Source organism: Triplophysa rosa, linkage group LG8, assembly GCF_024868665.1.
Source record: "Triplophysa rosa linkage group LG8, Trosa_1v2, whole genome shotgun sequence".
NCBI classification, from domain to species: Eukaryota; Metazoa; Chordata; class Actinopteri; order Cypriniformes; family Nemacheilidae; genus Triplophysa; species Triplophysa rosa.
Window position 1 is genome coordinate 11,135 of NC_079897.1, and position 71,189 is coordinate 82,323.

General features: G+C 42.3%; 4 protein-coding genes and 1 pseudogene across 7 annotated transcripts; 3 read left to right on the forward strand and 2 right to left on the reverse strand.

Moving 5' to 3' along the window:
* Window positions 1–1,716: 1,716 nt before the first annotated feature.
* fzd6 (frizzled class receptor 6) lies at window positions 1,717–8,439 on the reverse strand. 2 transcript variants are annotated; one of them, XM_057340971.1, is made up of 8 exons: window positions 8,242–8,439; window positions 7,969–7,990; window positions 6,254–6,499; window positions 5,250–5,446; window positions 3,873–4,887; window positions 3,643–3,791; window positions 3,114–3,425; window positions 1,717–2,781 (listed from the first exon to the last, which is right to left on the reverse strand). In XM_057340971.1, exons 3-8 carry the CDS (start codon window positions 6,431–6,433, stop codon window positions 2,727–2,729), a joined length of 1,908 nt encoding a protein of 635 aa, XP_057196954.1. In that variant the 5' UTR covers window positions 6,434–6,499; window positions 7,969–7,990; window positions 8,242–8,439; the 3' UTR covers window positions 1,717–2,726. The 2 variants fall into 2 exon arrangements, with proteins under 2 accessions (XP_057196954.1, XP_057196953.1); XM_057340970.1 differs by lacking the exons at window positions 7,969–7,990; window positions 8,242–8,439 and adding an exon at window positions 6,835–7,269.
* A 9,007-nt stretch (window positions 8,440–17,446) lies between these two features.
* pop1 (POP1 homolog, ribonuclease P/MRP subunit) lies at window positions 17,447–35,753 on the forward strand. Of its 2 annotated transcripts, none has more exons than XM_057339888.1 (16): window positions 17,447–17,537; window positions 17,799–17,874; window positions 17,949–18,056; window positions 22,043–22,218; window positions 22,388–22,645; window positions 24,531–24,618; window positions 24,780–24,958; window positions 30,997–31,214; window positions 31,560–31,647; window positions 31,735–31,843; window positions 32,020–32,139; window positions 32,415–32,530; window positions 32,654–32,842; window positions 33,102–33,256; window positions 33,379–33,540; window positions 34,465–35,753. In XM_057339888.1, the coding sequence occupies exons 2-16, from the start codon at window positions 17,799–17,801 to the stop codon at window positions 35,075–35,077; spliced, it is 2,655 nt and encodes an 884-aa protein (XP_057195871.1). In that variant the 5' UTR covers window positions 17,447–17,537; the 3' UTR covers window positions 35,078–35,753. The 2 variants fall into 2 exon arrangements, with proteins under 2 accessions (XP_057195871.1, XP_057195872.1); XM_057339889.1 differs by having other exon boundaries at window positions 17,952–18,056.
* A 60-nt stretch (window positions 35,754–35,813) lies between these two features.
* Window positions 35,814–39,681, reverse strand: LOC130557821 (NIPA-like protein 2). Of its 2 annotated transcripts, XM_057339891.1 has the most exons (12): window positions 39,573–39,681; window positions 38,909–38,967; window positions 38,536–38,604; window positions 38,194–38,362; window positions 38,050–38,109; window positions 37,341–37,462; window positions 37,158–37,254; window positions 36,661–36,799; window positions 36,496–36,584; window positions 36,359–36,422; window positions 36,177–36,271; window positions 35,814–36,105 (listed from the first exon to the last, which is right to left on the reverse strand). In XM_057339891.1, exons 2-12 carry the CDS (start codon window positions 38,912–38,914, stop codon window positions 35,999–36,001), a joined length of 1,017 nt encoding a protein of 338 aa, XP_057195874.1. In that variant the 5' UTR covers window positions 38,915–38,967; window positions 39,573–39,681; the 3' UTR covers window positions 35,814–35,998. The 2 variants fall into 2 exon arrangements, with proteins under 2 accessions (XP_057195874.1, XP_057195873.1); XM_057339890.1 differs by having other exon boundaries at window positions 38,909–39,681.
* A 733-nt stretch (window positions 39,682–40,414) lies between these two features.
* LOC130558342 (potassium voltage-gated channel subfamily S member 2-like) lies at window positions 40,415–44,188 on the forward strand (annotated as a pseudogene).
* A 2,086-nt stretch (window positions 44,189–46,274) lies between these two features.
* LOC130557687 (uncharacterized) lies at window positions 46,275–49,405 on the forward strand. Its single transcript, XM_057339676.1, has 3 exons — window positions 46,275–46,806; window positions 48,474–48,807; window positions 48,875–49,405. The coding sequence occupies exons 1-3, from the start codon at window positions 46,796–46,798 to the stop codon at window positions 49,403–49,405; spliced, it is 876 nt and encodes a 291-aa protein (XP_057195659.1). The 5' UTR covers window positions 46,275–46,795.
* Window positions 49,406–71,189: the final 21,784 nt, after the last annotated feature.

Sequence of the window (71,189 nt, forward strand, 5' to 3'; positions counted from 1 at the left end):
GAGTGCATGTGTTTCAACTTTGATGAGGTGATGTCTTGTTTCTGTTTATAGTACAATTTGTCTAGTTTTAATGGTTGGTTATCTTAGAATGTGTGTAGCTGAATTCTCATTACCAGCTGTAGGACTGTGATGAAAGTGAAAGTAGTTTAGAGTGGAGCTCAGTCATATGTTTACAATCTCTGATAACCAAACACTACTCCAGCGGCTCTTCCTCTTCTCTAAGGAAGGCCTCGCCCCTTTTGTGGCGTATTCCTTTGGGCGGAGGAATAGTGACATCGGAATAGTGACATCATGTACCTGGGAAGTAGAGGGCTGTAGTCCGATTCCAGCCGTTCTCTGTAGTCCTTGAAAAGTGAATTCTGTTAAAGACAATATCTCGCATGGCATTGAACTTTGAGCTTTATCATTTTGCAGATATTGTTTATGCTCTAACAGTAACATTACACACTAACTAAAGGTTGAAAAATGGGATCGCGGGGAATGGGACCTTTAAATATACTTTGACATTCTAATAATTTCACATTTATCTCTAATAATTTCACATTTATCTCCAAATTAATGTAGAAACAACACATTTCTTTAACATCATCATTTTATGAATGAAAGCAAACATTCTAATATTATTAGCTTCGCAACTGATGTCTTTATTAAATATTATGTTCTTTTCCACCAATCAAACCCTTTATAGGGCACACTTATAATAAGTGTGTCCTTCCTCCTGTCTAACAGATAGGAAATACACAGAAAATAAATTAATAAAGTTCTCAAACACTTTACAGTCTTTACTGCTAAATACATGAAATACAGAAGAATCCTCATTAAAGTTACAAAATCACATAGATTTCTTCTTTTCTTTTGTTCTTTGATTAACATTAGTGACAGGAGTCATAGCAGCAGGTTTAAGAACGCGGCCCCTTTAAGAGCTGCCTCTCTACGTAGGTCTAATGCGCTTCCTATTTTCACTACTCTTTGCATTCATGTAAGACTGTTTTAACTCGTTGAATACTGTGCTTGCTAAAATACTGGACAAAATGTGCTTTCTGGCATAATCTTGTGTGTTTTTGTTCATTCAAGCATGAAAGGAGTTAATACTGGTGCGCTGTCTGACAGATTCTGACGCAGCCTTTAGCCCATGTGTACGTTATATACAAGACGGGACCGCTGTCGTGTGGCGTTGAGCCATGTTCCACAGCCAGAAGCTGTCAATCTAAACTGGACGTGTCAATACAACCATTTCAAATCGTGTCCAGATAGTTTAAAGGCTTTTATGTGAATAAAAGCTTGATTATGTAATGTAGCGCTAGACAATGATTACAGAAAAAACGGATGTTGCGTTAATGGCGTTAAATATTTTTAACGCGTGTATCTGAAAAAATATATTGCATCCGTTAAAGCGTTAACGTTGACAGCCCTAATATACTGTATATATATATAATACTAGGGATGCACCGATATGTAAATTTTGGCCGATAACCGATAATTCTTTAACATTGGAAGCTGATAACCGATATATTGGCCAATACACCGTATCTAAACAAGGTAACCATTAGTTCTCCTTTTCCCCTGAAAATCATGTACCAAGCCTACTTTACAATAATTAACGATTCTTTAACCTTCAAACTTTTCTGGTATATTTAATAAACATATTATAGATATGCACATAAAATAAGGAAAACTGAACGCATGTTCGCCCAAACACCCCTTTCCCCCCAAAAAAGTCTGTTAAGTTACATCATAAAAAGGCAACTATTTGCCAAAATTACGTATTTTTCACTTCGCAACTTAGTTCTGTGTTTTTTAGCTTGTTTGCTGTACACCCTGTCACACAGCAGCTTTTAGGAATTGTTCTGCTTTTTGTTAGAAGTCAGAAATTACAAGGAGGCAGCTTCCCGCTATAGCAAGTCAATGGAGAGGGTTGGATCGTTCCCCGGTGTGGGCGTGGCCTAAATGCGCTCCGTCTCTATGCCGTGGAGAGCAGAGAAAGGATCCAGTTGGTCAGCTGGATGATGACGACGCGCACATCCCCAATTCGTCACAAAAATCGAATTATTGCAATTTACGCGGGTGATCCCAGCGAGAACATAAAAAAACACTGAAATCTGTATTTAGATAGAACGTTTAATCAGGGATGTGATTTTTCCAATTAAACTAAGTCTAGTCCTGGCTTAAGCTATACCTGTCCTGGAAATCGCTCCATAATCTTTTACATTCACTTCTATTCAAAAGTCCTTTTTTTCATAACTCATTTAAACCAGCAGTATTAAAATACAATCTACGGTGTAAACGCAGTGACATTCTGAGTAACAGTTTGAAACAGAACATTCTTTGTCAATCATTTGCAAAATGATATTCATCACATACTGTAACATCATTCATAGCGGAGCACTGTGAAAGTGCCTTTGTACAACTTTTTCCACTTGTTTATGCAAGTTTAAGAATTATATACAAATAAAAAAAGCATAAATCTTAACCAGTTGCTATTTTCTTTGATTAAGGTGAGAAGCCAGTGTTAGGATTAATCCGCTAATGTGCAATTCTTTACCTGCTACTCCAGAAATGCAGATAAATTGATGTCCTCGTGAAACTGAAAGTCTACAGGCACTTTATCATCATATGAACACACAAACAACAACTTCAATGAATCTTCCAGTGCTGAATACACAGATGCTGAATGAGAGGAAGGCAGCAGGAGCTCTTCATTCCGACGTCACGGCCACTCGGAGATTTCATTGGGAGTTTGTCCCACTGCGGCCAGTTTCCAAAGTGTCTTTTACTGGCATCCTTCAAACAGCAATAAAATAAGAGCAGATGCGTTAAAAACACAGTAGGAAAACTGTTGAGATCACACAGAAATCCCTTAAACACAGTTGATCAAATACAATCAGATAGGTGGATTCAAGGAATGTTCTTGGTTCAGTACAGTTTTATGGACCACACGCTATTGTTTACCATAAACAAGACCAGTGTCACTTTTGCTTTGAATAAAACTGCCAAATGCATACCGGATCAATTTGATCAACTATAACTATAATTAAAGTAAAACCTTTCATTTCAATGAACCAGTTTCTCCAATACTTAAACATGTATAACATAATTGAGCTTCATATGTGAACCTGCGGAGACTCTCAGTGCGGCTGCTGATGCGACTGGAACTGCATCTCTCGGCCGGCGTCGACTCGGCCCGATCTCGTGTGGAAGTCTCGGAGGATCGATGCTGATCTGAGAGGTTCTGGCTCAAAGATGTGTTCTCATGGTTGCTGACCACAGGAGTTTGAACACCTGTGCTAGTGCCCATAGATTTGGAGATGACCTTAAGTTTATGCGAAGTCGACTTGTAGTGCTTCGATTTGTGCTGCACGCGGCTGTTGTGTTTGAGAAAAAACTCGCAGGACTCCTGCAGAACACGGCGACTCTCGCTGATGGGGCTGAAACACAGAATTCGAAACCATCACACATTTCCTTCATTTTTTACATGCTTAAGAAACATGTCCCTGTATAGTTTGTAATAAGGCCACACAGTAAGACTTGAACAATGTCCTGACATTTATTTTCGTTGACACAGCACACTCTCTTTCTACAACAAACAAACTCTTACAGCGAAACATTTGAATGAATGTCAAGTACAGGAGAAGGTGGTCTTACTCTTTTTTGCGAGTTCTACTGAAGAATGATGCCCACTCTGTGCAGGTTTTCTTACTGCTCACCCAAAACACTGTCGATATTCCCACTACCAGCGTCATGAGATACTTCATGAGAAACAGCGAGAGCTCGGGGCGGTCTGCATCAGTCCTCTAGAAACAAAACATAAGGAATGTAAAAAAAAAAAAAAAAAGAATCGGACGCCTCCAGCACTTGTGAGTTTAAAATCTTACGCTGTAGGAGCAGGGAATGCCATATTCCTGACAGCGCTCGTTGATCCAGGTGTTCTCCCAGGAGCCACGGCGGGCCTGTTCGTACAGGTAACACCCCAGCAGCGTCAGCAGAGGGAGAAGATAGAGACCGCTGAAAACTCCGATGCGGATCATGAACTTCTTCAGCTTCTCCTGGTTCCGTTCGTCGTGTTGGATCACCTGACGCACGTGGTTCAGAGACACTATCCCGGCCAGCAGCAGCGAGAGGCCGGCCAGCACAGCCACGGCCAGAGGAGCCACGACGAACCAGCGCAACGCCGGCAGGTCGTAGAGACCCACGAAACACACGCCGCTGATGCCGTCTCCCTCCACTTTGTTCAGCGCCAGCAGCGTGACTGTGAGTGCTCCGGGAAGACCCCAGGCCACCGTGTGGAACCACACAGCCTTTTTCTCGATGGCTTCACAGCTCCACTTGGGCCCAGCAGCCAGAAACCAGGTGATGGTCAGAATGACCCACCACACCATCCCGGCAGTGGAGAAGAAATACAGCAGCATGAAGAGCAGCGAGCAGGCACGGTTCTGAGCGCCCAGCACCACTGTGGACGAGCGGCCCGGCACACTGCTTTTGATGCAGGCGGCCTCGTTACCCAGCAGAAAACCCACGAAATAAATGAAAGAGACGAAACTGTAGCACACAGCGTAAAAGATGATGGGCCGCTCTGGGTAGCGGAACCTCTTCACATCAATGAGGAAAGTTAAAAAGGTGAAGAGAGTGGCGCACAAGCACACAACAGAACAAATGCCAATGAAGGTCTTGGCAAAGCGAACTTCATGTGCTTTCAGGTACATGTTGTCACACGGAGGCGCGCAGTCCTGTGCCCCGAGAAATGAGCCGCCCTGACCGGGGCGAGTCTTCAGCTGAAGAGGACACCAGAATCCCAGATCCCGGTTGGCTGACAGAGAACTTCTGGGTGTGGTCACATCTTCAACTGGCGAAACAGCAGAACCAGCAGGAGAAACATGGCATGATTCCAAACTATTCAACCAAAGACAGATAAACACAAAAGGTCAGTGATGTACAGCTCTAACAAACAATAAAAAGCTTTGGGTGGCTAAAAGGGTTTCTTCAAAGCGATACTTCACCCAAAAATAAGTCAGTAAATGATGACAGAATTTTCATTTTGGGTTAGGGTTATTCCACATATCAGACTGGCTTATGCTCATGACAAAAGTTTTTAAATAGTTGTGTGCGTGTAACAACAGCTGCTTTCATCTTGTGAGCATTAAATAACACAAGTGCTTTCTACACGGATTAAAAATCCCACTGTGTTCATGTGCAATGATGAAAATCCCATGAATCTAAGGTGGTTACAATATTTGATATGTTCTCACGCTCACCCGTCACACTGCAGTTCTGAAGGCCAGCTGATGCCAAACGTGCGCATATCTCTACTGCAGTCAGACATGACACGCCCACACAGCTCTCTGCACGGACGCAGCACACGCGTGTCCTCTGTGCACTCCGGAACAAAGGCTTGACACAGGAACAGATGAACGTCAGGAGAACAGCGCAGGTTAACCAATGGCATGAAGTGCTACACAAAGAGAAAGAAACATATCATATCATACAATGACACTTTGAAAAGAAATTAGGACAAAAACAAGATGAACAGAAACTGATTCAATAACAGAATATTGACACGTGCATGAAAACCTTCAGCTTTAAATAGATCTGACAGAACACACATGCTTAAAAAAGCTAAGCAGAGATCACAAAACATGTCAATAAAGAGCGAAACATTTTTGTAATGCTGGTTGAGTTTCTGACAGCGATCATAAAGTGCTCTAAATACATAAATCAACATCTTCGGTTGAAAACACAAGACTGTTCCAAATGCAATGATATGATGAACTACTTGTCTGTCAAACTCTGTATCTGCATACCATTACGCATAAGCTGTTGTCGTTCTCTTGAAATCAGTCTTGAATATAAATCAAGAGCAGAGCTAACACACCTTCAATAAACATGCGAGTGTTGTGTGTTGGTGTGTGTGTGTGTGAAGTGCAGTGGAGTTTTTTCTCCCAGCAGCAGTTTCCTTCCTGCTCTCATGTTTAAAGGTTTGAACAATAGTGCCGAGGGCTTTTCTCCTGTGTGGAATATTTGATACGTCTACAAAGGCAGCTCAATCTGTCAGTAAAACCTCAACGAGACGAGTGCCGGAATGTGCTCTGTACCTCACAGAAATACTGTGTAAAACCACATGAGTTTATATTACAGACCTGATATCCATTATAACAAATAGGGTCTTGTAATTTGAGCTTTCAAATGTGACTTCTTTTCCCTTTGGCCTCATATGAATGGTAAAGATCAATTCTTTATGCTTTATCTTTTCAAAGCTTACCTTCATGTTGGTGGCTGCAATGTCCTGGTCATAATGATCAAGCATGTTGGGGAAAAATGTCCTGTTGTATGACATGCCATGACACCACTGCACACGCACTGGCTCACATGTGAACAAACTGTGGCTCACACAAGAGTCCAACATGAATGAAACGATGCTTAACCAAAGAACAGTCTGCATGATCCCATACAGAAGCAAAAGATTCAAGATGATCTTCAGTCATCCACACAAACACCACATCCAGATCTGAAACACACAAGACAACACCATTTAATATCTTCACATTCATGCAGAACATCTCACAAACATATCTCAACAGTCATTTCGTATTTCAAATAAAACACCGCTAAACCGCGGTATCTGTGGTAATACAAATGGTGATCAAATAAATAAAGAAATGGGGTTTAACTGTAAGAACTTCAAATCAGATATTTACAAACGAGACGCTTTTAAGTCGACGGAACGTTTCCACAAAGCGATTAAAAGTGAACATCTTAAAACCTGACTGCATGAAGCCAACAACTTTAGTGTTTAATTGTTTGTTGTTTATCTCTAAAAGCGGTCATAATCTAAACGCCCACCACATCAAATATCCCTCAAACTCTGTTCCATCGGTGTTTGTGTGTTGTTGAAGATTCACACGGATGCTCTTCTTGCTCCCCAGAGTGTGAGATGTGTCGAAAAACTTCATCTAATGATCCGTGTATATTCCTGCAGGAAACGGCCGCTTCGTCGGAGTTTCTGACTTCCTAAAAAAGGAATTTGGTGTTTGCGCGTGCGCAGTAAACACCCAGACGGGTTTTACCTTTACAGAGCTGCAGTTTACGCCCCTTCACAAACCTGTAAATATACACGCGCGTGACAGATATAATTTTGACTTATCACTCACAACTACAGTCAACAACTTACAACTGTTAAACACAAAGTCATAACCCTACCATGCAAATAAAATTCTCATATCAGAGCCGTAGCCAAGTTTGCATATTTCAACGCCCATTTTGTGTGTTAGCAACATTTTTACGTCTAGTCCCAGAAGAACTGCAGCTGTAGAGTGAACCTCCTTTCGGTTTTATATACTGCGTTCAAGCCACCTCGGAAATGGGATATTTCCCCACCACAAACGCGAAAGGAACGTCTGGATTTAGTAACAGTAAAAGTATTTAGTAGAATTAAAAGGTCTTCGGGTTTTTGTAAGAAAGAGGGCCTCTCCGTCACGCTCTGACGTCTTCCTGATGATGTCGCCAACTTGAGGGTTAGGGTCATCGATATTTATATGGTTATGGTTCTTAATAATTCAACATATTAAGTCTCTCTCCTTTAGTTCTTTTGAATAGAGAACCAACTTTTATTATCTTATTAATCAGACGATCTGGACGCACGTTTTTAGAGAACTATAGTTTTAAATAAATCGTAGCACGTTTTTACAAGGAGTTCTACTTTATTTCAATACAGTTAGTCATATAGCCCACACAACTGTTTATTCGTTGCAGGTAGCCAGACACACAGAGCAGGCAGACAGCAGGACAAAGAGAGACAGACAAACAGGTGTCACCAGCAGTGCAGGGATGACAGCAGATGCAGCACATCAGGTCTGATCTGCAGTCTAATGCTGGTGGTTTTATCTGGCGAATGTCTAGCCCTGATCAGACCACTGACAGATCCACCAGGCGAGAATCATTCGCTGCTCAGCTGCTGTAAGTTACGGGTGTACTCACCAACATCATTAGATCCAGACCCCTGACAGAACAAAAGACATTCAATAAGGTCATGAGAATGTTTTTATATTTCACTTCATCAACAAAACTACCAGAATCCGCTAGAATGTAAACTATAGGGAAGTCATAAAATACACACAAAACCCGTTTCATTCAGACCAGAGCTCATATTTAAAATGGCTCTTGCAGCCTAAAAAACAGAACGTGTACCTTTAATCGATGAATATTTAAGGTAATAATAACCGGAGTAAATCTGCAAGTATTAATACCGACCTGCTCCACGTACATCACTGAAGCGATTAGACAGCGCCGTGTCTATGGCTGACAGAAACACAATTAAATAAAAGCAACTTTGATGGCTAAAACATTTCATCTTCTACTTGTTGAGTGGCATCTAACGTTAAGGTGGTTTGATTACGGCTCAAGTATTTGTGTTAATATACAAGTACAGCTCCCACGTGCTTCAACAAACACACGCCAACAAATCTCGCGAAATTAGAGACGTGATAAAATCACGTGACGCGTGGCACGCTCACCCTCGGCTGGCGTGTTCAATGCAGATTTTCAAAACAACTTAAAAATCATTTACATTTGAACAATCCCCAGTCATATGTAAAAAGTATAAGAACCCGAAATTTGCCAACATTTTAAATAATTGTAATATGCTGAATACATTTGCGTTAAAAGAACATTAAAATGAACATTAATTAACATTAAAAGAAATGTGAGTGAGTAAACTTTGATCAGCTAATACATTAAAAACAGCTGAGTGTTTGTCTATCAACAGCTTATGAAGAGTTTTGAAGTTAAACGGGTCACCTTTTTCCTAACAGACCTAAAGAGTTGGTAACATTGTTTAATAAGAACGTTATTGTCACTCTGCATGTACAGTACAGTACTTGTGAAATTTGAAACTTTTAATCATGATTTTACTTGTAGACGCGTTGTATTACTTTACTTGAACTTGCATTGCTTTACTAAACCAGAGAGTTGAAACCCGTTCAAAACTTTGGCGCATCATCACTTGTATTATATCTTACAAATGGTGCAAATGATGCAAACTGTTAATGGTTTTATACACACTGTTGCCGGTGTTGGGAACTGGGCAGTTCCAGTCCCAGACAGTTGCTGAGCATCAACAACGCATGCGCATAAACTTGAGTTTGACCAGCAGTGCATCTCTAGCGCATCCCATTCACGCGCATCTGTTTGACGTGACTACGTGTACATATACTGTGCAACTCTTCATAACTAATAAACGCTCATTAAAAGTCTGTAAAAGGTTTCATTCATTTTGTAGAAATGGGGTGTTCGTCATCCAGCAGACAAACAGTCGCGCAGGAGTCGCGGCCGGGATTTAAAGAGATGAGCGGAGAAACTCTGCGTGAGTATAAGTTCTTTACTTAGCCTATACATCACTACACTGCTAAACGCTTTACGACGATATAGATTACATCAAAATTGACTGACTTCAACAATAATGTTTAATGTATAGGTTGTTTGTGGAGCTTGTCTTTTAATGATTGTGTGTGTGTGTGTGTGTGTGTGTGTGTGTGTGTGTGTGTGTGTGTGCGTGCGTGCGTGCGTGTGTGTGTGTTCATGTTTGTATATCCCGGTGGGGACCTAAACCTGAATGCACACCAACACATGGGGACTCGTGTCACCGTGGGGACCAAAATTGAGGACCTCATGGGCAAAAAAGCTAATAAATTGTACAGAACAATATTTTTTACAAATCTAAAAATGCAAAAAGTGTTCTATGATCTTTAGGTTTAGGGATAGGGGATAGAATATACAGTTTGTACAGTATAAAAACATTACGCCTATGGACTGTCCCCAGGGGGATAGTCAACCAAAGCCTGTGTGTGTGTGTGTGTGTGTGCGTGTGTGTGTGTGTGTGTGCGCGCGCGTGTGTGTGTGTTCATGTTTGTATATCCCGGTGGGGACCTAAACCTGAATACACACCAACACATGGGGAATCGTGTCACCGTGGGGACCAAAATTGAGGTCCTCATGGGCAAAAAAGCTTATAAATTGTACAGAACAATATTTTTAAAAAATCTAAAAATGAAAAAGTTTTCTATGATTTTTAGGTTTAGAGGTTGGGTTAGGGGATAAAATATACAGTTTGTACAGTATAAAAAACATTACGCCTATGGACTGTCCCCACGGAGATAATAAACCAGACGTGCATGCGAGAAGTGCGTTAATGTAAAGACAGCGAGCGAGAGAGAGAGGAAAATAAATGTAAAGATGAATGGATAAAATGTATTTTTTAATACAACAGAATGTCCGTTTAAATGACTTTTTACATGTTCAACAGGACTAAAAGAAAACAGTTGTGAGATGTGTTTCGTGTTGTCAGTAAGTTTTGACTATAGGATTTTTCCTCAGATGATGAGGGTTGTGTGTTCAGACAGCTAAAAGGCCGTTTAGGACACCTTCAGCCTCAGGCATGCCTCTGTTTCACTGCATCAACTCATCTGCTGTGTTTTCATATCACATTCACATGGATGAGTCCATTCAGCTGTTCTTCATTCATAACATGAAGTGATGCCTTTGGCTTTTAACAATGTGAACAGGTTCAGTGATAAATATTGCATTGATCTTCATTTTCCTGTTGACTGTTTGCATCTTTCTATGGAGATGAACATTTTCTACACACATCCTGGAACATTTAGCAGTGTGTCGATCTCATGTGTGTACATAACCTTTTCATTGAAATGATCTGCTGACAGGTGGTATTATGACAAGTTTTTGAATTGTGTGTTTGTATGTTTAATTTTGCACGACAATTGAGAAAAACAGATGTAATCTATCTGATTACTACTGTAGAATCAATGTTACTCGTTTTACTAAACTAAATAACGTGTTTCGGGAAAACACTAAATATGCTCTTAAAATGAAAGACTTGCATTGTGTTTCTGTTGCCATGTGTAAAGTTCTGAACGATGCTTTGTTGATGTCTTTAGAAAGACAAATATTAACTATTTTACAGTTTATTCCTCTCTGTGATATTAATTATTTACCTGTGTGCATCTGTCTGAACAAAATGCTTCAGATATGCATTAGACGCTGAAATTGATCATTCGCAATGTGACCAACAGCTGAATTTAATTCAACAATTGCTCTGCATTAATGCGCAATGGATTAAAAACCTCTTTAACAATAAATACAAATAGTTTATTCTGGTGATAATTATTCATGTTAATTCAATTTAATTGAATTTTGATTTGTCCCGTGTTTATGTTTTTGACAGTCAGCCGTGAAGGTATTATAGCAGAGGACAGTGTGACCGTCACAAAGCAGATGCAGTTTGAGAAAGAATCAGGACCAGAGGTGACGGGTGTTCTTGAGAGTACTGAGGTTGAGAAGGTTCAGGCTGAGGCCTTTAAACCAGTCAGTGCACCTGTGGAGGAGATTAATATAGGAGAAGTTCCTTCAGCACCAAGACCTGATTACTCTGCTGAAGAGCCATTGTTTCATGCTGCTTCAACTGAACACGTCAGGTATGCTGATGAACCACCCACCTCAGCTCTGGAGCCCGCATCAGAATCTACACCACTAGATTCTAACCCTGTTTTATCACCAAAACCCAGGCTAACGGAATTAACCTCAGTTCCGGAATACACATCAGAAGTCCAAACCCCAGGCTCAGAGCGAACACTTGAGGAAGTGACCACAGCCCCTGAAGCTACCACAGGTGCAGAGTCTGCTCCAGTGAAACTAACCGAAGTTCCAGAACCCACTCCAATGGAGCCGAGCTCCGCTTCAGAGCCAACATCAGCAGATTCTACTACAGCACTAGAACCCACTCCAATGGAACCGAGGTCACCTCCAGAACCCACCTCAGTGGAACCTAACACAGATCAAGAGCCAACATCAGCAGACACTACTACAAGTCCAGAACCCACTCCAGTGGAACCAAGGTCACCTCCAGAACCCACCTCAGTGGAATCCACAGATCAAGAGCCAACATCAGCAGATACTACTAGAGGTCTAGAACGCACTCCAGTGGAACACAGCCCAGATCTAGAGAAGACATCTGCAGATACTAGTACAGCTCTAGAACCCACTCCAGTGGAACCGAGCTCAGCTCCAGAACCCACCTCAGTGGAACCTAGCACAGATCAAGAGCCAACATCAGCAGACATTACTACAGGTCCAGAACCCACTCCAGTGGAACCAAGGTCACCTCCAGAACCCACCTCAGTGGAACCCACAGATCAAGAGCCAACATCAGCAGATACTAATAGAGGTGTAGAACCCACTCCAGTGGAACACAGCCCAGATCTAGAGAAGACATCTGCAGATACTACTACAGCTCTAGAACCCACTCCAGTGGAACCGAGCTCAGCTCCAGAACCCATCTCAGTGGAACCCAGCGCAGATCTAGAGAAGACATCAGCAGATACTACAGATCTAGAACCCACTCCAGTTGAGCCAAGCTCGGCTCCAGAACCCACTTCATTGGAACCCAGCGTAGATATAGAGCCAACATCAGCAGATTCTACTACAGCTCTAGAGCCCACTCCAGTGGAACCGAGCTCAACACCTACAGCATGTTGCAGACAGGCTGAAGATTCTTCTGCATGCATGGATACAGCAGCTGTTACACAGTCTATGGGGGGGAATGCTCCTGCTCAGCCTGCTGCTCTACAGGGTAAGGATGGGGGATATGAGGAACTGTTCTCACATATTCCAGGTGTCCAGTCTGCAGCAGCCTTTGCAAAACAGATCTGTACTTTTAACTCTTAAACTACTTTTGACAAGTAGAACAAAGTATTGGTCAGAGCAGAGGTTAGACTTTAAATGCTTCTACACATAATAGTTCAATACGCAAGGAATGCTGGGTAATAGAAGAAAGATTGTCGAGAAGGGTTTACTGCATTCTAGACAGAGACGTTTCAGTACAGTAGCAAACCGAATATGTCACACTTCCTACTGCAGACGCTCTCTCATTCTGTGTGCTGTTCCAAAAACCACAATAGTCTGTGATGCTTCACATTATATAAGCTTTTGTGTCCGCTAGGGCTGTGACGCAGTGTGACAAACAATATTAAGAGATTTGATTTGAAACGTGTATGTGAGGATTCAGTATGTAAGACAAGTGCTTAAGGATAGAGTTCTCGCTCTAGCAGTACTGATATGTTCTCTTTGAAAACTTTGAGACAGTTCTTACATTTTTTTACTTTAAAATGTTTATTTTGTGTCCATTTTTTGGCATTGCATCAAAGCAAGTGTACAAGAAAACAAACAAAAGCTAAAAAGAAATATGTTGAACAAAGACAGAATAACCTTAAAAGCAATATGAAATATAGAAGGTGCAGACACATATAGGCACATACACATAAGTATCTATATACATACATGTACAACTCTCATGGTATTATTGCAAGTCTTTCAAAAGATGAGCTAGAGATACTTTATCAACATTATCAACAAATTATAAGAAAATTGGCAATAATATTGAGGGCACAATTACATTCCTGGGGGAAAAAAGTGTCGTTACGATTTCAGTCTGACTAATACGTTAAAGGTCCAGTCAGTGAAATCTAGCGGCAAGGTTGCAAATTGCAACCAACCGCTCACTGGTTTGGTTTCACCGCTTGAGGTTTTACAGCCGGACGATGAGAAGGCCGTCACAGATGCAGCTGGTACGACTTTTCTTCATTGGCTCAAAGATCAAGAAAGTGTAACCATTAGAAAAAAACTAGTGCTTTCTAAAGCTCATGTGCAGTTCATGCTAAAATGTTTTGGAGATTTAGTAGGTAAATTAATTTCTTTCCAAATTACGACCCTATTTCAAATAGTTTTGGTTTATCAACACGGTCGTCATTTTGAATTATAATAAGTTCTAACCTTTACTACAGCTGATCACGTGACATTACTTGCGATGTGTCATATTACTTATAGCATGAATAAATGAGGCTTTTATATAGCATTGCTGTACACCCAAAGCGCTTGACAATCACATCAGGGGGGTCTCTCCTCAACCACCACAAGTGTGCAGCATCCACCTGGATAATGTGACGGCAGCCACAGTGCGCTCACCACACACCAGCTATAGGTGGAGAGGAGAGCGAGAGATAGAGCCAATTCAGAGGGTGGGGATTATTAGGAGACCATGATTGACAAGGGCCAGGACACCGGGTTACACCCCTACCCTTTACAAGAAGTATCATGGGATCTTTATTGACCAAAGGGAGTTAGGACCTCAGTTTTAACATCTCATCCGAAGGACGGTGCTTTTTTATAGTCTAGTGTCAGGGCATTAGGACCCACACAGACCACAGGGTGGGCACCCCCTGCTGGTCTCACTAACACCTCGTCCAGCAGAAACCTAGCTTTCCCAGGAGGTCTCCCATCCATGTACTGACCAGGCTCAGTCCTGCTTAGCTTCAGTGGGAAACCAGTCTTGGGCTACAGGGTGATATGCCTGCTATAATAATATACAAACATTTCTTTCTTGTTTTCTTTCTTTCAGCAGCTGGGGAAAATTGAACTGATCTCCAAAGATTGCTGATGTGTATTTACACCCAAACTCACCACTGGAAGTTAAATGTTGTTATGTTTTATACTGCAGTGTCTAATAATTGATCTTCCCTGCATGAGTTTGTACATTAGTGTTTCCAAATCACATCAGCACTGTTGCCACAGAAGTGCCTTAGAGAACACAGAGGCATCGTGGGTAATGAGCGCAGCGTGGGAGGAACATTTGTGATACTGCAGTGAAAGGGATTGAAATGTCCTTGGTGTGTGTGTGTGTGTGTGTGTGTGTGTGTGTGTGTGTGTGTGTGTGTGTTTGTTTGTTTTATGCGTTGATTGGTGGCTATCTGCCTCGTTTCCTCTGAGTGGTACGGTTCAGTACGGTACGCAATTTTTTCCGTTTCCACTGTAAATGGTACCCAAATAGCGAACCGTAACGTACCACTTTTTTGGGACCCTTTCGTAATGGTACCTAGCACAGTAGTACCAATAGTACAGTGTTGCCAACTTTTGCAAGACAAATAAGCAACTGCAGCTCCAAAAACAAGCCCAAAACAAGCCCAACATTATTCATGATCATCAATGTAATTTATTATCAATTATTTATTATTAATGAACGAGCCTGGGTCATTTTAAACTGACACTACCCTGTTTGAAAAACACAAACATAAATTATTTTACAAAAATTAATTGCAAATCTCTGATGTGAGCAGTATAGGCCTGGAGAGATGGAAAAGGAGAAGATATAATGACCACTTAACGTAGCTGTAACAGCCACACATTTATAATGAAGTAAAACTGAACTATATGCATTTGATGTATACTTTTTTAAATTATATTCTGCAATGATCAATACATTTATTTAATACAATAAAAATGTTTGATGTTTACCTTATAGCCTAATATATAGGGTCATCCCTCCCTACCCCTTTGCTGCACCTTGATCAGATCTGACCGTTTCGTTCATGTTCACATTTCATCCTAATCGTGACAGATGTAATACATTTAGTTTAGTTGGTAGGGGAAAGGAGGCGGTGTGTTTGAGGACAAATTACGCTATTCACACGTGCTTAGGCTTGAATAACGCTGTGTAGCCAAACGCGCAGATCTACACTTTTAACATGTTTAATGATGTAGCCCGGTTATAAAATGCTTTTTATCTTTAAGTGAATATTTCATCTGTTTAGTATATTTACCTCCGATTACACAAAGAGCGCCGATGATTACGTGAAGAGACCACTGTAACATTCTTGGCTTCTCTATGTTGTTTTACGTGCTTAGATATGTTGTGTGACCTCCTGCGGCTCCGCGCAGACCAATCGGCGCGTGACATCATAGTACCGCGAGAGTGATCGACAGTAGACGTCTCTGTATGCTTTCAAATAGCTCTCGCAGTGCTGATGTTATGCTCTGCCGCATGTAGTACAAAAAGCCTACCTTCGAGCAGACAGTGTTAATGGATTGAACAAAACAGCGACCATAGATGTAAAGAAACAAAGTTGCTTGTCAGGTTCAGAACAAGCAACCATATTTTTTAAAATAAGCCCCAAAACCCGCAACAAGTGATTTTTTAACGCGACTTGACAGAAAAAGAAGCCCAAGGTCGCGTATTATAAGCGGACTTGGCAACTATGCAATAGTACCGGAACCTAATGGGTGGAGCTAGTCTCACTGCAGAACGCTGATTGGTTTACAGAGAATCGTAACTTGAGCGTGCTACAAGGGGAACCAAACAGTATAGATACCAAGAGGTGAAACTCAATAGAACGTTCCATTGCGACACCTGCGACCTGCGTTTCCGCCATTTTGGGGTGAAAGCGACTCTGCTTTCTGCTGTGGCGATGGCAATAGCAGCTGCTTTGTTTAAAAAAATAAAACATTAAAGCTGAAATTCAACCTGAATGATGATAATACATGACGATAAAAGCCTTGGCTCGCTAGAAACCTTGCCAGATATCAAGCATTTTCACCCCAAAATGGCAGCCGCGCTGTTTTCTCTCAAAGTTGCGCCTCTTGGTATCTATACTCTTTGGGGGAACGACAACACAGGAAGCGCCATTGTCATTTACAGATTGCTTTGTTGCGTGAGAATGACGTCGATCGCTACTTTCCGGTGTACACCAAGCCTGCGTGTTGTCAGTGGAAACGCAAGCCTAATAATGGTTACCCGTAACGAAGCATACCATACTGTACTGTACCGAACCATACTGCTCAGTGGAAAGGAGGCAAACCAAATGTGTTTTTAGTCTTTCTTCTTAATCGTTAATAACTGTCAACATTGCAACTTCAGAAAATGTGCACATCCCAAAACACTTAGGACAGATCAGCCAAAATAGGCTACTTCATGAAAAAACGAGAATCGGCACACTGTCACGGCTGCTCCCAAAGTTATTTATTAAAATAAACACATTTCGGCCTAAAAGGTCTTCCTCAGGCAAACCACAAACCACATCAACTAATTATCCAATCATCTGACAACAAAAGGAAAAAACAAACAAAGTATCTACAGTACAGCGCAAAGCATGATTCATCAAAATCATCCAGCAAAAAAAGGTTTTAAATCTAACTCAAGATCAAGACCTTTTGGAGAAAGTGTTTATAAAAATGCTTCCCTCTGTAGTCAAGTTTGATCAATGTCACCATCCCTTCTTGGTCTCTCCACTTGTTTTTTCATCAAATAACTGTCAACATCTCATAAATATGTGTGGAAAAAAATAAAATGACTTGCTTTAATCACATAATTTTTTGTATTGATTTGCTCCTCCTTAAAGACTATTGAGATAGAAATGTTGATCTTGTCGTGTGTGTTCATTGGTTGATGACACGTATCCTTACAACAGGTGAAAAATAAAAACTATACAGTATGATTAGAATACGAATGAATTGTTGATTTTGTTTTATAAACTTACAACGAGATGCATCTGAATGAATAAGTTCGGAAAAATTCGAAGGGACTTCATTTCCCATCCGCCACCAGAACCGGAAGTGAGCGCGCACGTGTGTTAAGGCTCGTGCTGCGTTGAACAAACCGATTCAGTGGCTTCGAATATCATAAACAGTTTCGTTTCATCGCGTTCACGGTAAATTCAGTTTGCACTGTTACATACATTTTCTATATTTAACGTTTTCGTCCAAAATTGCAAACGTTTGAACATTCATTCGGTATACTGAATAAACAAAATGTTTTGTTTGTACAATACAAATAGTTGATCGTGTATTACTAAGAGTAGTATATGTACTAACCATTCTATAATGTACCGTATATACTTGTGATGGAGTGAAATGGATGAATCTGATTACGTATTTCGAATATTATATTATTGTTGTTGTTTATGTTTCAGATGACTGGAGCAAAAGACAGAATGAGACAGAAAAAGATGAAAAATCAGCCGAGAAACGTGACATACGGCAGCACAGGTGATGTTCACATTGTCTTTGCTTCTCTTCACTGTTGTTGGATGTTTTCAGATGTTCACAAAGTTTTTTATCAGTAGGTCGCAGTGTTGAAAGAGGTCAGGGGTCACAGGCCAGTGGCTGGGTCAGAGGTCATCAGGCTGGCGGTCAGGGATACAGTCGACATCTGCCCAAATACATCACAGGTGAGTTTGATATCTGACCTCATTCAATCACCTAACCCTAGTGACATTTTTTTGCGAAACACACTTACAAACTTCTCGTTCATATGCGGTCACATGTGTTTGTGTGCATCAGCGTACACAGTACATTCAATCCTGACTCATCAAGAAGTTCTTCTCTGTACACACTTATTACAGTATGAGATCCAGTGAAAGCTTTCAGGGGTTGATGTGCTTCAAATGACTCTACATGTGTTTAAAGGGCTCATATGACAGGGCTAAAACTAATATTATGTTGTTGTTTTTTTAATTGTAATGCAATGTGTATACACGATTTAAGGTTAAAAAACGCTGTATTTTCTACATACCGTGCATGTTTGTATCTCCTCTTTGCCCCGCCTCTCTGAAACGCACGCATTTTTAACAAAGCTCATGGCTCTGAAAAGCGAAGTGTGCTATGATTGGCCAGTTAACCAGTGCGTAGTGATTGGTCGAATACTGCAAGCGTGTGAGGGAAATGTAACGCCTCTTACCATATTTGGAACATCAGGTTTCAAAGCAATCATACTGAAAGGTACACCCACCTTACTTGCGTATACATTTGGATGGTCTTACCACGAACTGACTTAGATTTGTGGGGATGTGGTTACTAGGGTTGGGCCGATAGACGATGACATCGTCCATCGCCGATGGCTGACAGCCATCACGATGTTGGGCCGGCATCGTGATTCCCCTGCATGATGCAATTTTCGTCATCAGGAGGGTCCGCGGCAGTGTTCGAATTGTGTCAAAGCTCTTGGGGGGGTCCCCTAACCAGCCCTTAAAAAAATCGATCTTACTGTTATTTTTCTATTTTGCATTGTAAGTTTTTTATTCATAAAAACAAATTTCTTAAGATTTAGCCTGTTTGATGTCTGTCTTGCTGAGATTTTGCTTTTTGCAAAATCTCTTAAATTTATTGATAACAGTAAGATTAACAATTTTTTCAAAATTTATGATAACATTTTTCTTACCAATTCAGATTTTCCTTTCCTTTATTTATTTATTTATTTATTTATTTTCAAGTCCTTTGATTCTTGTTTATATTACTGTAATAGAGTGCTGTTCCTTTTTTTCAAATATTAATACAACAATTCATTGGAGCGAGCAGAGTCGGCGCTAGAGCAGATCTACTGGAGGGGCATTGGGTCATCGGCGGGGGGGGGCACTGCCGTTTGAGAAATATTTTGATGCAGTGGCGACATCATAGTCAAGTCCAACACAGCAGAAATGCTATAAAAAACGAAACACGTTTTTTTTTTTTATTAATTATTATTTGCTAATTTCGTTTATTCTTGTTGTTGTTAATTTCCATATCATGTCACTTAGTCGAGGCTATGTGGTAGCCCTATGCACACAGTTTACTCGTCATACACACGAAGACGATAATAAAAGGCAGAAAGGGGTGGGGTAAAGTTATGCCCTCTCTCTACTCCAGCACAGTCACACACACCGGAGGGCTGTAGTGGAGGCTAAACGCAAATAAATGCAGTTTACCCATCTCTGACATGTTACCTTTTTGTTAATCGGATAATGTTAGCTGTAACAGTTTGCTCTGGTCCATTTCTCACAATGATGAGCCGACAAAGTTATTACGAAGCATGTTGTTTAATCTCGTCAGCGAAAGCTCCATCCATCATTATACCATTTGACAATCACTTGAACACCCGGGTGGTTTCACAAACTTATAAAGAGAACAACAAAACCTCTAAAGCAGCTTACTCTCCTTTTCTCCTTCTGCTACTTTTCTCTCACATACGTGAATACCCCGCACCCGCACTACTTTTCCCATCATTCAGTACGGCCAGGACTACAAACCCCATGCTTCTTAAAGGGACAATGCCCATATTCCCGCAACACATGTCAAAAATAGTTGATAGATGACCAAACCTAGTAACGTCATGAACAACCAAAATTATGCGTTTTCCCCGTTCATTTCATTTTATTTCATTTAAGTTACAGTTTGCACATTTAATATTAAAAGAATAACTAAAAGGGATATTTTGTGGGCCACTCCATGGCCTGTGGAAGGAGGGGCATCAATGACCGCTAGGGGGGCCACGGCCCTCGAATGCCCCACCATAGCGCTGGCGCTGGGAGCGAGTGAGGAAGAGGGCGCGTCAAAGTCAATAGTGGTTGTCTGTACAGGGCTGCCAAACCAGCCAGTCAGTAGCATATGACCGTTTAAAACATGATTCATCTCTTGATAATGTAGATCAAATATGTATGAACCAATGCAGAATAAGAAAAACAAATGTAATTCCTTTGGGCGAAAGCAATAGCCTTCTCGTCAAAGTCGGACCTTATGTTTGCAGAACGGAGCGCAAAATAATATCTGGGGAATGCGAAAGTTTTCTGAAGGAAGATAAATATTCTTGGGGAAACGGAAAAGTTTTCTAAAGGAACGCAAGGTTCTTGGGGAGAGCAAAAGATTTAAAATATTTTCGCTCCCTTTCCTATTTTTCCACCACCCGTATGTGCCCGTTAGTCTCTTAGTAACGCATCGCATCTGTTTTGACAATGTGAAATAACATCGTACATAAAGAAAGACTTGCATATCAAAATTATAGTAACTGTTCAGTTTTATAAAAACGCTTTCAATATAAGAGGATCCGCACACACCATTGTCTCAGTGCGACATCTCTGTACATGTCTTCATCGAACACTGTGTGGCGTGCTTGAGCATGCATGGATTTTTCAGATAAAAATGTCATTTTAATTTGCATCTTATGAAATTTGGACAAATAACGGACAACAGTGGCTTGTTTTAGCGTGATAATTTGACAAAAATAATTTGGGGTTTTAGAAGTCTAGTTTTAATGGAAAACCAGGGGACCCCCAAATTCATTATTTTAGACCTTATGAGGGGTCCCTTAAGGCTTATGAGGGGTCCGGAACCGCCCCAGCCCCCCCTCAATTGTCCGGACATCCCACAGACAAATTTTGACAGCAGAGTCCACAGTATGACATTCTGCGCATGTGTCGAGCTCGTCCATTCATGCTTATCCGCAGTTGAGTATGATTTGGAAGCTGTGTGACGCGTGTGTGCGCGAGACGGACATAGAAAGTGAACGCAAACAGTGAATCGTAGTAATGCGCTCACACGTTGTGTGTGTGTGTAAACTTGTCAATGACAAACTGAACTGTGTGCGTCTGCAATGGCAGCGTGACACATGAGTGCAGCGTGACCCGCGCAGATGGCTTATTGCACACACAGCCTACACTGGCGGGCTCAAGATCTACTCGTCTTTCCACATTAAATAACAACCGGAATAAATTCCAAATTTGCAGGTCACACATGTGCGAGTGCTTGTGAAAAAAAATCATGCTGTCTTGAAAACTGGTCACAAATGTGTTTTGGTTGCAGTCTGGAGCAGTGATATAATTGTTTTTAATGTTTTGGCAGATGGCCATCTAGCAAACTGATATACCCCAACCCCCGTCTCGCCCCGCCCCCCGATGTCATTGTCCATCGCAATGTTTCACTGTAGGCATCGTCCGATGCTAATTTGGTAGACATCGCCCAACCCTAGTGGTTACACGAGGCGTTTCAGGCAGGTCTGGGTGAGCATTCGCTTTTACATAGAATGCATCTTTTGTTCCCACACTTTCATTTCTGCAATTTTACGTGTTTAATACATGCATGGGCAACTTATAACACACCAAAGACACAGAAGAACACGTATTCGCTCCATATGACCCCTTTAAGTGATGTTTAAAACTCACTGATAATCTCCCCGTCCGTCGCATTTCCCATACTTTACTTAATCGCAACAAGTTACAAGAATCCATGTTACTCCAGCAGCGTGACTCTGGACTTGTTTAATGTGAAGGCAACATGACAGAAGGGTTCCTCCATTTGTCTCATTTACATTTGTTTCTGTGTTCAGAAGACAGTTAGCTATTAGAGATTTGATTCCACAGTCAAATAATGACACAGACGGATTGTTTGTTCTCTCATTTTCCTGCAGCGTCTCACTTTGCAAATGCTCGCGCGGCAGAAGTCAATGGCATGCTGAAGGCTGTCAGTAAACCTGCAGGCAGCTGTCACGTGTTCAACGCGCTGCCAAAACACATGCGCAGACGAGCCATGAGCCACAACACCAAGAGACTGCCGAGCCGTCTACGAGAGGGCGCTCACAAACTGGTACTGCGCTCCATAAACTACCGCCCTACACGCATGCGCCCCAGGACGTTTATATCAAAATGATTGTGTGTTTGTTTGAGAATGGGTCACAGGTGCAGTGCTGCGTGTCAAGTGGAATTCTGGGATTCTTATTGTCATATCAGTGTTGTTTTTCTGCCTGTATGTTTAGATGGAGCGCAGTCAGCAAACAGAGAAAGAGAAGAAACAACTGCCCAAAAGGAGGAGTCGCAGAGCTCGTCGTCGTCATGGCAACCTGCTTCTCGAGTTTAATCGCAGACAGAGGAAGAATAAGTGGCTTGAGACACACATTTGGCACGCCAAACGCTTCCACATGCTGAAAAGATGGAGTTACTCTCTGCCACACAAACCCACTGCAAAAACCTTCAGATCCAGTTACAGAGCCATGAACACACACGCCTTACTGCAGGTAACACACACGCACACTGGTTTAACATGTACATTATACCATATACTTACAGTCATCAGGGATGCAAACTTGTCACCTTTCGGCAAAATTCACCGTTTTGGATCCAAAATGGGTCATTATTGTGATTCGTCTAGATCCGATGAGGTTTTGGAAAGGACCCAGGCCTCTCATGCATCACACAGACAGCTGTGGATCTGGATCCATCCGGCCCTTAAAGCGGTGAAACATTTGTCTTGTAGTAGTGACAGATGAAATTAATAATATGAAATACCAATTGTAATAATTAGTGTAATATTTTTATAAGTTATATATAAACAATGACTATATATATAGTGCAGTTTATGAACGGTCTGATCAAAAATTGCACCGTTAACCGCAATAACTGTGCATTAAATCCTTTAATGCACAGCTAGCCGTGGATCATCCCTTACATGCATGCGTGCATACATACATATACTGTACTGTATATACTGTATATATATTAGTGCTGTCAATTGATTAATAAAAATGATCTAATTAATCACACATTTTTTCTGTGATTAATCACGATTAATTGCACATAACATTAATGTTTTAAAATATACTTTACAATCTAATAATTTCACCTTTAATCTTCAAATTAATGTAGAAACAACATATTTCTTTAACAGCATCATTTTATGAATGAAAGCCAACATTCTGATATTAGTACTGTAACTGATCTCTCTATTAAGTTATTTTTTATTTTAACATTCATTATAGCCATATAATTAACGTGTTAACATTGACAGAACTAATATATATACACTAGGGGTGACCCCGAATAGTGGAAGATTAGATGCTTGGATAGGAGGTCTCACAGTGGAATCTTCATGTTATGCAGTGGGGATCATGTAATTGTGGTGATATTGGCAGTGGCGTAGCAGACAGGTACACACTGCGCCACCCAAAATATGATTTGTGATGTACAGAAATGGGAGATTTTTAGGGTTGGGTACCGAAAACCCTGGCGATTATGAGCGTGAGGTCTGACTGTGACCCAGCGCAGGATCGCATCTCTCCTCGTCTTCTGTGCTGTGCGAGCGGTGAAGAGAAGCAGCTCGCTCCGCACGCACCCGCAGATGACTCGCACATGAATGTGTGCACCGTTTACAAACATCTGTCACTTACTGAATGTTTGGGCATATAAATATGAATGAACACTTTGTCTGTAAATGCACGTGGTTCGTTACTTAGACTGAACTTTGCGCTGCACGATACAAAAATATTATAATAATGACGTAAAATAACCAAAATTACAGCAAGTACGGCGCAGACTCTCGGATCTTGTTATTCTCTGCACTGAAAGCAAGCTGCGCGTCAGGAGGATGGAGAAAGAGTGCGCAGGAACAAAAAAGGTGAAAGGGACTTTTTGTCTGTTTAAATGGTGAGATGCTTTATTGCATTCCTCCTTTACATGCGGTAAATAAAGTCACTTTATTCATTGGTAATGAACGTGATGTATTCCCGTTTGTAAAAAAGAATTCATTATTATCAAGTAGTTTTGAAAATAGTTTTGAGGCGAGATCTGGTCTAGTAAGTGGCACAGCAGTGTTACTGATTCGACTGTGTAAATCCTTACATACCCCTAATATATACACGCACATATATATAATCATAGATGTATATGTGGGGGTCTCGCTTCATTGTCACCTTTTCACCCCAATGAGTTTGCATCCCTGGGTCACACACGCCTTTATGAGTCATTGGTATGTTTGAGACACAAGTGCTGAAGAATAACAGTGAGAACAGTTCAGTGCTGGGGATTGTAGTTCGGTCACTAAATGATTTGACCCGGGTGGGTGTGAGAGAGAGAGAGCTCCTGGGTTATAATGGACTCTGTCCCTCTGCTGTGTGTGTCTTTCAGGATTTGTCGTATTTCTGTTGTTTGGAGCTTCAAGGTTCTGAAGAACTAATACTGAGAGCACTTGTCCGACTCACCAGCAAAGACACAGGTGTGTGTGTGTGTGTGTGTGTGTGTGTGTGTGTGTGTGTGTGTGTGTGTGTGTGTGTGTGTGTGTGTGTCAGCGCAGGCTGTGTTGTTGTGTAGTTCACTGCTTATTCTCAGTCATTTGTGTTGATGTTGCCTGTAAGGTGGTGTGTGTTTGTTTTGTAGGTCCCACGTTTGGTGCAGAGTTGTTTCTTTCAGGTTCTCGTCAGGGCAGCATTCACCTGTACAGAGCAGATCAGTTTCCTCACGGTTCTCTGGGACCAGCTGACTTCCTGTGGAGACCCCGGGCCCCTCACACATCACACAGACAGCTGTGGATCTGGATCCATCCGGCCCTTAAAGCGGTGAAACATTTGTCTTATAGTAGTGACAGATGAGCGCTGTGAGCGTCTCAAACGAACGGAGAGATACGCTCTTTGTGCTTTCACACATACTGCCAATCCCACAAAATCAGCATTTGTTAACCTAATTTTCACTTTCTGCGGAGAAGCCCCTCCCCTACATGCAATATAACATACTGGGTTGTGTATTTCATAAAAAAGTATCCTTTTAGATATCATTTTGACCGGGTTAGGTCAGGGCTCTAGAGTGCAACCTTATTTTTCAATGGTGCGACTAAAAAAAAATCTGAGGTCGCACCGGTGCGACCAGCCGTTCGAGGGAGAAAAAAAGTCTCCGCGACTCTGAAAGTCTTCCTGTGATTCAGCAACAGACACACATTAGGCCCATATCGTTGTCTAAACCAATCAGAGATAGTGAAGGGCGGGGCCCCCTCTGATTGGCCGTGGTCCAGATTTTCCTGTGCGTGTGTGTACCAGAGGTCGCGTTAACCGAAAATTCTCTGTCATTGACAGATATTTTTTACCAGTGACGGAAAAATCTGAAGGCCGTCCATCCGTCATTTTCACGGATTACAATGAGGGCAATTTGTAACTCCCCGTTTGCCTTCATTAGAGCGTGATATGCTCGCGAAGGGACGTGCGTGTTTTCACCCGTCATTGTTACTGACTAGACATATGATGCGATCTGAGAAAACCTGTCGGATGTCGCGCTGGGGCGAAAGACAGTTCACCTATCAAAGTAAACCACATAACATGAAGAATGAAGGAGTATCAATGCACATTTCCCGCCAGTCCTGTGTAAACTACGGCATGCAAAGTTTTTTATACAATGTTTTCGTGAGATGACAGAGCTCCCCGTCTGCAGCACCGGGAGTTATCCGATCGCAAAACATACAAGGGATGATCATGAGTCCAGACACTATGCACATGATAAACAAGGTAAAACTTGCTTCACTGCTTATTAGTTGTTATCCGTAATGTTTGCTAGTTTCCTTGTGTAGTGATAATGGCAGAGCTCTCGTAAGTGTGCCCGCACCATTTTCCTTACTTTCGTTTTATTCAAACGGTTTTGTACAGTATTTTTATAGACTTCAACACTGGGAAATGTTTTTTTATTAAATTGTGATTAGAGTAAGTCTTTTACCACTGTAAAGTGACTTTTACTTGTGATACTGGACTGTTGTGCTTTTATTTTCATCACTTAACTTTAAACCCGTTTTCCTCCAAATTCCGTTCCTGTAAATCCTAGCGCTTCAGCCGACCTCAGCCATAACTTTTGTTACATACACAAGGTATGAGCAAAATAAAAACTGATTTGGAAAGGGTTTGAATATGGTATCAAAAACTGTAATATATAAATTTGCACCATGTGTTGGGTTTTCCCAGATCGAATCACATATGAACATAAACATTAAATACATAGATGAATATAAACAACAACGGCTTTATTGGGCATTCAGTTATATTAAAATACAACAAGTTCCGAGACGCAAGTACAGCGTGATGATGTCACGAACATACTAATTACCACGTAAAGCCACCTTGCTCCATAGTGACGGGTAATAATAGATTATGACGGATTTTTACGAGCCTGTCAGTCAAAATGACTGACAATAAAAAAAGTCTAGCGCAACCTCTGGTGTGTACGTGTGAAAATGCGTGTGCTGCAGTCAGACAGAGAGGGGAGGAGCCTATATGCCCATCAGTTAAACAGAGAGGGGAGGAGCCTATATGCCCATCAGTTAAACAGAGAGGGGAGGAGCCTATATGCCCATCAATTAAACAGAGTGGATGTAGCCGCGGATGATGAGAGAAGATGAAAAGAACGATTGACAACTGTTTCGTGAATAATGTTAAGTTAAGGCCTGATCCGTCCAAAAATCATAAGCAATGCTCTGACATGGACCCATCAACGTCCCAGGTTATGTCAAGCCCTGGTCCATTTATCTTGAGATGTTTTAAGTTTCAGTTCAGTGAAGCACTTTAAGCACCAACACTTTTTCAGTAAGTGACCTTTCTTGTAGAATTGTGCTTCAAATAAAGAACTTTATGTTGACCAGATTGTTAGTTAATCATTTACAAGTCAATTTTGCCTATATAGACAGCGATTTAAAAAAAAAGTGAACTGGTAAAACTGCAGTGTTAAATGCGATGCGGTCGAAAATTCCACCTAAGAAAAAAAGTTAGGCGCACCAGTGCAGCCAGTGCAAAAAGTTAGTCTAGAGCCCTGTAGGTGTTTGTCCAACTCCTGGTAAGTGTTTCGCTCGTTCTTGCTTTATCCCAGAGTCAAAGTAATAAGACAACTGGGAAAGATGTTTACTTTGATGACGTGCATTTACAGTGAAAAAACTACATTTTCACGTCAATTCGTGTAGTTTTTCGTGCGGTATTAGAATACGTGCTGTTATCAATATTTTCTAGATGACACTGATGACTCTTAGTGAAGTTTCTTATGAGACTGTTGTATTCGTAGTGCAATTCAAGCGCTCGCTGTGTGTATCAATGTTTTTTCATGGGATGTATATTAGACAAACGTGAGGAGAACCCACTATAAAACTAGTCTGTTTCTTTGTTAAAATGATGACTGAATTAATAAGAATGACATCAGAAATACACCTGAGACAATTGATGGTGTGATTGATGGTGTTTCTCTTTTGGCCAATGAATCGCAATACCAGTGTAGGGAAGTGGAGAGAGACTGTCCACACAATTATGTCAGTCAGGTGTCTTCTTGGAACACACTAACAACAGTTGATTGTTCATTTAGAACTGCAGTTGCAGCATTATGTCACTATGGTGGCGCTGTTTTGTTTTCGTTTCAATAATGCATCCCAATTCGTATACTAACTGTCCTAAATCGTATTTGAAATAGGGTTAGTATGTCGCAAATCATAGTATGCTCAAATGAGTATGCTCAAAGTACCTGGATGGTCAATTGTTTCCAGTGAAAATTCGAAGTGTAGATCCATGGACACTCAAACGGATGATATTACCCACAACCCACAGAGAGAGGGTGGAGTTCAGTGATGCTTCACTGCATTAATATAATGAAATGATAGATGCTTCACTGAATTAATAAATGTAAGTATACAGTAAACATTACATAAGAAATAATGAGTAAAACCCTACTTACACTTACATTTAGTCATTTAGCAGACACTTTTATCCAAAGCGGCTTACAGAGAGTTCACGGAGCAATAAGCGATATGTCATACAGGAGCAATAATACAATAGGTGCTAATACAAAGCAACTAGTTTCAACAAAAGCCAGACCTATACTAGTTGAGATAAAGAGAGAGGGTTAGTTTTTTTCTGTCAAGTGTTCACAGAAGAGATGGGTTTGAAGTCGTTTTTTGAGTGTTGTGAGAGATGTGGTTGACCGGACTGAGTTAGGAAGAGTGTTCCACCAGGAAGGAGTTGTGAAGGAAAAAGAGCAGGAAAGTGATTTACTGCCCTTATGGGAAGGCAATACAAGACGCCGCTGGTTTGCTGAACGCAGGGGTCTTGATGGGGTGTAGGAGGGTGTGAAACTATGCCGGTGCAGATCCGGTGATAGTCCCGTAGGCAAGCATTAGTGACTTGAATCTGATACGGGCTTCATCCGGTAGCCATTGGAGGGAGATGAAAAGGGCCGTCACATGAGCCCTTTTGGGCTGTTGGAAGACGAGGTGTGCTGCTGCGTTCTGAACCAGCTGGAGTGGTTTGATAGACTTTGCAGGAAGACCAGCAAGGAGAGCGTCGCCGTAGTCCAACCTTGAGATTACCAGGGCCTGGACAAGGAGTTGTGCCGCATGCTCAGTGAGATAGGGTCTAACCTTTCAGAACTGACGATGTGAATAAGTGTTGAATTGTTGAATATTTACAATTCGTGATCGGGCCGGCTCTGATGTTCTTTCGATCAGGTTCAATCACTCTTAACACACATCACACCACAGGAAAATCTGATAGATGACGACTCTGTATAATAATCGATAACGATCAGCCCGATTATCTTTTGGTGTGGCCCCAGCTTTAGAGGTTTAGATTGAGAATCTTTAAAGTTGTTTGTGTGTCTGACCACCTGCAGGTGTCTTTATAGATGTTAGAAATGACTTTTAAAACACTTCATCAGCCTTTTGTCTGCTGTTGTTTTGTACTGCTGTTGTATTTCTGCAGCGTGCACGTGTAACGTCTTTATGTATATAATCATGTTTTGTATGATTGTATGAAGAAGAGAATGGAGAAATATATAGAAGAGGAGATCCTCAGCACACAGACTGTCCATCTTTACTCTTCATGATGTTTAAATATCGGCTGTGATTGATTATAAAAGCGTGCGTGTGTGTGTGTAGGTATGTGCGATTGAGGCGTACACTTACTGTAAACAGAGTAGATTGATTTAGTTTTGCTTCATCTCTTAGTATGTCAGGAAGTGGAGGTCATTGAGTTTAAGGTTTTATCTCATTTGGAGTAATCTGTCAGACACTGTGGAGTCCAAACCTCGCATCCATATAGAGCTATAGGCATAATTATACTATCAAAGATTTGACACCAGACTGGAACTGGAATATCTGTTTGGGTGAATCTGCCTTTGATGGCGTAAAACGCACGTCTAGCTTTCTCTTTCAGTGCATTCACTGCCAGACCAAAACCTCCTGACGCGCTGATTTTTAGGCCGAGATCATCGTAGTGTAAAGTGTGTTCTGTTGTAGTGTTTCCCAGAGTGAATGTGTATCTGTTATCCTGTAATCTGTCTTTTTCTGGAAAATCATCATTTGAGTTTTTGTTCAGATTGACTGTCAGGGCCCAGTTTTGACAGTATTTCTCCAGCAGGTGTAGGTGTTGCTGTAGACCTTCAGCGGTCTCATCAGCATTCAGATGACATTTCACCTCGGATGTTTAACGTGAGACCGGCTGTTGCAGATTGTTCCAGTAACACGGCTAACTCATTGATATAGAAGTTAAACAGAGTTGGACTCAAGTTGCATCCCTGTCTTACTCCGCGCCCCTGAGTGAAAAATTCTCTTCTTTTATCGCCAATTTTAACTCCGCATTTGTTTTCTGTGTTCATAGATTTAATGATGTCATAAGCTTTTCCTCCTATGCCTGATTGTAGAATTTTATAATATAGGCCGTCATGCCATATTGAATCAAATGCTTTTTTTAAATCAACAAAACATGCATACAATTTTCCTTTGTTTTTATGACGGACGTGCTCATTGACTAATGCCTGTAGTGTGTAGATGTGGTCGGTGGTGCGGTGGTTTGGTAGAAATCCGATCTGACTTTTACTGAAGACATTGTGTTTGGTAAGGAAAGCTTGAATTGGAGTATTCAGGATACTACAGAAAGTCTTCCCCAGGTTACTGTCCACACAGATGCCTCGGTAGTTATTGGTGTCCAATTTATCTCCGCTTTTGTGCAGTGGCTGTATTAAGCCTGTATTCCAGGATTCAATTAAGTGTCCAGATTGTAAAACTAGATGAAATAGTTTTTGGAGAGCCTGCATCACTGTAGGACTGTGCTTTAACATTTCTGTTCTGATGTTGTCTGAACCACATGTCTTTCTAGGTTTTAGTTTAATTTAATCGTTTAATTCTTTCAAACTAATCGGATAGTCTAGAGGGTTTTGGGTTGTTTTTGATTATCGATTCTAACCGGTTTAGTTTATTTTGTAGGGTTTTCTGATCAGGTGTAAAGACTATCTGAGGAGATTTCTCTGAACAGGTTTTTAAAGTAGTCTTTCCATAGATCTCTGTTTTGTATGGCTATATCCTGGTGTTGTTGTTCATTTAGACTATTCCATTTTTCCCAGAATTGATTATTATTAGTCTTGGATTTCATTGAGAGTATGGTTAAGGTGGATTGTATTATTGTAATTGCTTGTTCGGCTCTCTGTGTTTCAGGTTGGAGAGTCTTTCAATTTTACATTCTTTATCAAACCAGATTTCTTCTCCAGATTTTAGTAAAATTTTCTTGTTTCTATGAAGTAGGTTAGCTTTAATTTGACACCTTTCGTAGATCTGATTTATTTACGAAATCTCTGTCTCACTGTTTCTCAGGAAGTTGTGTCTGAGCTGCAGCTGGTGTGTCAGTGTTTTGAGGTTTTGTCCACCTCTGAGGAGATTTGTTCTGTTGAAGAGACGCTTGTAGGGCAGAAGAGGAAGAGAGATGATGAAGACTGCATTAACGCTCCCTCCAAAAAGCTTTTGGGTGACTGTACGCGGGCTGCTGGGACCCCCGTGCGCTGGGGGTCTGCTGATACTGCCATCACAATCAGGTAAATGTAAAACACCTGAAGCTGTGATCATGTCCAGCATCAGTAATCATTCTTATTTGGTGAATATTTTAGCTGTGCGTTTAATCGGTATGTGTGTTCTTTGACCTTTGTGTCGCTATCACAATGTTTTTTCCAGCGACAGTGTAATGCATGTAAGAGTTGGGTTGGTAAAGAAACTCTGGGCTGTTTGTTTGACAGAAGTGAAGTGAAGTCGTCTGCATGAGAGATTTTGTCTGGATTCTCATGCACGGATGGGTTTATTCTCCAGACACTCATCATTGAATCAGATATGAGGTTGTTGCTGGATTATTTCACTCTCGTGATGATTCATAATAATCTGTTTAGTGACCTCACCATGGAGATTGTGCGTTATCGTCTGATTGGTCCTCTGGCCCATATGGTTCTCACAGATACACTTCAGCCAGCCAATGAGGTGAGAGATCAGTGATGACATCACATTCATGCAGAGGTGTCATTCACCTCCTCAGTCATTCACATATAGATGATGTCATGTGTGCAGGACAAAGAGACGGTCGAGCCATCAGGTTTCTGGTGGCCCAATCACAGTAAAGATCAGACTAACATGAGGCTCCATCAACAACAGACAGACACATTTCAGCTTTTGAGAGGTGAAGATGACGCGTGTGCTTAGTTCAGACTGACTGCTGTGATGAACATTTTCATTTCTATCAGACTGAACATTAGCATGGCATGAAACACGTTTCTTCAAAGTGATTTTATTCATGCTTTTTCACAATTTCTTTGAGAACATGACGTCTGTGATGTATCATTGTGTGCTTTTCAGGAGTTTGTTCAACAGGAGAGATTCCAGCGGGCTGTGTGTTAGGACTGACTGTCGATGACCCCAGACTCAGTTTACCTCAGAGACGCAGTAAAACCGTTCCTGACCTACAGCCGAGCGCAGGTACACGCTGTGTGTGTGTTTGTGTGTTAGACCTTGAGCTCTGTGAGCCTCTGTGTTTCCATGCTGATGAACCAGGTTCGAATCCTGGCAGGGTCTGATCTGAGGTCTGTTCCTCTCGCACACGTTCAGCACCCGTCTCACTGCACCAGTTTGAGGAAATGTATTTGCTGTGTGAGGAAAGTGATGAATATTGTCACTGTGCAAACGTGTGTGTGTGTGTGTGTGTGTGTGTGTGTGTGTGTGTGTGTGTGTGTGTGTGTGTGTGTGTGTGTTAGATGAGTGCCGGGTGAGAGATTTGACTCTCAGAGGAGTCGTAGCTCACTGCAGTGAAAGTGCGCTGTGGGATGCGTCTGTTCGACACGGTGTGACACACAACCAAATGCCCCAACAGGTAAATAAACACACGTTATAACGCACACACTGCCCTGTGTTTGCTCTGTATGTCGTAATACTGTTTTAGCATAATAGGGTTTGCTTTAACGATGAAATCATTGTTCGTTTGTGTATGTGTCAGGAGCTCAACAGGATGAGGAGCGAGGCGTTGGTTCCAGGTTCCAGGTTGGCCGCTCCACCTCAGTCTCGCGTTCCAGTGCTGCTGGTTCATCAGCCGGGTCGAGTGCGTGGTGAGGAGCGGAGACACTGGGGATCTGGCTGGGATCTTCTGCTTCCAAAAGGCTGGGGCATGGCCTTCTGGATCCCTCTGGTACAAACTTCACCACATCTAATCTAAACAAATGACATCCATGAGGGAACAAGCGTGAACGCCACAGGACTGTTGTACAATATTTCTATCGGGGTGTCCAATATTGCTCCTGGAGATTTAGTGTCGTGGCCCTCCAGGACTGACTTTGGACAGAGATTCTTCCATTAAAATGTGCTCTCATTATGACAACAAATGTTGATGTTTTTATATCTGTGTGTAAAGGCATTTCAGTGTCAGTAGAGTTACTGGTGTGTTATAGGTGTATCGAGGTGTCCGTGTCGGCGGTCTGCACATGAGTGTCAAGCATTCTCAATTTAAGGGTCAACCTCATTTCCCTCACGATTACCCAGACTGCCCTGCAGGGACGCTCTTCCAATCAGAGCAGGAGGCAGAGCTTATAGAAAAGTTTAAAAGGTGAGGGTGATTTTGGAAAGACAACATAACGGTTTTGGTTAGGGCTTCACAGTATTTGTATTGGGGGAAACATTTTTAGAGCGGCTGTGGTTTTGATCAAAAATTTCAATTGAATATATCAGGCGTCCTCCATCAAAACGCACCAACTACATCAAACATGGATGTCTTGCGCCGTTCTGTTGCCCTTGGCAACAGCTGACAGAGGAGTGGGAGGAGTTAATGAAGCTGAATGAAGGGACCTCAAGCATCTGCAGAACCAGACCACCAGAATACACCGTTCTCAGGTCAGAGAACTATCAACACTGTATTTAACTCAAGTTAGAAGTCATGTGGTTTGATGGAGATGGGTGTTCAGAGAGGAAGAAACAACATTTTTCATCTGTGCTTTTGAATTAGTGATTTTTTTTATCCTTTTGGTTTGTAGGCAATAGAGGTTATGGACGTGTCGTCACTTTACCACGTGAACGCGCCAAAGCGCGCCCCTGTGGGTGGCAAAACACTCAGCAAAATGACTGCTTTCATTATCAGGAAACACAATTCCGTGCAACATTTCAGTGTCCAGGAACACCTGATTCCTTTGTAAGTCGTAGTGAAGTCGTAAGGATCACCGTCGAATCCAGCTGCTTGTAAGTTCAGCAAATAATTGCATGTTTTAGTCCCGGTTTCTCCTATTCACCTCAGCCGTTTGGCCACCCAGGGGAGCGTGTCCCAGGGCGTGTCCCAACATGTTCACGTGGGAAAGTGACGTCAATGCATACCCTCTATTCAGTGCTTTGCAATGCTGCATGTAGTTTTTCCATCCATATTTAAACTCCTGACTTTGATGTACCGAGTGTGTATGCTAACATTTCCACAAATACACAAAGGACAGAGACAACTAGATTTCTTCATCAGTTAAAGGGATACTCTACTGTAGAATAAAGATTCTGTCATGAATTACTCACCCTGAAGTCGTACGATAACCCCAGGACTTCCGTTCATCTTTGCAACACAAATTAAGATTTTATAATGAGGACTCCTGCCCATCCCTTGACTTCAAAGCCTCTCTATGGCCGGGAGTGAGAAAGCTCCTAGAGTTATCATACGACTTCAGAATGAGTAATTCATAGCATAATTTTCATTTTACGGCGGAGGATCCTTTAAGTTCTTTCCTGCTTTTCCATCACAGTGTGTACCTGCTGTAAGGTCACGTGAATCGTGTGTTTCAGGAGTCTGAGGGTTTTGAGGCAGCTGTCAGTGTGGTGTCGTCCTTCTCGCAGTCGACGAGCGACCCATCCGCCATTAACCCCCGAGGTGGCTGCGGCGCTGCAGGGAGAGTGGGGGCGGAGTCTGATGTGGGTGCGTTTGCGTTTGTTGAGTAAGGGTCAGCCAGCTCTACACGCCATGGTGTGTGTCCCCACCGTCTCTGATCTCCAGCTTCTGCTTAAAGACGGACGCAGCAGCGGACCCCTTGAGCCCCTGCACAAAGACCACGTCAAGAACATGCTAAAGTGCAAACACAAAGCCAGCCACGCCTCTAAAGGCTCAATCTCCGCCCCTCATACGAACGCCAGCGAGGCTCTGCCCATCGGGCTCATTAGAGGCGTGTGGCCGCAGCCTCTGCCCAGCGTGTTGTCTCACTGCAGTCGGCTGACGCTGGGCTGGGTACAGAAAGGCGATTTCTCTCTGGCCACCGGCTGCGGTGAAGCGCTGGCATACATCAGCGCGTCTGGACTCCTGCACACGTTACTGCAGCAGCCGCAGGAGCAGCGCGGTATTGTTCTCCTGCGTAACCCTTCATCGCTGCAGTACCGTTACGCTCAGATCGTTGTTGATATTTAACCCCAGAGACTGAACGTCGCATGACCAAACACGTTCAATGTGTTATTCTAAGGGCACTAAATAGACTGCTGTTTTACTGTTTTTGTTGGCTCAGCATGTTTACAGGTAAATGCACCACAAATTTGTTTTATTTTTACGTGCATAAACTGCTGCAGTACGAGAGTAACTTTGATTTATGGTAAACATTTAAAAACTCTGTCATCATTTATTCACTCTCAAGTTGTTATAAACCTGTATAAATGTCTTTGTTCTGTTGAACATAAAGAAAGATCATTGGAAAAATGTTAGCAAATGACATTTCTACAAACATTATTGTATCACTTATTTTTTGAACACAAAATAAGATATTTTGAGGAATTTAGGACAGCAAACAGTTCTGGGGCACCTTTGACTACCATTTTAATTTGTAGTCAGTGATGTCCCAGAAATCCCAGTTGCTAATATTTTTCCAAATATCTTTCTTTGTGTTCAACAGAACAAAGACATCTATACATGTTTGGAACAATTGGGGGGGGGGTAATTCATGACAGAACTTTAATCTTTGGTTGAACGATCCTTTTAAGTACTGTGACCGTTCTCATTCTGATGTGTCAGCATCACGTCTTTCAGTTTCTGTTTCTGACCAAATAAAAAAGTGTTAATAAATGAATCTTCCAGAAATTTGTGTGATTCTCTTCACACACCCTGCAGATTATTGTAAATGCTTTGCCTTCAGATAACAATCACCAAACGCTGTTTACGTAACAGGACTTTATTAGGTCTTAAAAAAATCACAATACTCTTGAAACATTTAGACAGTTATGCATTTCCTAATAAAACTCTTTCAAAATTCCCACACAAGAATTAGTCAGACCTGCTGTCTGGCACACAAACACTGATATATTAGTGCAGTTCCTCCTCTGGCTGCAGGTGGCGCTGTGACTACGCTTCATCCTGCTGAATTCCGCTGTTGCAGGTGAATTTAGACGTCAATGTCCCATATTTACTGTCGTCTGACTGCGGCTGCACTTTATCTGTACAACTTTTGCCTAAAACAAACAAGTCACTTGTTACTCAAACGTTAAACTGCTCAGATGATTGTCAGTGGCTACTGGAATACCTGGAATTTGGCCCATTGAAATGAACACGCGGTCCATCTTGATGCTCGGTCGAGCTCTGGCGATTAGAAACACTCCAGTAAATGCCAGCATACACCTGAACAATCGCACAATGCATTTCAATTACACACAGGTTAGGTTTATATTATTATTACATACTGACCCATCTTTAAAAAGTACTCACCCGACTATAAACATGATTATGTAAATCAAAGATAATCCATAGAATTCTTCATAAAATAAAATCCCTAGAAAAAGACAAATATCGTGTTTTATATACAGTGTATGTATATAGAGTTTAGATATCAGATGAAGTCAAACCTGCAACAACAGCGCTGGCAGTGAAGAACACGTAATTGATGGGCACAATCTCAGTGGCGTCAAACATCTTCATGGCCTGATTCAGAAACCTGAGGACATCAAACTGAATTAACACCGTTCCTTGGAGACTGTCAATAAAAAAAGTGTGTTTGTGTTCAGACGCACTTGATCTGAAATGCACACGATATGACCATAATGATGAACATAATGTAGAAGATGGGATAGGTCAACTGCAGATGACTTCCATGAACTGTCTCTGTGATCATTCCTGAAACTGCTTTCACAGAGATCACCGTCAATGAAGCTGCAACAAAAACATGTTTCTTTTGATGCTAATATGTATTTCATTTAAAGGACCAGTCAGTGAAATCTAGCGGCATCTCTAGAGCTGAGGTCAGGAATAGCAACCAACGGCTCACTCCACCCCTCCTCTTCAAAGCACTACAGCGGCTGACGCACAACATGGTGAAATCATGCAAGGGGAGATAGAAATGGCTCATTCTAAGTTAATAAAAACATAACACTTAATTATGTAAGGTCTTTATAGTTATGTATATGTTATGTTTATTATTTATTGCATTTCTGTAAATAGATCCTCAAAAAAACTATGCACAGCACCTTTAATCATTATCAACCCTTTTGCATTTATAATGGTTTCTTACCAAGCAGCGCCACCATGAGCATCATGATTATGATGTGTTTAATGTTCCTGCATTTATACAAATACATCAGGACAGCAAAGAGAATCGCCTCAAACATCTGCAGACAAACAGATTTCAGATTTATTATATATATATCAAATATATGACTTGATGTAATGACTTCAAACCGTATAATAAACGTACAAAGTAAATAAGGAACTGCCAGCTGACCAGCGATCGCTCCACCATGTTGGCTGTTACATGAGGAGAAGAATGAGGAGCAAATGTGACCAGAAAGTAGGTGCCTGTGAGCGCTAAAGCTCCTCCTGGACAAAAGATACAAACATCATTTATTCCAAATCAACTACAGCACACACAGACATGTCAATCTGAACACGTTTGATGATGCATCAAAATCTGTTTATACTGTAGTTTGCTTTGATGTGTTCTGTTCACTCGTGCTCGTGGGTTTGATTCCCATTGATCGAGTCACTGTAAATAATAACATCTGCCAAATGAATAAATGAAACCGTATGTGTGTGTGTGATTGACAGATCAGTTCATACTTGGTTTATGTGTTTTAGAGAACTGGAAGATTTCTATCACTCGGTTCCAGATGCTTGATTTTATTGTTACTGCCATCACGATCCTTGATTTGACTTTATTTAAAACTGACAACTTCATTTGATCAAGAGAGAAGATATAGAAAAACTGGCCATATTGTGCTGAAGGTGTCAATCACGACTGTGCTGATATTCAGAATAACAACACAACTGTGATATTTTTTAACGCACTGAATCTGTTATTTTGAGTCAGCAAATGTATTCAGCCAATACACCGACACGTATGAGGACATGTGTTCTGACATTAATCTCAAAAGAAGAACAGAGAATCCGAGACGAGATCATCTCACCCAGAATATCTGAAGCACGTAACGTTTCCTTGAGAAACACCACAGAAATGACAGCACTCGCTGGAAGAGAAAGACTAGGCTTCACGCGAGGAATAAAATATGGATGATGTGTTGAATATTCTGATGATGTTTGAGAAGGTTTACCGATGACAGACACACAGCCGAGGGGTGCGATGAGAGACGCCGGTGCAAATCCATAAGCAGCAAAGTTCCCCAGTTCACCCACACCCATCAACAAGATCCCACACCACCACAATCGACTGGTGTAATACGGCCGCGTTCCTCTCTGTGACTGACGCACGTGTGTGTATTTCTGCACAACAAAACCTCCAAACATGACCTCCAAAAACACTAAACCCAAACCCACACCATGACTGTAAAGAAATTATGTTTATTTGGAAAATGTAAAAGATTTTGTGATGGTTACAGGATACAAAACACAGTTTGTACAGTACAATTCATCACACACAGTGTGTCAGGTGATACCTGGATGTTTAAGGAGATGCTGATTAGAAAGTTGCCACATACTGCGATACAGATGCCCACGATATAAACCTACAAACACACACACACACACTCATCAATATGATTTGTTGCTCCTTAAGCATTGTGGTCCAAACACTGAGACATCCCCATCATTTCATACTTATAATAACTGTCACTTTATGAAAGTCTATCAACTCAACATACATACACATTTCTGCTTTCTTTCAAAAGACAATGTCAATCATTACATGAATCTTTTTTCCTCAGTTCCACACTGAACACACAAACACAACTACAGAAGATGGGGTTGAATTCAACAGGCGAGTGAGACACAAAACAAATGATAAACTAGAAGCTATTGGTATTTTTGTACCTCCATGCTGGATCTTCAGCGGTTGTTCCCACGGGGCATGTAAAGAGAAAATCACACAACTAACAGAACAACACTCAAATTCAACACAACCTCGTGGATGGTTAGACCTCTGATGAAGAATCTCACAAACAGAAAGTCAGAAGTTGCTTCTCATGCAGACCACACACAACATGACACATCACGCTTTTGGTGTAAAACTGTGTTTTCATTTCTCTGAGACTCAAGCTCAAACAAAATCCTTCACAGAAAATCACACTCCTTACAATCATGTAACAGCAAATTGATTTCATTTCGTTTTTATTGATTTGGTTTGGTTTGTATCTCCATCATTTGAACTGTTTCTATCACCTTTAACATCGCACAAGCTCATAAATCATAAAAAATAACACACACTTTAAAGAATCTGCTGTATACAGTATACAGTGTTTCATCCCTAAAAACAACATGAAATAGAAATCTACATTGTGTTGTCCATTATATGCACTTCTGTATTTGACTCGATATGGTTTATGTCAAACTCTGATCATGTATAAAAGCTGAAGAAAGAATTTCACAGTTTGATGATGAAGAGCAACACAAATATTCAGTGAGGCTCGATCTACATTTACTGTTGTTTATCACATTATCTTCAAGAGAAACAAACATTATGATCAGAAATACTTACAGATTCTTTGGTATGACCGGCAGTGTTGGGCTCTTCTGTAAATCTGTGTGTGTGTTACAGGACTCTTTGTGCAAAGGACAATAGTGCTCTATATGTGTGTGTGTGTGTGTGTGTGTGTGTGTGTTCCAGGCGGGGGTCACAGTGATGTGTTGGGTGGACAGTAGATCTATTCTCTTACATTACAACACATACTTGCATGCAGACATTGTGAGTGTGTGTGTGTGTGTGTGTGTGTGTGTGTGTGTGTGTGTGTGTGGACTTGGTTTTTATATGTTAGTGGGGACCTAAACCTGAATGCACACAACTCATGGGGACTCGTGTCACTGTGGCGACCAAAATTGAGGTCCTCATGGGCACAAAAGCTTATAAATTGTACAGAACAATATTTTTTACAAATCTAAAAATGCAAAAAGTGTTCTATTATCTTTAGGTTTAGGGGTTGGGTTAGGGGTAGGGGATAGAATATACAGTTTGTACAGTATACAACTCATTATGCCTATGGACTGTCCCCACGGAGATAAATATATATGCGTGTGCATTGAAACGTCAAAAAACCCTCTACAAGCAGACATCAAATTGCATGTTGAACTGCATGTTATTTGTGTCATATGAGAAATATAGAATTGTCAAAGTTTTGTAGACACTGACAATAAAAATGTGGTGTGTAAATCATATTCTTTTTTTTATCTCAGCGTTATTTCCAGAGAACTCTGCTGTTGGAAGTCATTCAGAACACTTTATTAAACTGTTCACGAACATGAAACATATTAAAAATATTAAAAAACGACTGTCATGGCAGCTTTTGATCGTGACATGTTATACAGATGGGTGTAACTTGTAAGTCTGAGAGGCGGTGCAGTGGGGATGACGACACTTTTGACTGTTACAATATCTGTAGAAATATGTTTCTGTGTAAGTTGGGTTAGGTGATCTCGTTTCCTTCGAGATTTAGTATAGTGCAGCGCGAGGCGTTTTCATTTATTGTGTCTTTTTCTTTGATTATATCGATTTAATTCTTCGCAGCCTTCAGTGGAGTGTCGTGCGCGGCGCGCTCCCGCAGCACGGCGTGTGTCGTGAGTCACGAGTGAACGTCGCGGTGAGTTTACGCCGATGTAATCTCCTCAAACGCGTCGAACGGGTTGAACGCGCTGCAGTCGAGGAAGCGCTGAGCTGCGCGTGAGCGTTTTCAATTGTTTTTATGTGTGGAAACGTGCGTTGACACCGCGTGTTTACGGTAGAGCCACGTAAAGGTCTAAACAGTTTCTTTTCGCCGTGTATTTGTCTCCATGCTGTCCCAAAAAGGCGTTTTACTGCTCGTGTTTACTGAGGGCTCAGGTATGACGGGACAGGGCGCACGTGCTCCAGACGAGGGCGCCATATTACGCATCAATGTGGGAGGATTCAGGCGTCGACTTCTGTCCACGCGACTCTCGCGATTTCCCGAGACGAGACTTGCGCGACTGCTGCAGTGTCGCTCCAAAGAATCGATCCTGGAATTGTGTGATGATTATGATGACTTTGAAAAGGAGTTTTACTTTGACCGAAATCCAGCGCTCTTTCCTTACGTTTTGCATTTCTACAACACTGGAAGGCTGCACGTCATGGGTGAGCTCTGTATTTTTTCCTTTAGTCAGGAAATCGAGTACTGGGGAATCAACGAGTTCTTCATCGACTCCTGTTGCAGCGGCACGTATCACTGTCGCAAGATGGAGCCCGAGCAGACGGACTGGGACGACAAGAGCGAAGAGGGCAGCACCGCATCCTGGCTCGATGAAATCGTCGAGTTCTACAACAATGCTGGAAAGTTTGACAAGCAACCTCTGGGTAGCACCCGGCGCAGAATCTGGCTGATGTTGGACAATCCGGGCTATTCGCTGCCCAGCTGGGTCATCAGCGTTTTCTCCATTCTGGTCGTGCTGGGTTCGGTGGCCACCATGTGTATGACCAGCATGAGCGAGTTCACGCTCCTGGACGGTGACGGCAGACCCCGCGAGGACCCGCGCTTCGAGACCGTGGAGCGGTTCGGAATCGGATGGTTCACCTTTGAACTGTTGGCCAGGTTTGCCGTAGCGCCGGACCTCCTGCGCTTCTTCCAACACCCGCTGAACCTCATCGACCTGGTGTCCATCTTACCTTTCTTTCTCACTTTGATGGCTAACCTGGTTGCGAAGAGCAGCCCGGCACTGGTGAACCTGGGTCGAGTGGCTCAGGTTCTGCGGCTCATGAGGATCTTCCGCATCCTGAAACTGGCCCGTCACTCCACTGGCCTGCGCTCTCTCGGTGCCACGCTCAGCAACAGCTACAGGGAGATTGGCCTGCTGTTGCTCTACTTGGCCGTCGGCGTGTCGTTTTTCTCCGTCATGGCGTACACGGTGGAGAAGGAGGACAACGAGGGCTTGAGCACCATTCCGGCCAGCTGGTGGTGGGCTACGGTCAGCATGACCACCGTGGGCTACGGGGACGTGGTTCCCGGCTCCGTGGCGGGCAAACTGACGGCCTCCGCTTGCATCCTGGCAGGAATATTAGTTGTGGTGATTCCGATCACTTTGATTTTTAATAAGTTTTCTCTGTTTTATAAGAGACAGAAGCAGCTGGAGTCCATCATGAAGAGCTGTGATTTTGACGGAGAATTAAAGAGGCTCCTTTAGTCAATCTGAGGAATTATTACGCTCATAAAGTGAAAGCGCTGATCTGTCCAACATGTGCCGCAGTTCAGCCAGTGATTGCGGTCTGAGCGAGTCGTGGCATTAGACTGGAAATCTCACACACACCAAGCAGCTGCTCGTTTCATTCAAAATAATGTGTTTGTTTGTGGGATGGACCGCAGTGTCTTGTGGGTAATGTTTGCTTTCTTTGACTCTCAGGCTCTGTCTGTGTTGTTTATGGCTTCAGAGCTGCCTGTCACAGTATGTGGAGCTTTAAAACACACACAATATACAAACACAACATGAAGGTTTTTCTTCAACAAATTCTTGAATTTTCTTTTCTGTAAGGATTCTACTTTGATCAGAGATGTTATGAGAAAATATTTTATTCATTGATTTGATTAGTATTTTATACTGACATTTGTAAATGCTGAAAGATTTGGATGGGGTGAAGTGTTGAACGTTGTACTAGAATGTGATTTTCAGTTCACACACAGTGTGTTTAGATTTGTGTGATTTCTGTGTGCTCTTGTTTCAGGCATTGCTTTTCTCCAGCCTATATCTCAATCAAACAGACCAGACTGTGTCTGTCTGAAACACGTCTTAATAAACACTTGAGTGTTTATAATGTTTTCATTTCTTAATTAAAGTGTTATGTTACAGTTAAACGTGGTATTTTACTTTCTTTAACCATAGTGCATTTTATTTGTGTCCATAAGATGTGTAGGAGGTGTCTGTGTGTTTCAGGATCAGGAGAATCTCTCTGGTTCATCCCTCACAGTTCATGCAAAAACACACTCCGTATTCAGACGTGTGCCCACCTTACTAATGTACTGATGACTAAATGTCATGTTGTCAATGATCTGATTCACATTCTGCTTCTGTTGTGGCATCAATTCCACCCGCAGTATCTCATGGGAGCATTGTCACGACAATGTCTTCTGTTTCCTTGGAAACGGGTTCTCTGTTTCCTCTGCTCTGAGTGTCTCTGTCACTGCTGGAGAAACTGCTGGAAATAAACTCACAATCTTCTCTCTAAATGACTCTATACTTTGTGTTTAACATCACCGTCAGACGCAGCAGTGCATGATGGGTAACGCATCACCGTCAGACGCAGCAGTGCATGATGGGTAACGCATCACCGCTAGACGCAGCAGTGCATGATGGGTAACGCATCACCGCCAGACGCAGCAGTGCATGATGGGTAACGCATCACCGCTAGACGCAGCAGTGCATGATGGGTAACGCATCACCGGTAGACGCAGCAGTGCATGATGGGTAAGGCATCACCGCTAGACGTAGCAGTGCATGATGGGTAATGCATCACCGTCAGATGCAGCAGTGCATGATGGGTAATGCATCACCACCAGACGCAGCAGTGCATGAAGGGTAACGCATCACCGTCAGACGCAGCAGTGCATGATGGGTAACGCATCATAACACAGCAGTGCATCACTGTACATGTGAGTGTCTCTCTCTTCTCTCTCTCTTTCTCTCTGTAAGGAGCAATGGTGGCGGTCAGTCAGACTTTGTCTCCATCTAATGGTCAGACGATGCAGTGCAGCTGCTGTATGGAAAGGAGTAAAGAGAAAGGTTTGCTTTTGTATACACTCAAGTGCAATGACATTATATTTGTATTTATACTTCTTTACAGGTAAAGAAAAGCCATAACAGAATCAATTCCACATTTAAAAAATTGAAATCTGTGTTGGAGTGACATTCAACAGTGTTTAACTGCCATAGATGAAACTAACGCATCAGATGAGATTCTGAGACACAGGTGAGAGAGGAGAGGGTCTTTTGATCCATAATGTGGCGTGTTTCCAAATCAAACGTGATATTTCACATTAAAGATTTTAAGCTAAGATTGTATAAGTGGGAAAAGTTTGATGAAAGAACATAAGACTTTTCAAGTTTTTTTCAAGTTTTTAGTATCAAGTATCATGTTCTAACAAATTGTTCACAATAAATCAATATGTTATTAATTTCTAATAAAAAAAAGATCATATTGCTTCATGAGTGCAGTCATTTTACATACAGATAAATGTTTGTTACTATAATGAACAAGGCCGGACTTACCATTGGCCTTGACTGGGCTCCAGCCCAGGGGCCCCGCCCTTCAGGGGGCCCGCCTGCTGTCGTTAATTTGATTTGTTTAGTTATATGCCAGTCATTTTATTTTTCATTTAAACTTTGTGCATTGGCCTACCAATGTTCAATAGCACTGCCTTATGTAAGGAATGATGTCGTTTAATTGGCTAATCGTTCCGTCAGTCATGTTGGCGTTTCCTGATTGGTCATTTGTGGATTCTATCCGTTACGTTTACCGCAGTTGAAACCTGTCTGCTCATTAAGACGCTTGATCTAATGGCTGACAAGCGCAATCGCAGTGCCGCGCTTAAAGAAAACCAAAAACTGAGAGATAAGAACGCGAAAGAACAGCATTTAGGAAATAATGATTCTTTACACCCATGGCACCACACCTTGATCTTTAGGCAGAGAATCCAGAGCATACCTGTCACCATCTCCCGCCAGGCCGCCACCCTCCGGTTTTATTTCAGTTATTTCTCCTTTGAAACTCGCGGACCGACGTGGCTGGCGCCCGCCTTTGGTAGGCGAAGTTGAACGGTAGCCGAAGTAGAGTAGAGAGGATTCACATCCCCGCGAAAAACTTTCTCTTATTACACCGCTATATGATTCCACTCCGCGTTTTCCATTTGACGCTCGCGCCTCACAGTCTGTGTCCGCTCACTGAAGACGACAGATTGTTTCATCGACAGGTAGATGCAGTAGAGTCTACTAGCTGTTGTTGTTGTTACACTTTCTTTGCTTTTACAAAAAACGTGTTATGAAAAGTGTTGTGTTCTGCAGACATCTCTGAATAAAAACAGGTAATATAGAGTTTATTTCTAATATTTCCCGTTCTGTGGCCATAAGCGGTTCTTGTAAATAATACGCAAACACTGTTAAATCCATCCATGTAAATAAAAAATGAAAACATTCTGCTAACTAATAAACAAAGTTAAAACAACCGAACTACGGGACGCGTGAAGGGACAAACTGCGTTTAGATAGTTATTTCATTTCTGACGTTGAGATCTCTGGCAAAATGTAAATGCTAAATTAAGATGATACCTTGCAGATATACCATTCATGGATTCATGGCCTGTGAGCTGCATTAAACTGTCTCTTAGATTTACATTTAAGAATTTGACATTAAAATGATGTTATGTTAGTCATAAAGTAATTAAAACGATTTATAACAGAGGGGTGCCCTATTTGCCCTGCACAACCTCAGTTAACTAGACTTTACAAAACTATGGACCCATCTCATTATTATGAAACTATTTAAGCCATAATAAGACGTTTCATCTCATTATATGAATACAATTTTAATGTGCATTTCAAACTCATAGATCTGTCATATGCTTTACTGATGGAATTGCAATAGAATACTAATATATTTTTAACACTTTACACCGTTGCATTTGTTAACATTAGTTAAGCATTAGATTACATGTCTGCATTTGTTAATCTTTATTTTCAGTATTTACTAATATTTTTAAAAACATGCACCTGAACTAACATGAACAATTGTATTTGGCATTAACTAACAATAAACAAGATTAATAAATGCTGACAACTGTATTGCTCATTGTTGGTTTCATGTTAATGCAGGTGTTCTCAAATTTGAGATCCAAGACGTATAATCTCTCAACATCCTCCAGAAATACAGGGAGAACACACACATTTGATCCTTTTTAGTAGTTTTCTTATTATGGATCAATAAATTTAATTTTAAAATACATAATGGTAGGGCTGTATGATTATGTCAAAAACTATATTAGTCCCCTTGATATTGTAATGTTGATTATTAATGTTGATTGGATTTTACATTTAAGTATGTTTGAAACTTCCTACACGCTATAAACGTACCACTTGTGGCTCCCACTGTCAAAACAAGCATTATAAACGTGTAAACCAATGAACAAGTGTCATTGTTAGTCATTGGAGAGAAAAAACATTTACTAATGCTAACAAACACATGATTTTAAATGGTACGGGGGCCCCGAAAACAACTCAAGCCCAGGGGCCCCCATCCTCCTAAGTCCGGCCCTGATAATGAAAGTGTTGTGAGCTTTTAAAAACTTTGTGTGAGTTTAACACAGTTCTTGACAGAAGCTGAGAATAATATCTTAAAGAAATCAAATATACCCTAGATATCATATTGAGATCGTTCAACACACACATGACATTTGTGCAGACCTCTCATATGTGTGAATAGGTTTTATACTGATCCACAAAATGTAACCCTTCATACAAACATGTTAACATTAAGATTCCAAGAAAATCCTGTTTTTACCTGATTTGTTTTAGCCTTTTCAACTAGGTTCACTACATTTGTGAGAACATTTTCAAAAATGTGTCCCTCACATGCAGTAAAACCTACACACACACACACACACACTCTCTCTCTCTCTCTCTCTCTCTCTCTCGATGGCGAGTGACACAGGACTGGACAGAGGTCTCCTGATGCAGCTCCACTGAGAGGCCCTGCTGGAAAACACACAGCTGCTCGATGGAAAGCAGGTGTGTGTGTGCTGTGCGTGCGTGTGTGTGTGTGTGACCAAATTCAATTGCAAATTCAATTACAGCTGAAAAATAGATGACCACACCACACACTCGTTTGAACTCTGCACAACGCCTGTCTGTCAGAGCCACATCACACACACGCAAGTGTTTTTGCTCAACTGAAGGTGGCAGTAGTGTTTGTTTGACACGTTTGCTGTCTGAAATCAGACATGTTCATCAGACATCACAAAACATTCATACAGTTTCTTATCAAGATTTCACAGTAATATCACACATTTACTCAGTCACCCATACTGACATGAATATCACAGAGGCGGTGAAATAAATCACATAGCAACCACATGGCACATTAGCAACCGCATAGCAACGCTCTGTGTTATATTAGAGGTTACAGTGTGAGACAGTGAATGTGAATTTCTGTACGTCTGATTCAGGGATCAGACGAGTTAATCTCAGAGCTCGAGTGGAATGAACCCAACAGATACACAAACACACACACACCTAATGACATTACTGATGTGTGAGTCTGGACTGTGTGTTTGTGATCATGTGTTGTGTGTGTCATTCAGTGAGACCTAACGTCTCTCTGATGGCCTGAAATAGCAGCACAGACACTTCTGAGAGTGTTAACTCATTAGTGCTCATTTAAAGCAATCATCTCACACACACACACACACACACACAAATAATGAAAGTCATCTGTCTGTGTGGGTCAGTAGTTTGTGTGCGTGTGTGTTGGGCTAGTTACCTCCAAAATGTAATGAATTATATATTACTAGTTACTGTCATTTAAAAGTAATTAGTTATATTACAATATTACTGTTTTTGAATTGTAATGCGTTACACTACTTTCCCTCATGACTAAAACCATCACAGAAATTCAAATGGTTTCCATTAATACTCCATTGGAAACCATTAGGTTTTATTAAATAAATTTTTTGTAGTGTGTTTTGGACATTATTTGAGTATGATTTAATGGTCTCGTCAACAGAACCCAACACATACCAGTAGAGACTTTTGTTTCCATTACAACCAATAAAATTCCCATCATAACCATTAAATCCAGTAGAATTTATCGCTTTTCAAGCAGTGTATGCATGCTAAAATGCTAAAATATAGTTTATTGCTGCTCACTGTACATCCAGTGGAGGGCGATTTGTTACTGAATAATGATTGTGCTCATCAATGCCATCTAATCACAGCGCAGGCAAATTGTCATGATCCCGGTTCGTTGGTGGTTAATCTGTCATGGGTGTGTGTGTGTGTTTGTTTTGTTGAGCACACGTGCGCGGTGTTTTTGACAGCTTGCCGTGTGCTCATTGTCTGCATCATTGGCCATGTCTCCCTGTCAGGCTTTCCCCTGCACCTTGTTTTTCATCGCCGCTTCACTCTAATCACCTGTAGTTCATTCCCTTATTATTTAGCGCCCATGGTTTTCCATTACGTTCACACCTGCAGTTTATTCTCTCTCGTTAGGTTTCTCTATTTAGTTCCCTTTGTCTTTCTGTCTTGTGTCGGTCCGTTGCGTTTGCCAGCATTGACATTCCCCTTTGGAAATTCTTACCCAAGTCATAGTCGTGTCCTAGTTTAGTCATAGTCTTGCCGTGTTCTACAGTTTTTTGTTCCTAGTCATGTTTTATTTCTAATCAATTTTTGCTACTCAGCTTCTTAGTTTTCGTTGTCCTCTTCCCTTCTTGGCCGTTGTGCTCCCGTTGGCGTCCCGGATCCTTGGGTGGTAACTTGACAGCCGTTCCCTGGAAGCACTGGGCGGGGTGGATCCCCTACCGCATCACTGGAGTTTCCCTATTGACTATTCTCTCTCCGGAGTACTACTGGTCGAGCATCTCTCCCTGCATCGCTTCGCAGGTTTTGGATTATTCTCACTCTTCGGAGTACTACGGGTCGAGCATCTCTCCCCACATCGCCTCGCAGGTTTTGGATTTTTCTCACTCTTTGGAGTTCTACAAGTCGAGCATCTCCCCACGCATCGCCTCGCTGGTTTTGGATTATTCTCACTCTTTGGAGTTCTACTGGTCGAGCATCTCTCCCCGTATTCGCCTCGCAGGTTTTGGATTATTCTCACTCTTCGGAGTACTACGGGTCGAGCATCTCTCCCCGCATCGCCTCGCAGGTTTTGGATTATTCTCACTCTTCAGAGTTCTATGGGTCGAGCATCTCTCCCCGCATCGCCTCGCAGGTTTTGGATTTTTCTCACTCTTTGGAGTTCTACAAGTCGAGCATCTCCCCACGCATCGCCTCGCTGGTTTTGGATTATTCTCACTCTTTGGAGTTCTACTGGTCGAGCATCTCTCCCCGTATCAGCCTCGCAGGTTTTGGATTATTCTCACTCTTCGGAGTTCTATGGGTCGAGCATCTCTCCCCATATCAGCCTCGCAGGTTTTGGATTATTCCCACTCTTCGAAGTTCTACGGGTCGAGCATCTCTCCCCGCATCGCCTCGCTGGTTTTGGATTATTCTCGGAGTATTACGGGTCGAGTTTTCCCTCCCTGCGGACTGCTTTCCAGGACCTTGTTTTAGTGCTGTCTTTTGTGTTATTGACATTCTTCTCATTAAAGTCTTGTTTTCCCGCATTTGAGTCTCCTCCTCTCTGTCCTACCTGACAGCAAATGCCTGTAGGCTACAACCGTATGTCTGTCTACTGTACAATGCCTAAAAACAATGCAGGAATTTACATTTACATGTATTCATTTGGCAGACGCTTTTATCCAAAGCCACTTACAAGTAGGAGAGCATTAATACTTTAGGATTCCCGTGTCAGTGTCTGTATCAGGTAATATCCCTGGACTACCACAATATTAAAAACGCTAATTAAACAAATTATCTGCGAAACTAATACTAGTTTGACAATACCTAGGCGGACATTCCGTATCAAGTCAAACAATGTGCATCAACGCATTGTTGAGCGCCCACAGTCGGCGTTTAAATACTCGAGTGAAATATATAGAGCCTAAAAAATATGAGAGGCACAGAGAAGGCTCATGAATTTAACCAACAATCGCTGTCAGAATCACGAAAGTAGACAAATGGCCATCTGGTGAATTATGGTAGAGGTAGAGCCTATTAAGGTTCTGTAGGGAAACTCGGGAGTCAGAAGCAGGGTAAATAAGAATCTTTAATCAAACCTCACACGGCAAATACAGGCAGAGGAAAACCACAAACAAAGAGGCCGACAAGCGGCTACACATCAGACACCCAATGTTCGTATGACTGGCGAGTCAGAAATGGAGTCTGGGGATGCACGGGGCAAAAAGGGGTCGAGCGCTCGGCCACAAAAAAAAAGGGGAAAGTCACTCAGTTCGTATCCAGCGGAATTCCGCAACTGAGCGTGAGGTAGAGAGTGTCACCCACTGCCGTGGAGGTAAGAGGCCGGGCCAGAGAATACTCTAGGCAGAAATGTCCAACGAGCACGCAGACAGTCAACCATACAGGCTGTTCAAATAGTCCACTTGGGCTGACAAGCGTTCGTCCCAAAAGCGTTCACTATACCGTCAGGGCTGAGGTGCGTAGGTGTAATCCACTTTGACCAACAGGGTCGTCGTCGGAAGTCGTCGGAATAAACACTGACAATCTGACACAGGACGGAGGTACAAGAGGGTTTAAAAAGGAAAAGAATCACGGGAGAGAATGAGAAACCAGGAGGGGAGAGAGAAAACCGGAGCCAACCCAGGTGAAAGGAGTGAAACAATGATGAGGTAATTAATGTCGACACAAGGGCGGGGCTGTCACGAATACACCGAGCACATGGAGAGCTGTCAAGCTGAACCATGTGTTCGACATGAAACAAAACAAACAAGTGCTCAGACCCGAGACCTCACAGGATCCCCCAGCGGCGCCACCGGGCATCCTAGGAGGGGGCTCACCTCGTCGTCGATGGAAGTCCGAGATCAGAGATGGGTCCAGAATGTCCCGGGATGTTACCCAACATCTCTCCTCTGAGCCATAGCCTTCCCAGTCCACGAGGTACTGAACACCCCTGCCCCGGCGACGAACATCCAGCAGCTTCCTCGCCTTGTAGGTGGGGGAGCCATCCACTAGATGTGGGGGAGGAGGGATGGGCCGATTGCTGGCAGGGTGAAGGGGGGAGGAGAGCACCGGCTTAACCCTGGACACATGAAAAACAGGGTGGACTCGACCAAGGGAAGGGGAGAGCTTGAGTCTGATGGCCACCGGGTTAACCACCTTAGTGATGCGGAACGGACCAATGAACCTGGGTGCCAGCTTGTGAGAGGGCGCCCGGAGAGGCAGGTCCTTGGTAGAGAGCCATACCCGCTGACCACAAATATAGGTAGGAGGAGAGACCCGGTGGCGGTCAGCCGCTGCTTTGGTCCGTCTACCAGTTCGGGCCAGAACTCCTCTGGCCCGAAGAGCAGACGGAACAGCAGAATCGAGTTCCTGCGAGGGAAACAGAGGGGGGTTATAACCAACCGAGCCCTCGAAAGGAGACATACCTGACGTGGCCGAGGGGAGGGAGTTGTGGGCGTACTCTACCCATGGGAGCTGAGAGCACCAAGAACTCGGGTTGGAGGATGTCAGACAGCGGAGCATTCTACCGAGATCCTGGTTGGCCCGCTCGTTGGTCTGGGGGTGAAAACCTGAAGACAGACTCGCAGAGGCCCCGATCTGTCTACAAAACTCTTTCCAGAACCGGGAGGGGAACTGAGGACCCCTATCCGAGACCAAGTCGACCGGCAAGCCATGGTGATCTACCAACAGTTGAGCAGTCTCCCGGGCAGAGGGAAGTTTGGGCAATGGAATGAAATGGACCGCCTTGGAGAAACGATCCACCACCGTGAGAACCACAGTGTTGCCCTTGGAGGCAGGTAGCCCAGTGACGAAATCAAGAGCTATATGAGACCAAGGGCGGGAGGGGATGGGTAAGGGGCGGAGCAGACCACCAGGAGGGTGATTGGGTGTCTTGCATTGAGCACAAACCGGGCAGGCCAACACGAACTGTCTGACATCATCGGCCAAGGATGGCTGCCTGCGTTCCCCTAATTCCTGGATGGCAGACCAATCTGGAAGAGTGACCCCACTGAAGGACATCGGATCGCAGAGCGGGCGGAACTGATAGTTTACCCCCTGGACACTCAACTGGCACTTGCACCCCTCGTCCGGCCTCCACTACTCGCTGTTCGATTCCCCAAGAGAGAGCCCCAACTACCACCCTTTCAGGGAGGATGGTTTCAGCTGAGAGCTCTCCCTCGGGAGTCTCGAACAGATGCGAGAGAGCGTCGGGTTTGATGCTTAGCGCCAGGCCGGAACGAAAGGGGCCCAGTGGGCCTGACGCGCACTCACCCTCTTGGCTGAACGGACGTATTCCAGGTTCTTGTGGTCCGTCCAGACCAAGAAGGGTTGCTCTGCGCCCTCCAACCAGTGACGCCACTCCCCCAGGGCTAGTCTTACCGCCAACAGCTCCCGATTGCCGATGTCGTAGTTACGTTCTGCGGAACTGAGGCGGTGGGAGAAGAAGGCACAGGGGTGCACCTTCCCGTCACCAGCGGAGCGTTGGGACAAAACTGCGCCTACCCCGACATCTGATCCATCGACCTCAACAATAAACTGGAGAGTAGGATCTGGAACAGACAGAACAGGTGCAGAGACAAAACGAGACTTTAATTTATCAAAGGCAACCTGTGCTTCATGATTCCACTTGAATGGGACTTTAATGGAGGTCAATGCAGTGAGAGGCGCGGCTGTGAGGCCGAAGTTCCTGATGAATCTCCGGTAAAAGTTGGCGAAACCCAGGAACCGTTGCAGCGCCTTGAGAGAGTCGGGGATGGGCCATTTGGCGACAGCTTTGATCTTAGCTGGATCCGCTTTGATACCGTCGGTGGAGATGATGTGGCCAAGGGACGTAACTGACTCGGTGTGGAATTCGCACTTCTCCGCCTTGGCATAAAGCTGGTTTTCGAGCAACCTTTGAAGGACCCGTCTAACGTGCTGGGTGTGTTCCTGGAGAGAGGGAGACAAACTTGTTAATCATGTCTCCCAGAACGCTATTGACGAGGTCCTGGAAGACGGCTGGAGCATTGGTAAGACCAAACGGTAGAACCAGATATTCATAGTGTCCCATAGGAGTGTTGAAGGCCGTCTTCCACTCATCACCTTCTCGGATGCGGACAAGGTGGTAGGCATTGAGTAGGTCTAATTTAGTGAAGACTCGGGCTCCATGCAATAACTCAAAGGCAGAAGACATTAACAGTAAGGGGTACCGATTCTTAATGGTGATGTCATTCAAACCTCGGTAATCGATACAGGGGCGTAGGGAGCCGTCCTTCTTTTCAACAAAGAAGAATCCCGCACCCGCAGGGGATGATGAGTGCCAAATGAGACCAGCCAGGAGTGATTCCTGAATATACTTGTCCATCGCCCCTCTCTCTGGGCCGGACAGGGAGTACAAACAACCTTTAGGCAGAGAAGTGCCCGGGAGAAGGTTGATGGCCCAGTCAAAGGATCGATGAGGAGGTAAGGAGGTAGCCCGGGACTTGCTGAACACCGCACTGAGATCATACTCCACCGGGACGCCGGCTAAGTCTGCGGGTGGCACCTGAGGAACACAAGACAGGGAGACAGGAGAGGAGGCAGAACCCAGACAAGACAAATGACAAGACTGACCCCAGGCTAAGAGGGAACCATTCTTCCAATCCATGTGAGGATTGTGTTGTACGAACCACGGGTACCCCAGCACAATCTGGTTCTTGGGGGAATCTAGGACGTAAAACACAATACTCTCGTGGTGGTTCCCTGAAAGAATCAAACTTGCACAGGGGGTGACATGAGTGATGGAAGCAAGGCGACTGCCTGCGAGCGACTCGACCTCCATGGGTTCGGAGAGGGGAATGGAAGGGATTCCTTACCTACGAACTGTGGCAGTGTCTATGAAGTTCCCTTCTGCCCCAGAGTCAAGGAGAGCATGGCCGACTTGAGATGATCCCTGGAAAAAGAGCTGGAAGGGCAACATGGCCCGGTTGGACGGAGAGGTTAAAGGGATGATTGCGCCCACCAGGACTCTCCGAGTTCCTAGTGGGCCTTGGCTTTTACTGGACAGCGGGCGGCGAAGTGACCCACCTTGCCGCAATAGAGGCAGAGGCCTTGGGTAAGGCGTTGTTGTTTCTCCTGAGGGGTGAGGTGAAGGCACCCGATCTGCATAGGTTCGGTCCCTGTGAGTTGGGGAACAAGGGAAGCAGACGAAGTAGCGGTCTTGGACTGGAACTGTACGAAGGGGTTGGAGAGCCGTCGCAGACGGCGGCGATCCATGCGGCCTTCCACCCGCAACAATAATTCGATGAGGGAATCTAATTCACTGGGTAGGTCAAGGGGTGCCAGTTCATCGGCAAGGCTCGGGTTGAGGCCATCGAGAAACCGAGCACGGAGGGCACTGGGATTCCAGTCGGTGGCCGCGGCAAGAGTTTTGAGACGGATGGCATATTCAGTAACAGAGGTTCCTTTCTGCGAGAGTCGGGCTAGCTGGGCGGACGCTTCATCCCCCTGGGCCGTTCGATCAAATAAGCCGATCATCTCTTTACGAAAAACCTCAAATGAGGCGCAGCAGGGGGCCTTAGAGTCCCAAACGGCAACTGCCCAATCTCGGGCTCATCCGGATAGGAGTGCAATGACATAGGCTACCTTGGAGGTTTCAGTGGCATAACGTCGGGGCTGGAGTGAAAAAACTAGGGAGCACTGGGAAAGAAAGGCCTGACAGGAGTTAGGGTCTCCACAGTAGACTGGAGGATTGTGAGCATGTGGTTAGGGCTCACGGGTGGTGGGGGCGTGCAGGAGCTCTCCAAGGCGGGTTGTGAGTTCCGCCACCTGAGCGTTGAGGGCTCTGATCTCTTGAGTAGCGGCATTGAGAGGGACTGTTGCCCTAATAGGATTCCTTGTTGGGTGAGGGCTGCGTGTAGAGGGTTGGACCCTGCTGACTCCATGTTGGTCAGATCGTTCTGTTAAGGTTCTGTAGGGAAACTCAGGATTCAGAAGCAGGGTAAATAAGAATCTTTAATCAAACCTCACACGGCAAATACAGGCAGAGGAAAACCACAAACAAAGAGGCTGACAAGCGGCTACACATCAGACACCCAATGTTCGTATGACTGGCTAGTCAGAAATGGAGTCTGGGGATGCACGGGGCAAAAAAGGGGTCGAGCGCTCGGCCACAAAAAAAAGGGGAAAGTCACTCAGTTCGTATCCAGCGGAATTCCGCAATTGAGTGTGAGGTAGAGAGTGTCACCCACTGCCATGGGGGTAAGAGGCCGGGCCAGAGAATACTCTGGGCAGAAATGTCCAACGAGCACGCAAACGGTCAACCGTACAGGCTGTTCAAATAGTCCACTTGGGCCGACAAGCGTTCGTCCCAAAAGCGTTCACTATACCGTCAGGGCTGAGGTGCGTAGATGTAATCCACTTTGACCGACAGGGGAAAATATATTCCAATGAGAATCCACCAGTCCGACAGGGCAGAGATACTTGGATGAAATCCACTTTGACCGACAGGAGAACTATATTCCAATGAGAATCCACTAGACCTACAGGGCAGAGATACTTGGATGAAATCCACTTTGACCAACAGGGGAATTATAAAGGGTCCGGTCTCCAAGACTAGGAGAAGTTCCTTGTGAGGCTAGGAAACATGGTAGATGGCAAATCCCTCCAGAGCCGTCAGACCGACCAGCCAGATAAAACAAGATGTGTGCAGCAAGTCCAATGCTGCAGGCAGACAAGAAGACACCACGTAGCAAACACAGCTCAGGAGCCTGGACAAAAAAGAGGTGATTAACCCGATCCCCAAGACTTTTTAAAGTTTTACTTAATTAATATTGCATATAGGAATTTATAGTCTGTTATATTTGACCTGTGCTTCTCTCTCCTTTATCCTAAATGTGTGCTCTCACTGAGCGTGTGTGTGTGTGTGTGTGTGTGTGTGTGTGTGTNCCTGTGCTTCTCTCTCCTTTATCCTAAATGTGTGCTCTCACTGAGCGTGTGTGTGTGTGTGTGTGTGTGTGTGTGTGTGTGTGTGTGTGTGGTGTGTGTGTGTGCGTGCGTGCGCATCCGTGTGTGTGTGTGTGTCTCTATGTCTATGTGTGTTAGTACGTGTGCATATTGTGTGTGTGGAGTGTTTTGTATGTGGGTATGTCTGTCTTCTGTGTTTTCAACCTTTTCTTGTTTCTGCAGGTACAATTTTAATTATTTTGCTTATAGTCAATATGTCTCATGTACAGCTGCTTTGTAACAATGAAAATTGTAAAAGCGCTATATAAATAAAGTTGAGTTGAGTTGAGTAGATAAACGACTGGTAAGTCGCCGGAATAAACACTGACGATCTGACACAGGACGGAGGTACAAGAGGGTTTAAAAAGGAAAAGAATCACGGGAGAGAATGAGAAACCAGGAGGGGAGAGAGAAAACCGGAGCCAACCCAGGTGAAAGGAGTGAAACAATGATGAGGTAATTAATGTCGATACAAGGGCGGGGCTGTCATGAATACACCAAGCACATGGAGAGCTGTCAAGCTGAACCATGTGTTCGACATGAAACAAAACAAACAAGTGCTCAGACCTGAGACCTCACAGAGCCCACTATAATGCAACCTATAGCCTCGTGTGTTTTCGATTTTATCTGTAAAAAAATTAATCAATTCATTGCTACCAAGGTGCGGCGGAAAAACCAGGTCAGGTGATGTCTGATTATTTGTTAATTTAGCAACAGTACTAAATAAAAACCTTGGATTGTTTCTGTTAGTTTCTATGAGGTTACGGAGGTGCTCAGCCTTTGCTGCTTTTAGTGCCTTTTTATAACAGTTTGCACTCTCTTTCCACGCAATTTTAAAGACCTCTAATTGGGTTTGTTTCCATTTCCAGTGTACATGTTATAAGATAGTGATCAGTGACATCGTCGCTTCCCTTACGAAAATTTACCAAAATTTACTGTAGTAAAACAATGGTTATTAAAAAATAACCATGGTTTTGAAAACCATGTTTTTTGTAAAAAACATAGTAAACGATGGTTACTGTAGTAAAACAATAATTAAAAGTAATCAATGCACCAAAAAACCATGGTTACTACACTTGTACCACAAAAAAACATAGTTAATTTTCGTAAGGGTTTGAGGTATGATATCTATATTGGTTAGATCGGCTCCGTGGGATATAATCAAGTCAAGTGTATGATTAAATCGATGAGTGGGTCCATTAATGTGTTGTGTTACTCCAAAAGTGTGTAGTAGCTCTGTAAACGCCATTGCTAATGCATCATTAGCACTATCTACGTGGATATTAAAATCTCAGACAATTAGTACTTTATCAACGTTAACGAATAGGTCCGATAAGAAGTCCTCGAACTCTTTCAGAAAATCAGTGTAGGGACCAGGGAGTCTACACACAGTAGCCAATGTAAGAGAAAGCAATGTTTTTTACTTTCTTTTGGAACAAAACGTTTAAAGTATATCAAAACTGTTGTCTGTGATCATTTCATTTACAACAACTGCCTCTGAATTTAGTGATCTAATATTAAGTAGGCTGAACTTTATGAGTTGGTTTTGGTCATTTATTACATTGTCTTCGGGTTTAATCACAATCAGATTTTTTCTCTGAGTTTTATTATTCGGGCGACAAATACGGTCTCTATGCATTTGGAAGCAGTAACATTTATAACAGTTGAGTGGGAGGAACACAGACTATGGTTAAAGTTTTTACTTACCGGTGGGAGACGTAGTATGCATTAGTGTGTGTGCGTGCATGCGTGTGTGTGCATGTGTCAGGATGCATTAGTGTGTGCGGATGTGTAATGAAGGTCTCCTCTCTTCTCTCTGGCGCATTTGTGTATTCGTGTGTATTCGGTTGGGTTGATTTTACAGACGTGTGTGAAGTGGCTGCATTATAAAGACATTAGTTGTGTGTTTTTAGGCCTTTATTATTTGCACTGATAACACACAGACAGGAGAAGTTTCATCTCTCTCTGTTTTACACTAATGCACACACATCGTAACACATAAACGTGACTGAACGTTTGTTAGCTGAACCCTGCAAAAATACTCGGCACTGCTTTTCTACAGTAACACACGTTTCTACATGTACATACATTTTTAATTACACATATGTAAAAAACCTCATATCATAATGTCCATATATCAATATTTAATGATATTGTATGAAATATTCATGTCATATTTTAATTTCACTGTAAATTAAATTTTCTATGGTTGTCGGTTACGTAAGGTAAAATTAATTTCAGAATCAGAATTAGCTTTATTCGCCAAGTGTGTGCAAAGCAAACACAAAGATTTTGTTGTGGTTATTTTAGGAGCTCTTGGTACATACATACAAAAAACTTAAGAGACCGTTACAAATTCTCATTTTAAATCAACATTTCTGGATGTATTGTGATCATTCTTGTCCAGTGTCTGTTGAATTTCAACAAAATCAAACCGCAGGAGTGACATAAAGTCATCCAATAAAAATCCAGGTTATCACATGAAAAGTACTTTTTCTTTTTCGTATTTGAGGTCTGAAAAAAAATACAGAGCATCTTTTCTGTTATTTTCACCTGTTTCTCCAGTTTTCATTTTCTGAAAATTAATGCAAATAGAAACTATATATTTTTAAATTTGGTAAAAATATTGTCAGTAGTTCACAGAATGAAACAAAAATGATCATTTAACCTAAACACACACCTAGAAATAGTACATTTTAAAATCAGAAAAACAGTCTCTGAGGTGGTCTCTTATTTTTTTTCCTCGGCTGTATATGCATGACATGAGGAAGAACAATAACTAAGTATAAAAAAGTAAGACTTAATAATAATAATAATAATAATGTTGGTTAAAATTTGACGATGTATGTACAGATTTGTGCATTTACAGTATATACAGCTGTATAAATAAAAGTGGATGTATTTACATAATACTTGAGAGAATTAGAACTGAAGAAATGAACTACAGAAAGCAGGTAAATGTGTTAACTGTGTAAGCTGGAGATGGCATTGGGGAAAACAGAGATCATCTGGTGCAAACAGGTTGTGGTCGGGGTGAGCGGGGTCAGTGATGATGTTACCTGCCCGTTTCTTTTTCCTGGAGTCCTGAAGGTTGGGCAGGTGAACAGCAATCCTATAAACAGTTATAGAAGAGCACAGAACCGATTCAATAATAGCTGAGTGTCATCTGTGCCTGTGGCCAGTTAAACTTTTTCAGTTGACAAAGAAATACAAACTCTGCTGAGCCTTTTTCACAAGAAAAAATGTTTCAAACTATAACCAGATTAAATGTCAACACAACTCTTGGTTACGGCTTTAAAAGCTGCTTGTTGGTTAAATGGAGGTAATTAGACAATACAGAGATCTGCTAGATGAAGGACAGACGTAGTTAAACTAACACCGTGTCTACACCGGATGCGACGTGGTGTGACGCTACATGAGAAAAGACAGTAAAACGGATTCGAACCCATTATAATTTCAAATGATGTCCACACTGGATGCAGCGTGACGCGACACAACAAACCCATTAAGAACAAGCTGTTGTCGTGTGGCGTCCGGTGTAGACACAGTGTTAGTTAACCTGTTTAATTACACTAGTTTGTGAACTTAATGGTCTGTTGTAAGAAATATCTGGTGTAACTCCAGACCCATTTGTTTATTTCTATGTCTGCGTCTTAAAATATAATTCACTGGCCTAGGCTAGAATGTGATGCTAATAGTGTGTGTGTGTCTGTGTGTGTGCGTGTGTCTTGTGTCCTTGGTTAGCCATTGTGACGCCAGTGGTGTTGTGCGATCTCATGTTCAGCACTGATAGAGTGTGTGATATGTGATGTGTTGTTATCTTATCTGTGTGATCAGCTCAGCAGGACAGTGATAAGACATGTTTTAATGTGTCTGTAAATGTGTGTGTGTGTCTTCTGCTCTCCAGGTGTGTAATGATGCAGAAATCATTCTGTATCAAATGTGTTGTGTGGTTAGGAGCGCTTCGCCAACAGAGGGCACCAAACTGCTTGTGTTTCGTACAAAAGAGAAAAAGAACACATGACATCTGATGATTATTTTTGTTTTTCCTGGTAGACAGCAAGTCTCCTGCAGAAATGGCCAGCGTCTCACATGTTTCTCATCTAGGAGTAGTTTTAGAAGAGCTCTACTGATGCCTTTCTGCTCTGTTTGTCAAGATAGCAAAGTGTGCAAACAAAAAGGATGATGTATCATATAGAGTTTCTTCATGTTCACGTGTTGTTTTGGTAACGTCATGTTAGGATGATGTGGGCATATTCAGGCGTATGTACAGTAGCTATAGACAACTTGAATTCTTTTTTATTTGAAGGCATGAAACAGCAGCGTGTGGCCTCAGTCCCAGGATGAGCTTTAAATAAAACAACTTCTTTATCGTGAGCAAAGGTCTGCAGCTGCTGGCACAGGGAGGTCCGGCCTTCGCTATCTTATCTTCCATCGCTCATAAATATTTGACAGAGAGGCAGTGAGGGAAACATCTTCGGTTCTGATGTTCACACATTCTATTCAGCTCACAGCGTTTGTGACGGATTCATCTGATATCATTTCAATCATATCTGATTACATTCATGCAAGCCATACGTGACCTGAGCTGTAAACATAAACCTACTCCAACCTGACAATACTGATACTGATGTGTTTTTCACTGCATCTTCATGTGCAGAATGATAGCACAAGTCATTATGTTGAAACCAGAGAGAGGGTATAAATGTGTGTGATATGTTTTGTTAATGTCAGTGTAGCTACTCGTGCTTTAAGGTTGGTTTTATTCCTAGATTTTCATGCTCATCTACTCTGTACAATTTAATTAGCAGTCGTTTTAACATAATGTTTTACGTTTTTCAATGTTTTTATCGAAATAAGTTTCAATTGTAACTGTTTTTGGTTACAGTCAATGTTACCCACCACTGGACAAAATGTAAAAATGATTTCTAAGGCCAGTTTGGTTGTACTTGAATTTTATTTCAGTTTTCACAATGTGAGCTGAATTTCATGTGTCTGAATAATAAATGCTTTGAAGCTTCATGGTAGCAAGATTTTACAGGGGTATCTTGTCATTTAATCACCAATTAACTACTGTAAACTGTTATCTTTTGGGAAAGACACACCTTTGAACACTATCACGGGTCAGCGGTCAGTGACAGAAGACATGAAAGCTTACAGTAAGTCTACAGACGGTGGAGACTAACCCGAACGGTAACCTGATGATGGTAGAAAAGCACACAGGTCAAATGGCGTGATGTCTTGTGTTGTTTTATTTATTTATTGTGTTGTTTTGTGCATTTGATCACACTGAAGCCAGAATGAGTGATTCCTGACAGAATGAACTGCAAACTGTACCAAAACTAGTGTGTGTGTGTGTGCGTGCGTGCGCGTGTGTGATGTGCGTGTGTGTGTGCTTGTGTGTGTGTGCGTGTGTGTGTGCGCATGTGCGTGCGTGATGTGTAAGTGTGTGTGTGTACATCTATATTTGTGAGGACCGGTTTGAGTTGAAAGCCAGCGGTGTGAGGACAAGGAGAGTAAAGTCTTCACTTCCAGAGACCCCTTTAAAGGGCTGTTTGAGAGTGAAGACTTGGTTTTAGGGTTTAGGTTATAATCAGGTTTAGGGTCAGGGTTAGGGTCAGGCATGTAGTTCTGATGGTTAGGGTGACGGGCTAGAGATTGCATTGCTTCAATGTATGTCGTCATAAAGATAGCTGCGCAAACATGAGTGTGTGTGCGTGTGTGTGCGTGTGTGTGTGCGTGCGTGTGTGTGTGTGTGTCTGTGTGTGTGTGTGTGTGTGTGTGTGTGTGTGCGCGCGCGCGCGCGCGTTGTTCTCTGGATGTTGTGTATTGGGGTAACTGTGTGTGCTGTAACACACTGAGGCTGTTACACAAGCAATGTGTCATAAACTACTGTTTTATTGTCATAAAGTGAGGAGTGTTTATGGCTGTGTATATCTGTGACTGTTCTCAAACTCTTTTATAAGCAGCCTGTTAAAAATCGAATGCAAATGTTATTGAATTAAAGAGCAAACAGATGCCACCGGTCTTTATAGACACCAGACGTGAGTGTGTGTGTGAGATGACAGACGGTCTGTTGTTCTGCAGGTTGGGTTGTTATGAGAGGAGACAGAGCTTTTCTGATGCTGTGTGTGTGTGTGTTTCTCACATGCACGTAATCAGACATTAGATTTATGTTTCATTCACGTCTTGTAAATGCATTGCAAACCTCTCGATCAGAGAGAACACTGGAGTGTGTGTGTGTGTGTGTGTGTGTGTGCGCGCGTTCATGTTTGTATATCCCGGTGGGGACCTAAACCTGAATACACACCAACACATGGGGACTCGTGTCACCGTGGGGACCAAAATTGAGGTCCCCAGGGGCAAAAAAGCTAATAAATTGTACAGAACAATATTTTTTACAAATCTAAAAATGCAAAAAGTGTTCTATGATCTTTAGGTTTAGGGGATAGAATATACAGTTTGTACAGTATAAAAACATTATGCCTATGGACTGTCCCCACGGGGATAGTCAACCAAAGCCAGTGCATGTGTGTGTGTGTGTGTGCGTGCGTGCGTGTGTGTGCGTGCATGTGTGTGTCGGTCAGGAACACAAAGAGTTCAAACAGCACGTCTGCTATATTTCTGTATGAACTCATGAGAGCACCGCAGATTATCAGCATGATCAAATAAGAATACTGCAGCGTTTGACGTCATATTTAGACAATTCATTTTACAGTGGGTAATACTTCACGAAACAAATGATACACAGCACTACTAGTATTAGGAATGGGAATGCCCGATTACAAACCTAAGAAACTTTCAGTTTAATGAATGTATAACATAATAACAATAATATTTAATTCCATGTAGTCTGTGCATTCTTTTGTTTTCATATTTATTTCTCTTTCCTACAGTATATTTTTTTACCTAAATGTATGCAAAGCTACAAAGTACTTGTGAACAGATTGCAGTTGTGTGTGTGATTTAAATTCAGAAATAAAACTGGATTGTTCCACAGAATAGGAGAGGATCTGAGAAATGCAAAATAATGTGATGTTTAGTCTTCGTTTAAATTCTTGACGGAAATGCATATTAAGAAAGCAACAAGAAATGAATGATTATAGTGATGAGTAGGGAAAAATGTGACTGTTTAGATATTCTAAAGATCATTTTCACTTTGTTTTATCGTATTGCTGTTACTTTAACAGATCTGATTTGAGAAATAAGCTTTAGGTCTGTCAGATACATGCTGTACACACTTGGCTTGTTTGTTTTGCTCTTGTGTTTATTGGTGTGTTTGTGTAGTGTAAGCATGTGTGTTGTTGTGTTCTATTCAAATGTGAAGTTGCATTCTCTCTGTCAGTTTTATGAGTGTGGAAAAACATCCAGACTCCGTACAGGGCTGACATGTGAATACTTACAGCATGTGAAGGGTGTTTTGCTTACTAATTCTGCAGTTTTTAATCAAACCGACCATCAACTGCTGCATGTTTTGCATTTCCTGCGCTGCTGGATTGACCGTTATTAGCAGTTAATTGAAACCTTGTTTTGGAAGTTTCGTATTCCTAACTCTGTTATTCCAGTCAGATCCCGTATGAAGGGAAACACTCAAACTGCTACCATAATTCCAGTGAGAGACGGTAGAGATTTATACTGAAAGCACACCAGGTCAAGAGCCAAAGATAAAACCACCAAAAAACATCTATACATTCATGCATGCATACATTTATATTTGACGGACAACCTCACTTAAATAGACACCTATAGATGAAAAGATCATAAAGAAGAAACATGCACACCGTTTCTGAAGTGCAAACTGGTCACGTGAATGTAAAGTCTTTTAAAGTTTTATTGATGGTCAATATATCAGACGAGCGTACAGTAGATTCATGACAGATCTTCAGTAATACAGAGAGTAAACATCATGAGCCAGAAGAGCTCACAGCCATCAGAACTTAGTCCTGCGTCTATTACAGCGCAAACATGTCAGCCCAGCCCAGCGTGCGTGTGTGTGTTTGTGCGCGCGCGCGCGCGCGTGTGTCTGATAAGTAACCTCAGAGAGGAAATAGTAGTAAGAGGTAAGAACACAGCGGAAAGGCTCGTGGGGCTTTTTATGGAAACATCAAGCGTGCAATGACCACATGAAAGCCTTCTGACCGCTGGCGTGTGCTTCTTCTGCCAACACGCTGCTTTTCATTACAACTCCTGATATTTTCTGTTGATTTGACAAATTAACTTACAAACCATTCAGACTGAACAGAGCAAAGCAGCAAATTGCCTTGATGGAAACCACACATGAGAAGCGTTTATGTGATCCGATGGACACTTAATCTGCACTTAAAAACCTCCAGGACTGTGTCATCATCACTCATCTGTTTGATGTACAAGTGTGTTTCTATCCACACAGAAAGGCATAGATTGTGTACGGCTAATACAGATATTTACATCACTCACTCAATATTATAATAAATGTACTGCCTTTCATTTCTTATACACAAATGCTAAGTTGCAGCACAAAACTCAACTATTGGCTTCTCTGTATTGATTTAAAGTGATTTGTTTGATCAATTATTATGCGATAAAAGCTGTGAAAACCTCTCTATTGCTGAAGAAGTTTGTTTCATCATAAAGTGAACAGATTCTGATTACTGTGACTGCTTTATTAATATTATTTATTTGAGTTAAATCATCATTGTAATCTGTAGACTTTATACTGGGAGTGTTTGTGTGGTTTAAATTCTGTGGGACACAAAAGGCTGCATGCGCTCATCTCTTGCACGTTCGTGTTTATTTATCTGTCACAATGTTTTTTTGTGCGTTTGTGTGTGTAAGCATGGCTGTGTAGACTGCACGTGTTGGTAGCTCACCAATTCAGTTCAGCAGCCATGAACACACAAAACACACACATTACATGAGACACACACACACACACACTCTCTGTCTGCTGAGGCCTGTTTATTCTCTCACATGAACACTACACTTTTTACATTGATTTTACAACCCAGTCTCAAGGCAGTTCATGGCATAGGCACAACATCTATTGGAATCTATTGATTCGTGTTCATGGACACCGATATCCCATTTTTTCGTGTCACTCAGCACGACTTTTAATACACAGACCGCGTGTGTATGTACTAGGGCTGTAGTCCAGTCCACCATTGTCGAGTCCAAGACAAGTCCTAGACTAGGACTAGTCGAGACCGTGTCAAGTCCAATTCCAAAGTGTCATGGCTCTGCTTCATTTAGTCATGTTTTTCTTGGTCCTGTAGCAGAGCCATGACAAAGTCTTTGGTTATGTGTGGAGAGAAACATATTATTGTCCTTTCGACAATAATATGCATTCTCTCCAGTGTCTCGTCATTGGCCCCGCTCCTCTCGTTTCCTTGTGATCTTTCCCTGAGTGTTTGATACCCACACCTGCCCCGTGTCGTTATCCCTCGTTTGTCTTCCCTATAAATGCCCTCATGTTTCTTTGTCCTGTGCTTGTGTATTGTATGTGTATCGTGCCAGTCAGTGTTCCTGTGATCCTGTGTTGCTGTTTAAAGAACCCAGTCCAGTCTTAGTAAGTGTTTAGTTTAGTTTGTCAAGTTATGTTTAGTCAAGTGTTATGTTAGTTTAGTCCAGTCCAGTTTATTTTTCCTGTCTTGTTTTTCCCCCATTGTGGGTTTTTGTTTCTAGCTGTAAAATAAAGTCTTTTGTTATCCCCGCACTCTTGCCTGCCTGCATCTGGGTTCTTCTTCCACCATGCCCAGCGTGACACAAAGAGGTTCGAGTCCAAGTCAAGTCCAAGTCCAGAGAGGTTCGAGTCCAAGTCAAGTCCAAGTCCAAGTCCAGAGAGGTTCGAGTCCAAGTCAAGTCCAAGTCCAGAGAGGTTCGAGTCCAAGTCAAGACCGAGTGCAATTGAGACAGTCAAGACAGAGACAAAAAAAAATCATGACTACAAGACCACATACTTAACTATTGATAATTTATGTGATGCAAGAGACAGCATATCTTCTATTCTAAGATAATCATTTTCATTATTGTTTGTAATGATCAAAAAGCAGATAAAATAAGGTCATTTTATTTTTACTATGTAGGTATAGCACTAAAGTCACAAAGCCGAAGTGTAACTGTTTATTACTTTTTTAAGGAACTTTTTTATCAGCCCTCCTAACAGCAAGGTTGTGCAGCAATGAACACTTTTGTGCATGTGTGTGCGTGCGTGTGCGCGCCTGCCCGTGCACGTGCGTGTTCGATAGAGGAGCCGCTAGAAAGAGCAGAGGCTCCACGGCTCGTTTATAAGCACGTCGGTGCCCATCCTTAAATAGCATGTTCATCACAATGACAATAAAAATACGATCAATCTTATCTTTAAGCCCTACTTTCCAAACTGTCTAAAATACTCAAATGCAATGCGAACTCTGAAACATGGCATTAACTTACCTCTCTTTGTGATGCCTTTGCAGGTGTCTTACGAAATTGGATGTTGTCCCACATGTTTCGGGGAAAGTTTTGGTGCAAAAAGTTTCCTTTTAAGCGCACTGTCGATACATTTATTATGGTTTGTAAAACCAATCTGTATTATGCCGCTGCTCGCTGACATCGTGCCTGATGAATGATTGACGCTGGTTCGCACCGCGGACGAATCATTCATTCGAACCGGTTCATTCTTTTTAGTGAACCGGTCGAACCAGTTCAGCTGAATCGTTCCCGTTTAGCGTCTCCCGTAAACACTTAATATTATCCACAAATTAATTCAGTTATTCACTTTCTGGCGTGCATGACAGTCCCGCGGACTTGAACCAATATACCGGAGTTATTTAATTAAAACAACAGCACACACTGACTGAACTGCTGTGTGAAGAGAGAACAGCTCTCGTTCTAGAGTCGGCAACAGTTTTCGGATCATTAGTTTTCGGATCACAAGAATATTGCTCTATCAATATTTTGTTTTGAAGGAGAAAATAAAACATATATCGCTGGACTCGGACGAGACCGACTAGAACATTTGCGAGACCAATGACCAAGTCCGAGACAAGTCCGAGTTCAAATACCAACAAGTCCAAGACAAGTCCGAGACCCAAAAAAAAGTCTCGAGACCGGACTCGAGTACTACAGCACTAGTATGTACATTGATATATTTATAACCTGATATCAAAATCTAATCAAATCACTTGTATTAACCCTAACAGTAGGAGAAAAACTTGTGTGCAGTTCCAACCAATGTAGCAGCTGTAACATTGACAGGACAATAAATACAATCAATCTTTCTGTATACACAATTACGACAATAGTCATTTCTGTGCTATACAACAGTGACACATATTGACATAAATCTTATACATGTAACTACACGGTAGCAGCAGATATATACATGTGTGTATAATGTACAGTGAGGTAGCGGAGATGACAAAATATGCAAATAGCTGTGAGTTCATTTGTCCATGTCTATATGGAAGAATATATCAATAATGATATTGAGGCAGAGCAGTGTGGGGTAAAGTGCAGTGCTTAAGGATAGATTGTGAAGTTCAAGAGTCTAACAGCTTGGGGAAAGAAGCTGTCACGTGGTCTGCTGGTGTGGGTTCTGGGGCTATGCTAACTCTTTCCTGATGGTAGCAGTGACAGTCAACTGGGATTTGGGTGGCTGGAGTCTCTGATGATCCTCCTCGCTTTTGTACACATCGCCTGTTATAAAGGTCTTGTAGGGAAGGAAGCTCACTCCCGACCATGTGCTTGGCCGTTCGCACCACTCTCTGCCGGGCTTTGCGGTTGAGAGCAGTGCTGTTGCCATAGCAGGCAGTGATGCAGCCAGTTAGGATGCTCTCCATTAAAGTCGTACTTATTTTAGGAGGTGGCTAACCAACACCTTCTCGAACCCTAAAATCACAGCCACAAAGGCTAATTTAGATAAAAACGTGAGTTTCACAAGGTGGCAAAGTAATGATAAATGCGTCCTCTGACCCCGCCCCTAAACCTGACATCACAGGTCAAATCATTACAAAACATATGAATGAGATCGTATGGGACACAGGAATGAGCACCTTGTAAAACAGGCATGAATTCCCATCAGATTGTGTTGATGTGTATTTATACATATGAAAGATACTGCGTATTACAGTTTTTTTCAACTGCTAACAAACATTGTTCGATACTGAAGCCACATTTTCAAAACTCTTCACACAGTCTGCATTAGCAACATGACTGTTGGCCAAACACTTCATTTCACCTCCAAAACTCACTCCGACCAACAAAACACTTCATCTATGTGTCAAAATAAGATCATTCCAACATAACACTGACAACAATTCTCATTCAGAAAACATGCATGTCACTCATAAAACACTGACCTAAAAAACACTACCAACAAGGAACATTACAGAAATGATGAACTTTATTAGTATATGTTGAATTATTTGTCTCATAAATCAGTCTTTCAAATAGAATAACTCATTTTCACTTTAATGAATGTACTACAGCATTTTTTAATCAGTCTTGTTACATATGCGTACAGTAAGTTTTCTTTGTTTATACAGTAGTACTTCATCTTTGAAAGTTACAGTACAAAGGTTAAAAGAGGAAAAAAGTTCCAGGGCTGCAATGATGATGAAAAAATAAAAATAATCTCAACACATCAACAAAAGTACAGTGAGGGTTCTAGTCGTCCCTCTCTCTTACATTTGGCCACAAGTTCTCATCAACATCACATCTGATGTCTTCTCTGGCCATCGTGGAAAATATCGTCTGGAATGTCTAATTCAGTTACAGTATCATCAAAGGATGCTTGTCTCGCCTGTCGTTCTGTCACAACATTCCTACTGTTGATGCAACTGTTGAACACGGCAGATTTTCAACCTTAGACCGCCTCTCTCAAAGAGAGATCATGACTACATCATCAATAATCTCATCAGAGATCACGGCTCTTCCTCTCATGCACTCTCCCTCTGAACCACTCTTCTTTGATCCATATTTCCTAACATCCCCTTTATAAATACAGTAAATCATGGTAATGAGACTAAAGCAGATCACCGGAGTAGGATTTCAGCTAAAATTGTCTATACTTTACGTAAAATAATGACTGCAGAAATACAACGCATTTGTCATCATTCTGTTTTGAAAGTGTTTTTAAGCAGTTTGAAAGCAGTGTGTTAGCGATTGAAAAATGTGCTGTAAATTAGTGTATAAAATAGTGTTTTGCAGGTTGTGGAATGACGAAAGTGTTTGTGAATTTTGAAAAATGTGGTCACTGAGTGCATTTAGTCTGAAAGCAATGAAAAATGATTGACAGTTTGGTCTGCACAGACTTCTGTTTTGCTGAATGTGTGAAGAGTTTTGAAAATGTGGTATTGAACGATGCTTGTTAGCAGTTGAAAAAAACTGTAAAATAAGTTCGATTGAAAGTCGTGCGGGGTGACACGAATAAAGGAGGACATTTGTGTCCATGGCATGAACACTCGTGAATAGATTACGGTTAGAGTCAATATCACGAATTCCCATGAAACTGTGTTGGATCTTTATACAGGTATATTTCACATTAATATTCATGATGGAAGTGAGTCATATTGGCATTTTCTCAAAATGCTCAAATTTAAAAGCACAGTAGAGTAAACATGATATTTAATGGAGTGGAAATGGAAATATATGATTAGGTATAATGTTTTATTTTGAATGCGTGTCTGATGTCTGTCTTTTCAGATGATGTGTCAATGGATCTGATCTGAGACCAGCTCTAGCTTCATGTTCTCGTGTGAATACCCCAAACTCGTCTGTGTTTGATGACATTGTGCTGATGGTCATATTTTGAACATGAATTTATGTTTAAAGTTTCAAAAGAAAGGCTTTATGTGGCACCTAACCTGCCTAATAATAAAGTCTTTACTTGAGTTTGTTTCTGTTTGTTTCCTTGAAATTGGTCCAGACATAATAATCTTCAGTTGGGATGTTTTGGTGAGACACGTTTTAGAAAGTCTTCTTGGTTTTCTCACAGATGTTGTTGCGATGTGTCGTCCTGTGATGGAGATAATGATGAGGTTTTAACACGGGTCTCTCTGAGCAGACGCTACGCTCCGCAGCAGCAATCTGTTAAACGTTGACCCAGGCAGGTCAGGCAGAACTACTGCGTCTACTGTGCCAAAATCTGTAAAAGTCCAGCGGCCTTATTTACGATTTCATTTATAATCATCAAGTGTGCCGTTACAGAGAGGGCGAGCAATCAATTTCACCGTTTAGAGCCGTAACGCGTCCACAGCGACATTAGGAGGGATTTATAAATCTAGAAGTCAGAGTAATTGTGGATGTGGAGCTTTTACAGCCGGCTGTAACCGAGCAGAGCGGCGCGATCCACACGGAAAAGCGCGGCACATCCCGTCCGAGCGAGGTCACTCTCTACGAATCTCTCCCACTGTGCCGTTTCTCTGCCGCACATGTGAAATCAATCCCAGCAGCCTTTATAAGCTCGCGCCATCAGATGGAGAACATATTGGCAGAAAATGTGAAGTTCTTTGAGAAGGAGAGCCGCAGCTCCACGTCTATATCACATTCCGCCTTTAGCCTTCATTTAATTGCTTGGCCGCATGTCAAAAGAAGTTCTGAATGACCTCCTGAAAAACTCTTAAAGAGGACGGATGGATCTGTACGCTGTCAGACCTCTGGAAGGTGTTTAATAAAACCCTGCTACATCCTAAAGCCCCATAAATCACCTTGTACTCTTTGTGTGTGTGTGTGTGGGTGTGTGTGTGTGGGGGGGGAGGGTAAACCCTACGGTATGGGGACAAAATGTCCCCACAAAGATGGCAATAGCCAAAACCCTTGTCCTTGTGGGGACATTTTTGTCCCCATGAGGAAACAAGCTTATAAATCATACAGAATTAACTTTTGTGAAAATGTAAAAGAGCAGACAGTTGTGTGTGATTGTTAGGGTTAGGGGTAGGGAATATGAGATACAGTTTGTGAAAGTGAAAGTGACCTATTAGTCAGATATGGTGACCCATACCCGAAATGTTACCTCTGCATTTAACCCATCCAGAGAGTAGTGAACACACGCACAGCAAGTGGTGAACACGCGTACACTCGGAGCAGTGGGCAGCTATCACTGCAGTGCCCGGGGAGCAAGTAGGGGTCAGGTGCCTTGCTCAAGGGCTCCTCAGTCGTTACCCGCCAGCCCTGGGAATGGAGTATAAAAACCACTGCGTCTATGGAATGTCCCCATAAAACATGGAAACCCAACATGTGTGTACTCATGAGTGTCTGTTGCATGTGTGTGCGCATTCATGTTTTTATATGTTAGTGGGGACCTAAACCTGAGTGCACACCAACACATGGGGACTCGTGTCACTGTGGGGACCAAAATTGAGGTCCTCATGGGCACAAAAGCTTATAAATTGTACAGAACAATATTTTTTACAAATCTA

Excerpts from the sequence above, each read along its gene's own strand:
- fzd6 (XM_057340971.1), bottom strand. The coding sequence starts at position 6,433 with ATGCAGACTGTTCTTTGGTTAAGCATCGTTTCATTCATGTTGGACTCT. Across the intron at positions 3,792-3,872 it reads GCATTCCCTGCTCCTACAGC|AGGACTGATGCAGACCGCCC; the intron begins GTAAGATTTTAA and ends TTTTGTTTCTAG. Across the intron at positions 2,782-3,113 it reads CGCACTGAGAGTCTCCGCAG|GATGCCAGTAAAAGACACTT; the intron begins GTTCACATATGA and ends TGCTGTTTGAAG.
- pop1 (XM_057339888.1), top strand. The coding sequence starts at position 17,799 with ATGACTGGAGCAAAAGACAGAATGAGACAGAAAAAGATGAAAAATCAG. Across the intron at positions 22,219-22,387 it reads GAGAGGGCGCTCACAAACTG|ATGGAGCGCAGTCAGCAAAC; the intron begins GTACTGCGCTCC and ends CTGTATGTTTAG. Across the intron at positions 31,648-31,734 it reads CACTTCAGCCAGCCAATGAG|GACAAAGAGACGGTCGAGCC; the intron begins GTGAGAGATCAG and ends TCATGTGTGCAG.
- LOC130557821 (XM_057339891.1), bottom strand. Across the intron at positions 38,363-38,535 it reads GCATCTCCTTAAACATCCAG|AAATACACACACGTGCGTCA; the intron begins GTATCACCTGAC and ends TTTGTTGTGCAG. Across the intron at positions 36,585-36,660 it reads TCGTGTGCATTTCAGATCAA|GTTTCTGAATCAGGCCATGA; the intron begins GTGCGTCTGAAC and ends TGATGTCCTCAG.
- LOC130557687 (XM_057339676.1), top strand. Across the intron at positions 48,808-48,874 it reads CCCCACGCATCGCCTCGCTG|GTTTTGGATTATTCTCACTC; the intron begins GTTTTGGATTAT and ends TTCGCCTCGCAG.